General features: G+C 38.9%; 1 long non-coding RNA gene and 1 pseudogene across 1 annotated transcript; both read right to left on the bottom strand.

Annotated features, from left to right (window-relative positions):
• Nucleotides 1–18,636: 18,636 nt before the first annotated feature.
• Nucleotides 18,637–51,434, bottom strand: LOC144454761 (uncharacterized). Its single transcript, XR_013483282.1, has 4 exons — nucleotides 51,277–51,434; nucleotides 24,630–24,697; nucleotides 20,810–21,090; nucleotides 18,637–20,163 (listed from the first exon to the last, which is right to left on the bottom strand). It is a non-coding gene; the product is annotated as an uncharacterized LOC144454761 (long non-coding RNA).
• On the bottom strand, nucleotides 39,436–39,865 carry LOC110219440 (phosphatidylinositol N-acetylglucosaminyltransferase subunit P pseudogene; annotated as a pseudogene).
• Nucleotides 51,435–64,098: the final 12,664 nt, after the last annotated feature.

The raw sequence follows: 64,098 nt of genomic DNA on the forward strand, positions 1-64,098 counted from the left end.
GTCTGTCTGTCTGTCTGTCTCTCTCTTATTTTCTTCCCTCCCCTATAATTCATAATGAAGAGATGATCACATTTAAAATCTGGATTGGTCAAAGGAAAAAAGCTGTTCTTGGGTTTTTTTTGGAAAACTTGTTGACCAGTTCTAGTCACAGAGGAAAATTTAAGTGGCTTTAGTTAGAACACACATGCTTCATATTGTAGGAAATTCTCAAGGCTCCTTCCCAAACAACTCCTGGGCCTCCATACCAGATCTAAAGGCTGTATTTGGACAGGCAAAGTGAAATGGAAAGTTGAAATAATCATGTGGATGAATCAGGGCCCCAAACCTTCAACTGAATCAAAATCAAGTGCACTGGGACCTAAATTATGCACCCTCAATTCACAAGATAATTGCTAAATATTCAACTTGCCTTTGGCTGTGTAAACAGAGTGAGATAAAATAATCTTTTGTTTGAACTGAACACAGAATTCTTCTGGTTACTGTTAATTCAACATATGCATGCGTGATATACATATATATTCTATAAATGCATATGTATTTTATATAATGTGTCTGGGTATCTCTGTCTCTCTTGCTTTATTATACTCACCCTTGACTTGTGATAGGGTAATAAGGAGAGGGGTCTATTTAATTGCTTTTAGGCTAAAAGAAATAAACTTCTTGGAAAACATTTTTTAAACCCTAAAATTTTCATCCTGGATGATGGAAGTGACTGAGAAATTATGCATTCTTTCCTGCTGATGTGCAGAATGAATATTATGTACACAGGATCTGCAGTGAGGCTTCCTGCTGTTTACCACTTAACTCCAAATTTTGGGGAGGGGAGAGAATCTCTTGTTCATTCTCAAAACGTAAAATAATTATGTCCTTCCTTCCTTCCTTCCTTCCTTCTTCCTTCCTTCCTTCCTTCCTTCCCTCTCTGTCTCTCTCTCTCTGCCTCTCTCTGTCTCTGTCTCTGTCTCTCTCTCTGTCTCTGTCTCTCTCTGTCTCTCTCTCTTTCTCTCTCTCTCTCTCTCTCTCTCTCTCTCTCTCTCTCTCACACACACACACACACAGAGGTAAATCCAGTACTTCGGCCTAGTGTCCAAGTAGAAAGTTCCTTTGCCAAGTTCTCAACATAGGAAAGCCCTTTCCATTTAGGAGTGGAAATTTAGAGGGAGAAAAGCTTGGTTTCAGCATGGCTAGTTTGAGGTCACCTACTTGGTCCCATTATTTTTTTCTGTTGTTTTACATGGGGTGGGAGGCACGGAGGAGTGTGCAATCCTAGCTGATAGCAACGGAGAATTTGGAAAGGGGGTGGCTTCCTTTGGTTGGGGGTAGGAAGAGTTTGGAATGTGAATACCACAAAACCAAATCTGGTTATAATTACTTCCTACAGATTCTAGAAAGCAGCTCCAGTTTTCATCAATATGGCAGCACTCCAGACAGAAATCCTCTAACAGCATATTCAGACATGTTTCCTTTAAAAATCCAACTTTCATATTGCACATGCCATCTACTGCCCTTATTCATTTCTGCTTAAATGGGGATGCAAGCCCAGTGTGGAACAAAAGAACTTATCCTCTACTGAATCAGCAAAAATATAGCTCGCCCACCTTCCATCTACCACTTAAAAAAAAATCCTCCTTGTTGTCATCTGAAAAGATTACAAGGTATAGCACTAAAAGGGACCTCAGAGGCCATTCAATGCACTCCCTTCATTTTACAGATGAGGAAACTGAGGTGGAGAGATGAAGTTACTGGTCATTCTGGGCTGGAATTTGAACCCGGGTTCTTTGCCTCTGAATCCAACATTCTTTCCACTCCAGCAGGCTTCCTCTTTTAGATTTCTAAATTGTGCCCACCACTAACAAGAGAAAAGACCTGATATAAACCAAAAATGAGTAGACCTTCCACAAAAGCCCCGTAAGTATAATATTGCCTTTTTCTCAAACATACAAGCTGTATGATCCTATGCTCTTCCCGGATAAAGAAAAATATTCCTTGGAGACACATTCCCTGGCACTTCTCATCAAGAGTTCCCAAAAGTCTGGTTATGTCTCTTGACATTGTGCTGATTAAGACTAATTTTATGCTGACCAAATTGCCTTATGTTTTCAAAGTGGCTTTTAAGTCACTTGGAAAACACTTTAACTTGTGGTTTTGTGTTCCCCTGTTTGAGTCCAAATTTCACAATAACAAAATAAGGTGAGAAGCAATGCCGTCATCTCAATGAAGCAGGAAACCTCAGCCAGGCATTTCCCCCCATGTACCTGTTTTCTTCTGCCCACTGTTGCCATAAGCTGAACCTGACAAATGCTTACAACTTTCACTGGATGCTGGGTTCGGCACTCACTGCATTCATTTGCCCAATTTTCCAAGCCTCCTTCACACCCCTTCCCAACTTCCCACACCCACCCTTATTCTGTCTTTCTCAAATCTCTAGGACTGCTTAACCCAAAGGACTATCTTGAGGTAAGTAAAATTATAGACTACAGAGTCATTGGAGTTATTGAAACAACTTAAAACTCTTAGCAGTGTGCCTTCTGCTTGTCTCATTTAGTGTGTTGAATGAATGGAGGACTTGGTAACAATTAACGAGAAAAAAAATTAAAGGAAGTCTGTAGAAACCGTGTGATTTTGTAAGGAACAAGGATGTTTCAAGGAAATGACCACTACTGAATTCATTAACCAAATGGATGTTTCTTGCATCTTCTACGTTTAATAGCTGAATAGTCATTTGACTTTTGGACAAAATAGGCTAACCATTTAACTTTTTTTCTTCTTAGTTATTGATAAAAATATAACAAAATGGCACAATTACATTACCGAAGGATTTTGTTGTTCTATCACTTTCAGTCGTGTCCGACTCTCCATGACGCTGTTTGGGGTTTTCTTGGCAGAGATACTGGAGTGCTTTGCCCTTCCTTCTCCAGCTCATTTTATAGATGAGGAAACTGAGCCAAACAGGGTTAAGTGACTTGCCCAGGGTCACACAGCGAGTAAGTGTCTGAGGTATGATTTGGAGATGAGTCTTCCTGACTGCAGGCCCAGCACTCTGAGCCACCTAGCTGCCCAGAAGATTAGTACCTAAAGATTATTCACCAGTAATTCTCTCTGCCACTTTTCTTTCTTTTTGTAGATTTTGTAATCAGCCACACCCAGTTACAACAATTAGCTTGTTTTGATCTTAGGGGCAATAGGGACCATGCAGTCCCCTTCTTTGCTGCTCTGCTTTAACATTTATAGTAACTGAAAAGTTAGTAGTACACTCACAGATCAGAGTCCCTCCATTCTTAACATCCAGGCAGTGGTTTCAGTCTCAGTTCTCTTTTAAATTTATCTTCATCTCTAGTTAACTCTTGACCCTTTGTATTTGAGGCAAAAGTCAGAATATAGGAAACATTTAGGTAAAAAAAAGCAGGCATGTCTGTTTCTGGATAATTTTCTGAAACTTCTTTTAGTCCTTGTCGAGCTTGGAGTCTATAATAGGGTCCTCATTAGTGCCCCTGATCAGCTTCTAAAGTAGCTGTTCCTTTCTCTCACTTCCCATCTGGCCCTTTAAGAGCCCACATTTTTCCTTCAGTTTTACCTTCTGGCTTGATGATCACAACAGTCCCAAATTGCTCTCAGTGCTAAGAAGGAGTGCTTGTCCCTCTGAATTACAAATCCCCGGTTGCCAGTCAGTTCTCACTGATGCACATTATATTCCCTCTAAGGAATGTAAGCTTCTTGAGGACAGGCGCTATTGCTTTTTTGCCTCTCTGTTCCCAGCATTACACAGTACCTTGCACATAGTAGATGGTTAATAAATATTTTTTATTGAATTCATGTACCTTTCCATTTTATGATAGTTATAACCGTTCAAGAGAAGAAAAGACATGCTTTCTGATTCCTACCTGTTGGTCTTATTTCTTTGCTCTGGAACCAAAGAGAATCAGTCTGAGTCTCCATCCATATGATACCATTTACATGTTTCACAGAATCTTTTATTCATCCATCCATCCATCCATCCATCCATCCATTCATCCATCCATTCAACAAACGTTTATAAAGTATATGCTACATATATAAGTAAGACAATTTTAGGAACTGTCTTAGTAATAAAGATATCAAGACAAAACCAAACAAAATCCTTGCCCTCAAGGAGCTTACATTCTAATGGGAAGATGATACCTTTATATAGTCTCTTGCTCTCAAGTTTCTAGATATCAGCTGGTTTTCTAGTACTGTTACTCACTAGTTCCTACCCATTTGATCCCTATTAACAATTAATTGGCAAGACATGGGGCAGTTAGCTGGCACAATGGATAGAGTATCAGCCCTGGAGTCAGGAGGATCTGAGTTCAAAACTCGCCTCAGAAACTTGACCCTTACTAGCTGTGGAACCCTGGGCAAGTCATTTAACATCAACTGCCTCACCCACCCTCCCCCTGTAAAAAAAAATTGGCAAGTCATCGTTAAGTTTTAGAAAAAGAGATTTAGTGGCAAAGTACAGAAATAAGAGTTCAGTTGGTATAAAATATTCCCCCTAAATAGGAGTTGTACTTTTTCCTTGTGCACACAAGGTTCCTGGGGAGAATGGGTTAAACTTAAAATACAAAGGTGGTGAAGCACATATGTAGAGAACCCATGGACAGAGCAATACTTCTCAACCCCTGGCACTGGAAGATCTTTTCTTTTTTCATGGAATCTTCAGCAAATTCCCCTGAGATCACTCTGGGGAGGTAGCTCTCCACTGGACAGGCAGGCCGGCCAACTAGGCTCTGAAGGTTCATCCTTCTGTGGCCAGCACTTCTCTTGGGGACTCCCACTCTTTGAAGCTGTCTTCTAACTGGGTACTATCTCTTCACTCCCACTGCAGCAACTTCTACTGGCATTGGTCACTCCTGTTTTGGTAGCCCCTGCAGCCATTGCCACTGAGGTTCAGTGAGGCCTCTGATGGGACCTCTGGAACTCACAAAGGTGCCTGGACATCGTCATCTCAGAACAACCATTCCTCTAAAATCAAGGAACATATAAGCACAAAGAGGAAGAAGCAGCTGTGTGATCACAAACTCCATGGCTGAATGGGAGTCAGAGCTGATAACCTTCCTCACGGGCTCTCAGAACCAGCTCAAAGTAGTCCTGCCTCATTCACATCCACAAAGGAAAAAGAGCAAGAGGCAGATCACGCCTTCTATACATCTGCTCAGTCAGAAATCCGAGTCATCAGTTCTTTAGCTTTGAAGCCACTACAAAACTTTTCTTCCCCACTTAGTAAAAGCTCCTCAGTCACACACGTCTGGTGACCAGCCTTGAAACCAAGTCCTGGGCCCCAATCATTCAGTCTTATCTCTGTCTCTGTCTCTCTCTGTCTCTGTCTCTGTCTCTCTCTCTCTCTCTCTCTCTCTCTCTCAATGTTTTATTCATTTTAAACCTAAATACAAAACAAACAAACAAACAAAAAAAGAAAAAATGTTCCCATGTACACAGCAGAAAATAAGAGAGGACTCAATATAAAACAGTAAATTTCCATTTCAGGAAAACCTAAATAATAAACATTACTGTTCAATAACCATTTTCAAAGCTATACCCAGATTTTGTAGTCTGCTGTGCACTTCTTACTTTTCCCTTCCCTCCCCACCCCCATCATCCTAAAGAAGGCTACAATTAAACACACACACACACACACACACACACACACACACACACAATTAGGCTTTACACAATTTATGCAATTAAACACACACATATATACACACATATACATAGATATCCATAAACATACACATATATACACTCATACATATATGTAAGACAATACTATACATATTTCCACTTGGCATCTCTTTCTCTGAAGGTGAAAACACCTTCCTTCACAGGTCCAAGTCTTTCTGTGTTTTTCTGAATCAACCAGTTCATCATTTCCTACACTACAGAAATAGTCCAACACAATCACACCCCATTTGAGAGATTGTCAGTGAAAGTTTCCCCCCCAATTTTCTGCATCCCTTTTTATTTTTGGCTACATTGGTTTTATTTATGCAAGAACTTTTTCATTTAAGATAATTGAAAGTATCGTTTTACACTTCAACAATGCTCTCACCTTATAATATAGTTTAAGGTCTGATAGTGCTTCATCTCCTTCCTTTACATCTTTTTCCCCTGGGTTCTTTGGAATCCCTGTCCTTTTGTTCTTCTAGATTAGCTTTGTTATTTTTTTTCTAACTCAATAAGATAATTCTTTAGTAATTTAATTGGGATGGTATTGAATAAATAGATTAGCTAGGTAAAATTGTCATTTAAAAATTTTATTGGCTTTACCTACCCATGAACAACAAATATTACTCCGATTACTTAGATCTGACTTTATTTGTATTAAAAGTGTTTTATGTTTATGTTCAATATGGTTCCTGTGTCTATTTTGGCAGGTATACTTTCAGACACTTTATACTATCTAGTTATTTTAAATAGTCTGAAACAATATTGAATAATATTGCTGACACAGTGTAGTTTCTCTATTTTTCTCTTTTGATAAAACCTATTTTAGCTTTAACTTTGTCTGAGATCATACTACCCCTGCTTTTTTGCATAATAAATTCTACTCCTGCCTTTTTTTTTATTTTTGTGCGTATCTATCATTTTTATTGTATTTCCTGAAAGCAACATATTGTTGAATTCAAAATTTTAATCTCCTAATGTTTCGGTTTTATGGGTAAATTCATCCCATTCACATTCTAAGCTATAATTGCTTGTGTATTTTCCTCCTTCCTATTTCCCCTCACTGCCCTTTTTACCCTATTCACCCTGTCCCTCTGCACTCCTCTGCTTTACTGCTACCTGCTACATTGCCCTCCTATTCCTTAACCTACCCCACCAAAAGCCCCTCCCTTATCCCCTCTCCTCACCCTATCCCCTAGCCCTCTTACTTCCTTCTGAATTTAGAAGACTTTTATACTTTTCTAGATGCACATGTTGTTCCTTCTTTAACCCATTCCGCATGAGAGTAAGGTTCCAGTCCTACCTATTGTCCTCACTACTAGCTTTTTCTCTATCAATTCTTCATTTCATGCCTCTTTTGTATGAGATAACTACTCCTTTTTATCTCTGCCTGCAGTTTTTTTTCCATCATACACAGCTCAGCCCAAGCCTTTCTTTCAAACTACCCAAATAATTATGACAGTCCTAAGAGTACATATAAGAAGTAAGAAATTTGACCTTATCGAGTTCCTCATAATTGGTCTTTAATGTTTACCTTATATTTCTCCTGTATCTGATCTGCCAAATATTCCATTAAGCTCTGCTTTTTTTTTGTCACAAATACCTTGAAGTCTTTCAATTCATTAAACGTCTATTTTTTTTTCATTCAAGATTATACTTAACCTTTCTGGGTAAGTTACCCTTGGTTGTTAGCTCAGCTCTTTTGTTCTATGTAATATAGTATTCTAAGACCTGTGGTCCATCAACATGGAAGCTGCTAGGTTTTCCATAATCCTGATTGTAGTTCCACAACATTTAAATTGGTTTTTTCTCATTGCTTGCAATATTTTCTCCTTAAGCTGGGAGCTTTGAAACTAGGCTGTGATATTCCTGTAAATTTTCCTCCTGAGATTTCTTTCAGGTGGTGATGGTGGATTTTTTCTATTTCGGCTTTGCCTTCTTGTTCTTGAAGTTGTTCTAGAACTTCAAGACAATTTTCCTTGATTGATTTCATGAAATATTGTACCAAGATTCCTTTTTATCATAACTTTCAGGTAGTCTGATTATTCTTAAATTATTTCTCCTCAATCTTTTCTCTAGATCAGTTCTTTTTCTGATGAGATGGTTCACACTCTCTTCTATTTTTTTTCACTCTTTTGATGGTGTTTTATTGTTTCTCAGTGTCCTTTTTGTGCTTGGGACCATTTGATGTTTCTCACAGAAAAAGGAGTAGCTTTTTAGCTCCATTATCTTCCTCTGAATATGAACCCAGATCTTCTCTATCCCTATAGTAGCTATCTATGGTTGGATTCTTTCTCCTTTGTTTACTTATTATTATTCTGTTTTGTTTTGTTTTGTTTTCAATAGCTATTAATATAATCAGGGTATAGACCTAAGGTGTGGGGAATGATGCCCCATGCCTCAGATCCTTTTTACTGTTATTTTCTGTGGTCTGTCCCTGGGTACCAACTTTGGGCTCTCCACTCTTGTTATGTTTTTGTTTTTGGCAATTAGGGTTAAGTGACTTGCCCAGGGTCACACAGCTAGTAAGTGTCAAGTGTTTGGTCTGAGACCAGATTTGAACTCAGGTCCTCTTGACTTCAGAGCCAGTGTTCTATCCACTGCCCCACCTAGCTGCCCCAGCTCTCCATTCTTAAGCCATGGCTAGAGCCCCCAGCTACATTGTCTTGCAAATGCTCTTGCCACCTGCAGTCCCTCTTATGGCTGCAAACTACAACTGTCCTCTCTGCTCTGGAATTGAAACCAGGGACTCTGCTCTCCTGCAAGTCCCCACCCCTCTGCTACTACACTCGCCAGGCACGTCCTGGCTCATTCTCCCTGTAGGACAACACAGCTATCCTTGGCATCCTTCTACAGTGGAAGGTGGTCCTTCAGTCTTCTCCTACTCAGCCTTCCAAACTCCACACTGCCCATAAGGTCAAAGTTCCTGAGGATGAAGCTGACTCCCAACACAGATGCCCCCATGCTTGTTGTTTGATGATTCTGCAGAGTCAGCTTGGACATGTTTTCACCTCATTCTGAACTTGTGCCCTTGGAGGCCATCTTTCCTGGGGTCTTTTCAAATTGTCTTAGGAGAACAACTGCTTTACCTTGACTCCTATTTATTTCTGCTGCTCTACCTTCATTCTGAGGAGATATTCTGTCTTTTTCTGTGGAGAAAATTTGGAGAGCTGAAAGTTTTCTGACCTAATCTGCCATTTTCCCAGAATCCTCACCCAGTCTACTCTCAATACATTTGCATCAAACATCCACTTGCCTCTTCACAATTTCTTTCCACTGCTCCTAATTCTATCTTTTGGGGACAAACTGAATAAAGCTAAATCTTTTTCCATGTGACAGTCCTTCAGATACATGAAGATAGTTATCATGTTCCTCTCAAGTTTTCTCCTTTCGAAACCAACCATCTCCAATTCCTTCAAATACAGCATGAACTACACATGGTGAATGAAGCTGGTGGTCACATTAGGTCATACTGGAGGAGCTAGGAGAGTGGGAAGACATTCAAAACATGGTGTGACTAAAAATAAACGAAACTGCTTATCATCTGTAACTGCTAAATTGACTCTGAAAACAGTGACACAGGTGAGAGATAATAGATCCATGGACAATTGCAATGACATTGGAATAAGGGGACAGCCTCTCCAAGGAATGGTTTTGAGGGATTACATTTATTTTGGTGCATGAATTGTGGTAGGTTCTGGTTTTTTTTTTAAATCACTCCTTATAGTTATTCTTCACATAACATGTTGTTGTTATTGTAATTGTTATTATTGAAAAGACCTGAAAATTTCCCTTAGAAGTTAGCATTCAATATACTTAAAACATTCAAGTTTTCATTGGTCTATGTTTGGCTAGGTTGATACCAAGGACATCCCCAACATGGGATGGTAGAAAGGTGTTAGCTAGCATCTCTATCAGCAGCAGCTCTCCCAAAGTGGAGGTAAAACAGACACAGGATGATTGGGAAAAGCTTTGGTCCCTGAGTTAGGGATTCTATTTTAATTTGAGGTCTCCCCAGACCCTCCTTATTGGTCTGGGCCATCCCCTCTCCGGACAGCTCTTAGCTATAACAAGTTCTTTTGTGATGAAGTTAATTAAGAAACCATTTTTTTTTCTTAATGGGCACCAAGGAGAGAGGGAGAGAGAGAGAGAGAGAGAGAGAGAGAGAGAGAGAGAGAGAGAGAGAGAGAGAGAGAGAGAGAGACAGAGACAGAGAGAGAGAGAGACAGAGAGAGAGAGAGAGAGAGAGAGAGAGAAGAGAAGAGAGAGAGAAGAGACAGAGAGAGAGAGAGAGAGAGAGAGAGAGAGAGAGAGAGAGAGGAGAGAGAGAGCACACTACTAATGCATAAAAAGGTGACACCTTTTACTTAATATCCCCATCTATTATCAAAGATTTCATGTATCTCTCTCAAAATATGTCCCCATGACAGAATTTTAGTTGTATTATATTTTTTTTCAATCCAGACCAATTTTCTTATAATGGTACTGTACTGTAGCATACTACTAACTAAAGTGGGCCAGCAGGAAAGTAGTTTGGGTCAGAGGCCTTCTTAGTATATCAAAATCTTTCACTAGTGACTGTGTAGTAGCTTTCCTCTCAATGTTGGGACCGCTTGCAGCTGCACCTTGGCTATTCATGCCACTGTTAAAATCCCAGGGCCTATCTTCCATCTACTCTCACTGTCATTTATATTCTTTTTATATTTCATTATACTTCTTTTATATTTCTTTCTTTCTATGTTGTTAAATTAAGTCAAGTTGACAAGCTCCAGGCACTATGCTAAGCATTGAAGATACAAAAAAACAAACAAAAAACCACCAGTTCCTGACTTCAAGAAGCTGACAGTCTAATGGAGAAGACAATGCAAGCAGGATAAATGGGGAGATCATTTCAAAGGGAATTCCCTGCTCCCCACCCCCCTCTATCCTATTCCAGGGACCAACTTCAATTTTGTCTTTGCCACTTTCCATTCCTCTAATCATATCCCCTACCACCCCCACCCTACCCCATCCACACAGTTATTTACCTGTTTGGATAGACAATAGAAAAAGACTTGGAAAACTGTAGTTTGTGGAGCTATGGGAAGTCAACTGTGAGGCATAAAATTCTTATATATCAGAAGAGGAAGTAGATTAATGTAGGGAAGGGGGCATGGAGAAAGATGTCTAGGAGGGCAGTAGATAGAGGGGACCATAAATGGACAGTGGGTGATGGAAGGAACGGCAGCAAGGATGGGCAAGTAGATGAGCATAAGGCAAGCAGCCAGATTTCCCTGTTCACGTCAGAGCATGTGGTAGACTTGGGGTCAGAAAGACTTGGGTTTCATCAATTAATCACCAATCAATAAACGTTTATTAAGTGCCTGCTATGTGCCAGGCATTGTGCTAAGCACTGGGGATATAAAAGAGGCAAAAGATAGTCTGTGCCTTCAAGGAGCTTACAATCTTACAAACCCTACCTCTGACATTTACTAGCTTTGTGTTCTTGGACAAGTGACTTAACCTCTTAGTTTCTTCATTTGTAAAATGACAAGGATGGGTCAAATAATTTTTGATGTCCTTCCTACCTCTAAATGCCTTAATTTATAATCTCTAGAGAGGTATCACAAATGTCAAGTACCATGACACTATAATCCTACCTGACATTTGTAACAGCTCTCTAGAGTTTATAAATAAGACTTTCTTTTTTTTTTTTTTTGGCAAGGCAATTGGGGTTAAGTTGACTTGCCCAGGGTTACACAACTAGTAATTGTCAAGTGTCTGGTCTGAGATCAGATTTGAACTCAGGTCCTCCTGACTCCGGGGCTGGTACTCAATCCACTGAGCCATCTGGCTGTCCCTTAATAAGGTATTTTTGTTTGCATCATCTCATTGGAGTCTCACAACAACCCCTTGATGTAATAGCCCCATTTTTACAGATGAAAAAATTAAGCTAAATTATTTTTCCCAGATCACACATCTAACAAGTAGTAAACCCAGAGGGGCTATCTCCAGTTGTCCTGATCTATATCTTGCCACTGGACTCAGAGGGCTCCAGAGGAGAAAAAGAGGCTGGTGATTTTGCACAGCCCCCCCTCACTTAAATGCAATTCACTTACATGCCGTGGCATCACCTAATGATGTCATGGTCCTCTTCGAGAATGATGGACAAAGAACAAACCCAGATTTCCAATGCCCAAACTCTCGCACTATAAAATAATGTAAAATGTTCTTTTAATGTATTTTGGGTTTTTTTACATCACTTTTACAAAGACTCCCCCTCACCAACTGTAATAGTAACAAATAAGTGAAGCCACACAAAACAAATCAACCCATGAGTCATATTTAAAAATGCATGTGTCATTTCACACCTTGAATCCATCACCTTCCAGTCAGGAGAAGGGAGGCATGCTTTGCCATCATTTACTACTTCTTCTGCAGTGCCACATGGCCTCTCATCAAGTAACCAACTTGCCAGTCTTTTGGTTGGAACTTGAAAGGTATGGAAAGAGTGTTTCAGGTGTTTACATTATCACTCATTCTATAAACCTCACTTTACAAATAGCATGATCTCATAGGCTCCCAGAGAGTAGGAAAAGGGAAAGAATTTTTCTTTCCCTCTTATTGATGGATAAACAGATACACTTAAGTGACTTGACTAAGATGTCATGTTGGTAGCAGAAGTTGAATTAATACCTCCTTAAGCCCAGTTGAGAATTGGGTCTGTTAAATCATCCTGCGTCTTCAATGATTGATAGGCAAGCCTAGACAACTCCTACTGAGAGCATTTAAACACCAAAGCCTAATAACTCAAATGATTAGGTTAAAGAACACTGCTCTAGGCAGGAATAATGCCTCCCCTGTCACCAAGCTCCTAGAAACACTGCGTGAGCAAGCCATATGTGCAGTCTGATTATTTGTTCAGACGTGGCAGGTCTGGTGAGATATGAGTCTTCAAAAAACTCCCTTTCCCATTTCAGCACTTTTCAAAGTCCCTATTTTCTGGAGACAAAAGTTTTATTGTGCTCAAAGAATAAGTCCATAGTAAATTGAAAATGCAGTTGTTAATAAATCCAGAATCTGGTGGAAATCTGAGCATGAGCACAGAATGATTTAGCATCCCATTGCTTTACCAAAGAGCAGACTGGCTTTTAATATAAGGAGCTTTGGATGAGTAGTGTTTATATAACAATTAAGGCCAGAACAGTGCTGAGAGTCATTTCCTTAGTGTCAGTCACATGGCTGAGATCAGAATGAATATAAAGCCAGACCTTGAAATACAGATATAGGTTCATGTATCTTGCCTTGGTAGGTGAGCTGTCTTTATTTTGTAAATATTTGCATTTGTTCTTTTCATCATTGCTGGCTGACTGCAACATTCCGAGATTATTATTGATAGCCTGAGGGCCCAACACTGGGAACCTAAACTGCCAGTCTCCATTAGGATATTCCCAAGAGTTCTGCTTCACTCCCCTATCCTCAGGCTCACTACCTGCTCCCAACAGGCACTGGTTAGGGCCTTTTTACCTAATCATTGCTTCCCAAACTCCTCTGGGCCTTACCATCTGACCTGTCTTTTTGGCTTCCAGTGTTCTGAAACTTTCTAACTGTTCTAAAGCTGAATCTTCCTATATATATTGTCTCTCTTAATTAAGGAGCTCCTTGAGAGCAAGGGCTATCTTGTTTACTCCCTAGTGCTTAATACAGGGCTTCCATCTAGCGTTTAAAGTTCCTCCATTCCATTCTAAGAAAAAGGACAAGCTGAAAGAGATGTATTGGAAATTAAAAAAAAAAATTCTACAGAGCTAAAATATATTATGTGCATGCAGGTTGGGGCTCTTCATAAGTATTTTGCCTAATTCTCTTTTGTGTTAGACAATGTATACTCCTAAAGCCATAATGAGCATGAGAAAAAAATGGTTTTGCACCAGGATACCAACATGGTGAGAGGTCATTCTCTCCTGTCTCAGTCTCCATCATACCTCTTGTTCCTGTATTCCCTGGTTCACCAATCCTTTCCTTATAGTCCCAGAGTGCTCCCTAAATGATTGTGCCCATGGGATACCCTTCTTGCCCAATTACTGATGGGTTGCCTTACTTTACCCCCAAATTGTACTCTCTGCCCCCAGTCAACTGTTTTCTTTCCTCCAGTTGAAAAACTCCTGTGTTTCAGTACACTCTCCATGTGTATAGAGAAGGAAATACAATCTTTTGCTCCCCTCCCAGGTCCTTTGCTGTTGATGGTGACTTTTAGAGAAAGAAGAATGACATCTGTCCTGAGGTAGCCATTGAAAAAGTTCCCCTTTATGTATACATTTGGTATGTCCTTAACTAACACCCCTTTTCCAGGCTACATAGTGGGGACATGTCTTAGACTTTATAGCTATGTGTAGCAGTGCAGTGCCCAAGAGTCAACTGAGAAAGTATGTTTTCCCCCTAAATGCACATCCACTATGTATGTCTATTACCCTATTCTGCAATTGGAAGAGAAAATTGAGCAGAAGAGATGATTGCTAATACCCAGGACAAAACCTGAAGAGGTTTAAATAGCCCAAGGCTAGGATTTTCCAGGAAATTTTCCTGGATGGCCCTTCTAGGTTTTGCCCTGAGCATATCCACATTTGCAAAGGGAAGTATATCATTTGAAACCAGCCTTCTGAAGCCTGTGCATCTACTGGTGGGGAAATATAGAAAATCCCTTTGCTCATTCTTCACTGCAGTCTTCTTCACTGCCAAATCATGTTATACATTTGTGACAAGTTGACTACTGGTCAGGAGAGTGGAGCAGCCAATTATTTGCTGACTTTTCTGGCCCTCCCTTTCTACACTCACAAATGCTCTGTCAGATTTCATTGCCACTGGGAAGTCATTTGAAGTACTGGACGCTTATGTTGGCTCCAGTGTCTTGACCTGTCACCAGTTAGAGAAAAACCCATTGAGAAAAATCATATTTCGTGATGCTACTTTAAAATCCTGCTTTTCATTTTTTCCAGTACTAAAACAGCTATAGCATGGCTTGCTACAAAAAGAAAAAGAAAGAAAGAAATCTTTCTAAGATTCAACTTGATGGTCATAGATTGAATGAGCTACCCAAATAAACTTCAGTTCTTTATCAGGAAGCCATTACTTCTAGTCTTTATTCATCTTTTCCCAAAGGCCAAGCCTCTATGGGACTATTGTGTGTAAAAACAGCTGGCTTTCCTCACTAGAGAAGGCTATGTGTGCCAGGTATAACAAGAGCCCAAAAGGCAGTAGTTTAATATTGGCTGTATTTGGTGGGCATGTCCTAAATATTTATCAGGTAGGTATTCATCTTCCCACGTGGGTACCCAGAAGATGACAGGAAAACATATAGACTATGATAAGGTTAAGATGGTTTCCATGATCCATTGTATCTCTCTCTCATATTTCATCATCACCTTGAACAGGCATTCATTTAGGCCTTCTTGTACCAAGTACTTTTCCCCTCAAGGAATCTGATTAGTTAAAAGTTTCTTGTTACATTTGGATCTTGGATGTTAGGCTTCGAAATTGGTAGGGGTTTCTTATGAAATTTTGGCTTTCTAGGGGCAGCTAGGTGGCGCAGTAGATAGAGCATCGGCCCTTAAGTCAGGAGGACCTGGGTTCAAATCCGGTCCTCAGACCAAACACTTGACACTTCCTAGCTGTTGACCCTGGGCAAGTCACTTAACCCCAATTGCCTAAAACCAAAAAAAAAAAGAAAGAAAGAAATTTTGGCTTTCTAAATATCAATTTAAATTTTTGAAAGCAGATTTCCATATAACATTACTTTGGAATAAACTTGGGTCACCAATGCAGAAGCGAATATTTATCTCTTCTCTTTGGGGAAACAACTCAACCACTTCTGGGAAGCAGAGATAAGATTCCCTTGACTCTGGTTGGTGGCAGCAAAATCCAATTCAACATGTATTTTCAAGTGTCAGACACCGTGGTAGGTATTGAAGTAAAAAGAAACAGTTTTGACCTCCAGGAGCTTATATTCCTTTCCCCCCAGGAGATAGTATTTTATTTTTCCAACTACATGTAAAAACAATTTTTAACATTCATTTTTTATATAAAAATTTGAGTTCCAAATTTTCTCCCTTCCCTTTCCCCTCCCTAGGATGGTAAGCAATGTGATACATTATATATGTGTAATCATGTAAAACATATATCCATATTAGTCATGTTGTGAAAGAAGAACAAAACAAAAGGGAAAAAAACACACACAAAAATGAAGAAAGTGAAAATAGTATGCTTAGATTTGTATTTAGATTCCATCAGTTCTTTCTACAGATGTGGATAGCATTTTCCATCATGAGTCTTTGGGACTTGTCTTAGATCACTGTATTGCAGAGAAGAACTATAGCAATCATATTGATCATTGTACAATGTTGCTGTTGCTGTGTCCAATGTTCTCCTGGTTCTGCTTGCTTCACTTTTGCATCAGTGTGTTTAAGTGTTTCTAGGTTTCTCTGAAGTCTGCCTGCTCATAATTTCATATAGCACAATAATGTTCCAGCACAATCATATTCCACAACTTGTTCAATCATTCCCCAATTGATGGGCATTCCTTCATTTTCCAATTATTTGCCATGATAAAAAAAAAACTGCTATAAATATTTTTGTACTTGAAGGTCCTTTTCAGTTTTTTATGATCTTTTTGGGTTATAGATCTAGTAGTGGTATTGCTGGATCAAAGGTTATACACAGTTTGATTGCTCTTGGGGCATATTTCCAAATTGTTCTCCAGGAACTTATATTCTAACAGAAGGGAGAAAGTAAGAAGGATGAAATATGGCTATAGTCAAGGGTATGCTGGAACCTACTCTAAATGGCTTATTAAATTTTCAGTGTGAAGAGTTACACCATAGACATCAGCAAAGGCTACTGATGAGGGTTTCATTTATTGTCATATTGATTGTTTACAACTACGATGGGGTGAAAGTATTGTTATTATTATTATCCTAATTTTACAGATAAAGAAATCTAAGAAAGTAGAGCAAAGATGGCAGAGTAGAGGAAGCATTCAGCCAAACTCTTCCAACATTCCCCTCCAAACAACTTTAAAATAATGTCAAAAAATCAAATTCTGGAGTGGCAAAACATCAAAAGGGCAGGGTGAAACATTGTTCCAACCCAAGACAACTTACAAAGTTAGAAAGAGAGTTCTGTGATGCAGAGGTGGAAGCTGGCCTAGAGTCCATATGGATGCAACACAAGTGGTGGGACTAGCTGGTGGCCACAGTAGTAGCAGCAGCTTCAAGAGCTCTCAAACCAGACATGATAAAGTGAACTGGCAACAGGTCAGAAAGAGATTACAGGGGACCTCTGTGCTAGCACTGGATGTAGGACTGGAAGCTTTTGGCGCCTCTGGGTCACAGTTCAAGGGCTGAGAGGAGCTGTTTTGGTTAAGAGGGAGCAGGAACCCTGAGGAACAGAATCTCTTCTGGTCTCAAGGGAGCAGGGACCCTGAGGAACAATATCAATTGCAATCCCAAGAGATATGGGGCACTTCCTGGGTAAAGACCAGAGTTCAAACCAAGAAAGCAGTGACCACACCTCTCCCCAGATATACCACTTCGGAAGCACTGAAGACTTTTAAACCCACAGAACAAGCCATGGAAACAGCAGTGTAAAAAAGCTGGAAGCTTGTGGGACAGTGCCTTTCCTTGCCCCTATATCAGGAACAGAGCCCAACTTTAACATAAATTAAAAATCAAGAAGTAGGCTGGAAAAACAGAGGGTGAAAGAGTGAGTTGATTATGTTGGGATGATTTTTTAAAAATGGATGGGTGACAGAGGGATGTCCTGGGAAAAGGGAGAAAGGAAAGGAAGGATGGGGAAAATTATCTCACATAAAAGAGGCGTGCAAGGAAGAGTTTTTATAGTGGAGGGGAAAATGGTGATTAGAGGGAGAAGCAGGCAATGCTTGAATCTTACTCATCTAAATTGGTTCAAAGAAGGAAATTTTATACACACACACACACACACACACGCATGCATGCATATGTGTGTAATTGTATAAATATGTATGTGTGTATGTATATATACATACATATGTACACACACATACACATATTATACATACACACACAATCAATTGGATATATAAATTTATCTTCCCCAATAGGGAGGTAATAAGGAAAGGCGATAAGAAAAAGGGAGGAGGTGATGAAAGGGAGGGCAGATGATGATCAGAAGCAAAACAGACATTAGAGGAGGGACAGGATACAAAGAAAGAGAGAATGATAAATAGAAGAAAATAAGAGGGAGGGAAAAGCACACTTATTCATTATAACTATGACTATGAATGGGCTGAATTCACCCATAAAAAAAAACAGAGTGGATAGCAGAATCCAACAATATATTGTTTACAAAAACACACTTGAAACACAGTGACACACACAAAGCCAAACTAAAGGGCTGGGGCAGAATCTATACTGCTTCAGCTGAAGTAAAAAGGGCAGGGGTAGCAATTATGGTCTCAGAAAAGGCAAAAGGAAAAATAGACCCAATTAAAGAGATAATCAGGGAAACTGTATTTTGCTAAAAGGCACCGTAGATAATGAAGTAATATCAATACTAAATATATATATGTATGTACCAAATGATGTAGCATCCAAATTGTTAAAGGAAAAGTTAAATTAATTATAGGAGGAAATAGCAAAATTATACTACTGAGGGACCTCAATTTTCCCCTCAGAGCCAAATAAATCTAACCATTAAACAAATTTAAAAGAAGTAGACTAATAGAATCTTAGAAAAGTTAAATATGATATAGCTCTAGAGAAAATTAAATGGGAATAGAAAGGAGTATATCATTTTTTCTTACCTATACATAGCACCTTCACAAAAAATAGACCATGTATTAAAACATAAAAACCTCAAAAACAAATGCAGAAAAGCAGAAATATTAAATTAGCCCTTTCCCAACCATAATCCAATAAAAATTACATTCAACAAAGGGCCGAGGAAGCAATGATGAAAATTTATTGGGTAATTTTAAACAAAAAACAACACCCATTTCTTTTAAAAACACTAGAAAGAATAGAAATCAATAGAATATTTATTAAAATGACATATAATGAGCTTTATCTGTAATGAGGACAAGTTAGAAGCCTTTTCAATAAGAACACAGGTGAAGTAAGGGTATCTATCATCACCACTATTATTCAATACTGTACTGGAAATGCTAACTATAACAATAAGACAAGAAAAAGAAATTGAATGAATAAAAATAGGCAATGAGGAAACAAAATTCTCACACTTTGTAGGTGGTATGATGGTATACTTAGAAAACCCCAAAGAATCAACTAAAAATTAACATTAGCAAAGTTGAAGAATATAAAAAACCCCCCACATAAATCATCAGCATTTCTATATATTACAAACAAAACCCAGCAGGAAGAGACAGAAAGGAAAATTCCATTTAAAATAACTAAAAACATTATAAAATACTTGGGAGTGTACCTGCTAAGACAAACTCAGGAGCTATATGAACACAATTACAAAACACTTTTCACACAAATAAATACAGATCCAAATAACTGGCGAGGTATTAATTGCTCATGAGTAGGTTGAGCCAATATAATAAAAATGATAATTCTATTTAAATTAACTTACCTCTTTAGTTCCATACCAGTCAGACTACCAAAAAATATTTTTCAGAGCTAGAAAAAAAATGCATCCAGAAGAAAAAAAGACCAAGAATATCAAAGGAATCAATGAAAAAAGTTATGAAGGAAGGTGATCTAGCAGTATCATATTTCAAACTATCTTGCAAATCAGTGATCATGAAAACAATCTAATACTGGCTAAGAAATAGAGTGGAGGAACAGTGGAATAGATTACGCACACAATTCGCATTAGTAAATGACCATAATAATCTAGTGTTTGATAAGCCCAAAGATCTAAGCTTTGGGGTTAAGAACTCAATATCTGACAAAAAATGAATGTTTAATTTTTTTTACGTGTAATTGGAAATATTTAATGAAATAAATTTTTTTTAAAAAATTTTAAGTGAACCCTAAGCAGAGAGAGATTAAATGATTTACAAATCGGTCACACAGTGAGAAGTGTGTGAGGCCGGATTTGAACTTAGGTCTTCCTGACTCCAGCTTCAGCATTCTAACCATTGCATCACTTGGCTGTTCAATTTGCATTTTAAAAAGCTATAATTAATTTAGTAAAGTTTTACTTGCATTTACCTTTATTCCATCAATAACAATAGCAAAGAAATACATTTGAAAAATACTAACCCATCTATGAGACATGTAGTATATTCAATATACTGATGGTATTTTTGCTTATTATATAAATCCACAAGATGTACTTTGTAAGAGCTAAAGAACAATTAACATGACAATTTTTGGCATGCATATACATTTACAAAAGAGGAAAGAACAGTTCTTCAGAAGTCAGAGGACTGAGATTCAAATCTGCTACGGCTATGACTTCAACGAAAACACCTCATATTTCTCTGAGCCTCATTTTCCCCATCTATAAAAAAAGGAGATTGGATAAACCACCTCTAAGAACACTTCCAGCTCTACATCTAGGATTCTATATCCTGGATAGGAAACCACTGGATTAGATAACTTCCCAGGTCCTTTCTTGTTTTCTCAGTCTATGATTCTATATGAAGAGTAATATGCAGAGATAGGGAAAAAAACCAAGCATTAAAATCACTTGATTTTCTTTGCATTTTGTAAGACTTGACTAGAAATTGAAAACTGTTTACCCACTTAAGACTAAAGTAGAAAATTGTAGAGAGCTTTCCAAGTGTAATATGAGAAAATTCTGGGACTAGTTAAGTCTGTTTTAGATTGACCCCCAAAGTAAGAGCAACCTTTGACTTGAAAGAAGTTTGGGTTCTTTTAAAGGGCTACGTCAAAGAAAATAACTTACCAGTGACTATTTATAAAAGATGATATGGTGGTCACTGAAAAAAATGTTGGTGGAATTACAAAAAACAAGGAATCTATCAACCAACTATCATTTGTTAACCTAAGACAGTGCTCCAGGAATTCTATTGGGTGCTGGAATTGGTTTTATTGGTTTCTGATGAAGCAGGATCTGATCTTGAGCACCGTCCCCCCCCCCCCGTTCCTTTTGCCTTATGGGATGTTTCATTGCATGGTAATACCTCCACAGTGACTCTACAGAGAAGAGGAGGGAGGAAGTCCAGCTGCATTTCTGCCTGCAGATCCTCTGACGCGTTTGGTGGGAAATAAAAGTTGAATCTGTTGTAAAACAAGTAAGATTTAAGGACTCTCTGCAGGTTGAACTCATCCATGGCCCGCATTTCCCCAGGAGTACAGACAATCAAGAGTCGGCTGCTCCACTTGCTGAAAATGTCACTCAGTCAATAGCCAGCAATCACCATTGCTGTGAAGTGATGCATTGACTTGGGGAAATGCTGAGCGCCTGCAAAAAAGGAAATGAAATGACCCTCAGTGAAGAGACTAGCACAGCTCAATCAACAGTGAAAATCAATAAGGCAAGAACTGTCTTCCCATGAAAATCAATGAGACAAAAATGGGCTGCTTCCTGGCCCTTTCTGTCTGTGCTCACATGGGCTGTTAGGTTTGAGGCTATACATATTCATTTGAACATCTAAGAAGAGTTTAGCGGTTGAATTTGGTGGATGTCACTTGTGGGAGCAGGATTCAACCAGGGGGGCTCAGAGAAGGCAGGAAAGTGAATAAGTCACAAGGGCAGTGCAATTTGGTTTCCTCTACCTCCTTTTCTCTCTCTTCCCCCCACCTCTCCCCTCTTCTAGGTGGGATAGTTAACTTTGCTTCTTATTAACTAGCGATTATTGAACTGTGGACCTCACTCGCTCCAATATCTTATCTCTATGACCTTTCGCTATTTACCAAATTTTAGTTTTATCTCTTAAAGTTTTTCTATAAGATATATTTATTGGGATTTTTTTTGCTAATATTTTGTTTCAAAATAGAAAACAACTACAAATTATATTTAAAATACTATCCTTGATAGTATGCCAAATTTAATTTAAAGTCCACTAACTGCTTCTAAAATCACCATAGAATAGATGGGCGAATGCAAAATGTCAGACAGTTGAGTTTAAATCAAGGGAGTTGGAATGTTAGAACCGGAAGAGACAAATCTAGTCTAGTATCTCCATTTTACAGATAAAGAAAATAAGTTCCACAGAAGGGAAGTGACCTTGGCAAGGTCACATAGTAAATAAATGGCAGGTTTAAGATTTGAACCCAAGTCTTCTGACTCCAAGTTTAGTGCTCTTTCCATTAAAATACAACTTTATTTCATCTTTTTGTTACCTTCTAGCCTCTGTGTTTTGCAGATCCTGAATTTAACTGGTAGGACAGGAGACACTATGTATCCCAGTTTTCATAGTGGACAAGACTCTCCTATGTCAGATAGTACCATCTGCACTGCTTGCCAGTGGAGGGGGCTGCCAAATGGGTGAGCAACACATGGGTAGGTAGTTAAGTGTTTGAGTATTTCCTAGTACTTGGTTCCAGTTCCTTAGTGTTTCCTCCCACTAGTAAACATGGAATTCATTTCTCCATCTCTCCCAAGTGAGACATATTAGTCACTCGGTAGTTAGCACTTTGTTATTCCTTTTGGAATAGAGATCCTGACCTAAGTTTGGATGAGTCATTGAGCTGGGTTCTGCAAAGAAGGTGGCAGTGAACGACAGTGTTTGAAGAAAGAGGTTTCATCAGCATTGTTTACACAGCGAAGGGCTAACGGTATGATTTACAACCATGGAAAAACACATATTTGAAAGGAAGGATGACAAAGTTATGCTGAGGCCTGTATTCACTTATGAGGCTTCCCAACATGGTTTGCTGTTGTATTTACTCTGTTAAAATGGCACCATCAAAGGCTGAGCAAAATCAAAAATGCTAACCAACAGTTGGAATGCACATTTGACTTTCTGATGGCATCCAGATTATAGTAGCTTCAGTTTAAGTAAATCCAGTTGCACCTATGGCTAGACAGCAAGTCTATCTGTGAGTATTTTATGGCATCTTTTAACTGCAGTATCTAGGCACTCAAAGAATTTGAAAAATCAAATATGAATGTGGGGAATCCTCTGAATCTCAGTGGAGAGCGGGGTTAAGAGCCTGTACTTTATAGGACATGAAGGAGAAGGTTTGTTGCAAACATTTGCACGTTGACAGATTGATCAAAGCCAGAGAAGGACTGGTCCTTTCTAGAATCCTGAAGGCCCCTCTAACATTCTCCACTTCCTCTCCCATTTTCTATTTGCCATGTTATTTACCTCTCAGTCAATCTTAGGATCTTATAGTCAGAATTTTAAAGTTGGAAGGAAACATGGAGATTTTTCTAATCGGAGCCTTCTGCTTTACAGATGAAGACAGTAGAGGAGAAATGAACCTCCCCAAGGTATTGACCTACTTAATAGAACTGAGATTTTTCTCATAAGTCTGTGCTCTTTGCACTATATCCTGATCTCAGATTCAGCCTTTTTATGGGCCTGACCTTAAGCTAATTTGAGAGTGAGGGCGAGTTTGTCTTTGGTGAATCCACAGCTTCCAATCTGGAAGCTCTCCTCTACTCTTTCAGAAAGAAGCTCAGAACTACTCAGGGCCTAATGTCTTCATATTCCCTCTCCTTGCTCTATGATTTCCTACCCGGTCACAACCTTCATGGGATGCACCTAATTTTTTGTACCTTTTCTCTCACTCACTCTTATTGAAACTTTTCCAAGTCCCATTGTTTAAAGGTCTTGCTAAGTTACTGATTATTCATGCTATGCTGATCAAAGGTAATAATAGCATTAACATACCACTCCACCCCAATAATAACAACAAATAGGTAACATTTGTATTTTAACATAGTCCTATGGTGACATGGCTCTCCATCCCAAAGGAGTGACTCTAATGCTGAGAATTTGGGGCATCATGGTTAGTGGGAAAAAGATTTGAAGGCAAACAGACTCTAGACCCTTTGAAACCCATAATCAAAGGTTTCACTTCATTCAGGGGGCAATTTGAAGCCATGTAAAAATCTTTCAGGGGCAGCTAAGTGGCACAGTAGATAGAGCACCAGCTCTGAAGTCAGGAAGACCTGAGTTCAAATCCAGCCTCAGACCAAACATTTGACACTTACTAGCTGTGTGACCCTGGGCAAGTCACTTAATCCCAATTGCCAAAAAAGGAAAAAGAAAAAAAATCTTTCAGGGGAGCACTGACAAATAGAAGCCTGTCTATGGTTATGCATTTGAGCCCTGGTAACCCTCTTTGGGTTACTTTGGGCACTTCCATAAAGCTAGGGAATGGTAGCTGTTAATGAAGTGAAATCTCTACAGAAAGGATCCTGAGTCTTCAGTGGTTAAGTTTGGGGCTTCTCAGGAAGCATGACTCAAAGCTAACCCCAGCTGACTGCAGAAAAGTTACAGATATTTCTGGCCTCTCCTTGTTTTATGCTTGCCCAAATCTCAGCTGTTTTACTGTGTTTTTTTTAATGTGTTGTGTAATTGTGAAACTTTTTCCAGGAGTAGATGAAGTGATTGTTGTATATAACAGATGACATCCAAAAAAGACACATCCACATTCAGCTGTTCTTAACTCTGCAATTAAAAAAAAAATTCTTCATCAATCTCCTATGGGACCTCATTATTCTCATATTCAGTATTCGTATAAGATACATTTTTATTTTAAGGTTTCAATAAACACATTTTAACTGTTTTTTAAGTAAACATGGAAAAAAACTCAAAACTTGTAATATTTCATTTGGCTGTTTTTCTGCCTTCCCAAACAGTTAGAACTATAAAAGTCAAACTTGGCATGCATAAACCCTAAGCAAAGACTGCTACCCAAGTTTTGAAAAGAAAAAGAAAAAAATAGATCTGTATTTTAAGTTTAATCATGGTTAAATTTACAAGTCTGGGCATGTGTAAACTCATCACGTTAGTCTGCTAATTTGCCTTGGCAAAATTTACTTACCACAGCACAGAAATGCACCTCACCAATGGCTAGATTCTGGGAGAGAAACACGTGGGCTGATGTTTTTTCTGCAATTGAAGAAGAAAGTTCTTTACTTTCAAGGGTTTAGAATCAAGGAAGAGATAAGATGAATGAGCAGGTAACGAGACACATATTAGTGAAAGAGACTTGCTGGCTCTAACCATAAGAGTGAATTTGATGTTACTTAAAGAAGGCTTTATGTGGGTGGTGGGGTTATAAATAATGACTCGAAAGACAAGAGAGAAGCTGTTTGGTGAGCTCAAGGAGGGGAATTGAAGGCTGTTATAATAATTCACATTCTTTAGGAGAAAGGCCTGGGAAATAAGGAAAGAAGGAAGGAAGGAAGGAAGGAAGGAAGGAAGGAAGGAAGGAAGGAAGGAAGGAAGGAAGGAAGAAGAGGAAGGAAGGAAGAGAGGAAGGGAGGGAAGAAGGAAGGAAGGAAAAAAGGAAGGAAAAAGGAAGTAGAAAAAAGGAAGGAATGGAGAAAGGGAAAAAGGAATGGAGAGAGGAAGGGAGAGAGGGAAGATGGAAAGAAGGAAAGAAGGAATACTAAGTGCTTACTATGTGCCAGGCACTGTGCTAAGCACTGGGAGATACAAATACAACAGGAAAACATTTTCTGTCCTCAAGAAGCTTGTATTAATTGAAGGAGACAATGCACAGGGGAGTGGTGGTCAGAGAAGGAAGTTTTGGTTTGGTAGGTACAAAAGCCCCAGGACAGGAGGAGATTCCAGGGCTAGTGATAGCAAGCTTCTTTTGCTTTGATTGAGATTTTTGGCACGAGGCTAATTAAGGAATAAATTATCTAGTAAAAACGGACACAGGTGAGAAATATTAGAAAGGGCCCTGAATTTTGAGTAGGAAAACTTGGATTTGAGTCCCAGCAATGGCATTGACTAGCCTGTGTGATCTTGGACAAGCCAGTTTCTTCATCTGTAAAATGAGGGAGTTGGGCACTAGATGAAGTCTCAGGGCCTTTCTGGCTTGAACAATTCTAAGTTCTAAGGTTCCAGCTCTACCATTCTCTGTTCTTTTTAACTTGCTCTGTTTTAACATTGTCTATTCTGAGGTCCTCTTCCATCTCTGACATTCTATATGTAACCTGGCATCAACATCACCATAGATAGGAGAGGCACTTCCCCTAAATCTACAAGCCATTGACATTGAGGAATTGGGATTTCTGAGAGAAGGAAGCAGTGACCATTACATGCACTACCCTAATTGCCTCAATTCTTGCCCCTAAGAGGAAGGAGTTGAAAGCATGAAAAGCTAATTCTTGCTGCCCATAGCTTTGCTCAGCACTAACTACATTTACCTCTAGACCACCCCCTTCACTTTGTACTACTTCCTTTTTTGCTTCCGTTAATTCCTACTGTTAACATAAATTAAAGAGTGACCATTTACCCTTGTGACCTGTTTAATGTTAGCCACACCAGGAGAGATTTGGGAGGGATGGGCACTCAGGGAAAGTCAGGAGACACACCCAGCCTCTAGTGTAGAAACATGGGAAACACCAGAGAGATGATTGCCCCTTCAGGGAATCACAAGCCTTTGGGTCACTCCTTGATCATATTTCTTAGCCAGCTCCAAGTTGATTTATTGGAGAGACTGTAAGAAGAGATTAATTAATAACCTGAAGCAAATTAAAACACTTAGATGAAGTGGTGAATTAAAAGTCCCTAGACATGGTCGAATATATTTTTCCAAGCAGCCTCGGGATGGGGGAGGGAGGGATGGCTGAAATGGAGGGGAGGAGACTGGGATTCCTTCCGTCTGAGTTCTCTTGAATTCCTGCCCTTCCTTCCTCATATTTATCTCCTCTTTCCTGCCAGCTTACAAGCGGAGGAGGATTTTACAGGGTAAGGACTCCCCTTGGGCACCCATCACCCAATACTGCTATTCGTTTACATGTGGAGGCTGCTTTCCACAGAGATACTATATATTTCACATGGTCTCACTTTCGATGTTCTGTGGTCCTTTGAGTTCCGACATTCTTTGTTCAATGCTCTAGCATTCTATATTCCAATTCCCACATGTGGTGAAGATTTGATTTGATTAGGAGTTCGATGTGCAATTGTTAAAAATTTTGAAGTGCACAGAAACATTGTTAAAGTTCATCTTTGCAGCTATGTGGACTTGGAATCATTAAGGCCTGAGTTCAAATCCGGCCTGAGAGATTTATAAACTGAATAATCCTGGACAAACCCTTTCAGTTGCCTTATCTGGAAAATGCAGTTAATAATAGCATCTACTTTAGATTTGTGATGAGAATCAAATGAGAAAAAAAATGTAAAATACTTTGCCAAACTTAAAGTGCTATATGAATGTTAGTTATTACTATTATTATATACAAAAATATTGTTATTATTTTACAAAGATGGTTTTGGCAGTGATTTAGTATTTTCCAAACCTTAAAGCATTATATAAATACTTCATATAAATATAAGTGCATATAAATACATATAAATAAATAGTATATAAAAATTTTAAATATAAATACATGTCTATTTAAATATGTTAGTATATAAAATGTTTCTATTTAAATATATGTTTCTATGTAAATATATCTATATTTAAATATATGTTCATATATAAATATATTTGTGTTTAAATATATGTTTATATAAAATATTTATATTTGAATATATGTTTACATAAAATATATTTATATTTAAATATATGTTCATATAAAATATATTTATATTTAAATATATATGTTTATATAGAGATATATTTATATTTATATATGTGTTTATATAAAATATATTTATACTTAAATATATGCATTTGTATATAAATATATTGATATTTCAATATATATTTATATGTAAATATATGTTTATGTCTTTAAATATATAGTATATAGTGTATATATATATATAAATATATAGTATATATAGAAAGAAAAAAGCCAGTTAGGAGGAAGTTTTGCAGCAAATTAACAACCTACTGATTGATCAGAGGGAGCTGGTCCTTAATCTTCCATGGATCTGTTGTTTTATCTGACTCTCCATGACTCAATTTGGGGTTTTCTTAGCAAAGATACTGGAGTGGTTCGCCACTTCCTTCTCCACCTCATTTTACAGATGAAAAAACTTAGGCAAACAGAGTTAAGTGACTTGCCCTAGGTCATACAGTTAGAAACTGTCTGAGGCCAGATTTGAACTCAGGAAGAGGAGTCTTCCTGAGTCCAGCCCCAGTGTTCTATTCATTGTGGCACCTAACTGCCCCTGTGGATCTGGATGCAAGGCATTTACTCTAATTCTTTCTAAGGCCTCTGAAAGACAATCCAGATACCCAAGGAATCTTATATAAAGCTAAATCCTTCTATCTCCATTCTGTTCTCCTGGCACTTGACCATATATATTTGAACCTGGTTAGTTTTGTATTGCTTGATTGGTATTTCCGGATTAATTCCTATCTCTGTTTCTGTCTTGTCTCACACAGAGGTAGTCATAGCGGAGCAGTAAGACTGTTGGGATCTGATTTGGATCCTGGCTCTGATGCCTACTAACAAAGGGATCATGGACAAGTCACTCACTGCCTCAGTTTCCTCATCTCTGTATTAAATGGGGTTAATATACTCTATTCATGAGAGGGTTACTATGAGCATTTACATAGAGATTTAAGGTTTGTGAGGCACTTTACATTTGTTGATCCTCACAAGGACCCTAGGATGTAGGTGCTATTATTATCTTCATTTTACAGATGAGGAAACTGAGGCTGAGAGAGGGGAGAAGTTAAGTGACTTGCCCAGGATCACACAGCTAGTAAGTGTGTGAGGCCAAATTTGAACTCAAGTCTTCCTGACTCTAAGTCTAATGCTCTATATATCGGGCAACCCAGTAAACTTTAAAGTATTATATTAACCTCCCCAAAGGAAAGGACTGTGCCTTATAGATTTCTTTTGCCTTTAGGCCCCAGTACTACCTGGTACCCTGCTCATCACAAACCGAAGGTACCCTCAGCAAATTCTAGCCTAGCCTGATGTTGAAGGTCGTTACTGGTTGACTAGATCCAGTTTCAGCTGAAATGTAGACAAAATAAATTGCATTTCACTCCACATCCAGGAGCTGTGAGGAAGTCTAAAGTGATTTTTTTTAAAAGGTCTGGATAGATAAAAATAGAGTAAAGGAGAGAGGCCTTTTCTAGATGTACAGCCAGAATATCCCAGGTGCAAATGATTCAGGAGATGCTTTAGCCACTGAGACAGTACTGAACCTGTCTGGGCCTTGGCCTTGGTGTGGTGGTGAGTAGTGGCTGTTCTGGTGGACTTGCTGTCCTTCAGATGTGGTCTTGTAGGGGAACTGGTGCAGGTCTGACTCAGGGAGAAGTTCTGCCATTCTCTGACTCACTGGCCCCACTTCCTGGAATTCTTTGGTTTTGCTTGGATTACTCCCATCCAGGAACCTTTAGTCCTGACCTTTCTAAAGGGGACAGATTACTCCAATGTGGCAGAACATGCTGGCAGGCGACTCTAGAATGTGGGAGGTGCTCCCTGAAGGGGTCAGAGAGGGCAGGTAGACTTTGAATAAGGTTGTAAAACTGAGCATATTGATCTGAAGATTGGCTTGAATCTGTCTGAGACACTAGTTATGGAACATTCTTCTTTTTGCTACTATCTGATTCTTTTCTCTGATGGTTTCTTGCTTAGGGTGGAGCTTTGCCAGGCCATTGGGGTTAGGTGGGGCTAGCTGCTGTGGGTTTCTTTCTCTGAGCAAAACAGAGCCTAAAGAGCTCTTCTCTACATTTATGAACTTACTCTTTACAGTTGACAGCTCTGCCACGCCTGACATTCAAAATCTGTGGTCTAATAGATTGCAAGTTCCTTGAGGACAGGGACTATGTCATTTCATTTTCATTTCACCACAGCAGGTACTTAACTTTTATGGAATCACAAACTGATGTCTCTCTGAGATGGAAAAAATGAAATCACTCTTTTCTGCATTGTACTGCTAGGTCTCAGTTTCATTTTCTGTAAAAGTGAGGGCATTGGATTAAATCAGAGGTCCTTACACTTTTTTGTGTGTGGATGTATTGGAAACAAAGTAGATGCCTATTGATTAAGGAATGGCTAAATGAATCATGGCACATGAATGTAATAAAACATTCCTGAGTTATAAGAAATAGTCAATGCAATGAATACAGAAAAGCATGGAAAGATCTACATGAACTGATGCATAGTGAAATAAGTAGGGATAAGAAGACAATATTCATGATAATGTAAATGGAAAATATAAATTAAAAGTCAGTGGATCCTTTTCGTAGTCTCATAAGGCCTACGGGCCCCTTCTCAGAGCAACATTTTAAAATGCACAAAAATACATTAAATTACTAGTGAAACAATAATTTTGAAGTAAAGACATCATTTTGTTTTCCTGTCCAACTTCGTAGACCTCCTCCCACTCCCACTGAATTCTAGCCATAGGTCTCTTGAGTCCAGGTTAAGAGCCTCTGGACTGAATGATCTTTCAAATAGCTTTAAAAAAAACATTCTAAGGTTCTAGAGTTATTATGGCCAATGCAAGCCAGTCAGATATGATCTCTACCTGCAAGTTGAATGGAGGTGTGAGAGAGAATACAGCAACAAAAAAAAGCTGGATGGACTAGCAAATTCACAAGGCCCACCTCCCACGTGCCAGAGGAATTGTTTCAAAATAGCTACATATTTTGGTACTGCTGGCAAAGCTATCTTTTGTTCAGTTGTGACCCCATTTAGGGTTTTCTTGGCAAAAGTACTGGAGTGGTTTGCCATTTCCTTCTCTAGTTCACTTTACAGATGAGGAAACTGAGGCAAACAGGCTTAAGTGACTTGCCCAGGGTCACACAGCTAGTAAATGTCTGAGGCTGGATTTGAACTTGGAAGATGAGTCTCCTGACTGCAGCCCCAACACTTTATCTGCTACCTAGCTGCCCCTAAAAGTTGTTTTAGACTGATGCATTTATTCAGCTGCATTTATATTCCTGAGTGCCAAAGCATCTAAGTCCTGGCAATGGGTCATTCAGATCCTTCTATCAGCAGGAACTGGGTTGATGATATAAGAATTTGCATTTATGTAGCACTTCACCAAGAGGTTAAATGACTTGCCTAGGGAAGTCACATAGCTACCAAATATCTGAGGTAGAGTTTGAATTTGGGTTTTCCCGACACCAAGTCCAGCACAATGTCCATTGGGTCACCTAGCCCAGTAGGTAGATTGGTTTGCAGTTCTCTGCTTGGGGGTAGGTAACATCAAAAATCATGTGAAAATTATCTTCTGTGAGTAGGGATCCATACTAGGGTAGCCATTGCTGGGATATCATCTCCCGTGATGAAGATGGGACCAAGATAAAGGTGGGGACCCAAGAGAAGTTGTTCAGTCCATACTGAACCTGTGATTCTTCCTGTATCTTTCCCTTTTAGGTTTACTTTAATACCAGTAAATTAGAATGGGGTAGGTCTCTTGAGTCTGAGCAATAGTTATTTCCCTTGCATAACTAATTGAATCAAATCACTCCTAAAGACTGTTATTCAAAAAGTGAGACTATATGAGAGGGTAGCACAAATTAGCAAAAGCTCAAGGAAATCATTCAATAGCCTAAAAGGAACATCCTGCCCTTTTCTCTCTGGCCCTTGTTCCTGGCAGAGGTGGTGTGTTTGCCAGGCAACTCCCAGAATCTCAGAATCCCAGAATTTTAGAGCTGACAGAGACTTCAGCTGCCTTCTAGTCCAACCCATATCCCCAAAGGAATCTCCTGGATAACATACCATAGCAGAGGTATTCGCTCCCCATGGGCAGATGGGGAGCCGATGCTGTGATTAGTCATTTCGTTAACCAGAGCAAGATTCATAAACCATGTCCTCAAGCCAGCCTTAAATATATATGTGTGTGTATGTTATATATATATATAATATATATATATATATATATATATATATATATATATATAAAATTTATATTTAATTAATAAATTATATGTAATTGAGAACTTTTGTATTTACATTACCTTTATTTCTCATTATACCCCTCCCCAATTCTTCTTGCTGAGAGCTATCCCTCATTTAAAAAAAAAGATAAAATAAAGGGGAGAAATGTTCAGCCACAGTAAGCAGTATATTCTTTCTACTGGTGGAGTTCCACACCCCTAGTCCACCCCCTCTGCAAAAGAGGGGGAGGCATATGTTCATATCTCTACTGGGGGCCAAGACTGGTCTTATAATTTCATGGCACTAGCTTTGATTATTTTGTTGTTGTCCCTTCCATTTATATTGTTGCAACAAGGCATATTATTTTCCAGGTTCTAGTGCCTTCAAATTGCATTAGTTCAATGTAAGTGGTCTGTCCCATGCTTCTCCCCGCTGTTGCTAGTGCCTTTTCTCTGTTGATTATTTCCAGTCTATCCTGTATAAATCTCATTTGTACATAGTTGTCTTCACTATGTCTCTCCCATTACACCATGAGCTCCTTGAGAACAGGGATTATTTTGTGCTTATCTTCATATGCCCAGAGCTAGCATAGTATCTAACAAATGATATGGCATTTGATTAATACTTTTTGCCTAACTTGACTCTGAACAGTAGTAGTAGTAGTTGTGGTAACAGTAATGGTGATAATGGTAATAGCAATGGTGATAGTAGTAGTAGCAGCAGCAGTAGCAGTGGTAGTAGTCATAGTGATAACAGTAATTAATGGTGATAGTAGTAGTAGTAATAACAGTAATGGTGTAGTAGTAGTAGCAGCAGCAGTAGTAATAGTAATGGTGGTAGTAGTAGCAGCAGTAGCAGCTACAGAAATGGTAGTGGCAGTAGTAGTAGTAGTGTAATAATAATGGTGGTAATAGTAGTAGTAGTAGTAGTAGTAGATGGTGGTAGTAGTAGTAGCAGCAGCAGCAGTAGCAGAAATGGTAGGAGTAGTAGTGTAATAGTAATGGTGGTTGTAGTAGCAAGAGCAGTAGTGATAGTAGTACTGGTGGTAATAGTAGCAGCAGCAACAGTAATGGTAGTAGTGGTGGTGGTAATAGCAGTAGTAGTAGCAGTCACAGCAGTAGTGGTAGCAGCAGTAGTGGTAGCAGTAGTAAAGATAATAGTAATGGTAGTAGCAGCAGCAGCAGTAGTAGTGGCAATAGTAAGGGTGGTAGTAGTAATAGTAGTAGTAGTAGCAGCAGTAGCAATAGTAATGGTGGTAGTAGTAGGAGGAGGAGCAACAGCAGTAATAGTGGTAGTAGTGGTGGTGGTAATAATAGTAGTAGTAGTAGTAGTAGCAATAGCAGCAGCAGTAGCAGTAGCAGTTAACATCTTAGCATGTTATAATTCACAAAGTTTTTGGAGAAGGGGTGTAGAATTCACACTCATTACTTGTATTCCTTTTCCTACTCTGTATCCTCCAAATCCAACTGAAATGGGAAAAAATGAAATGACTGAGAAAACAGAAAGGGACTGAACTAAAAGTTTAATTCCCAGAGGGGAAGGTTTTTCTGACTCAATTATAGGTCTCCCTTACCATTTCTTCCCACCCCCCCACCCCCCACTAATATGTTCCTTTCATGTGTTTTCTCAAGAGTTTTAATTAAATGTCTTCCTTTGGTGAGATTCTGGAAAAATAGCTGTTTGAGTACTGATTCCTGCAGCTGAAAAGTACATAAATTATATTCCCTAACAAACCTCCTATTGCAGCAGCTGAATACAAGTACATCCTAGGACTTGTTAAAGCAAGCTCACTGGGATTTCCGCTTAAAGACTGCAGTCCTGACATCATGCCAATACTGGTTAGATACAGAAAAATGGTTGAATTCCCTTAGCTAAGTGCCCCCCATATGAAAAAGGGTTTTCATGCAGGAGAAACAATCAAACGTTCTTGAGTCGGATTTAATCACAAATCCACATGTCATTAGCTTAAGTTTCATGGCATGGCCTTTCCATTTTGCTCTGTAGCCCAGACTGCTTACTCTCCTCTAGTATCTGGCTCCCCTACCCACTAGAGTGGGAGCAAAGAGAAGCTTGGCCATAGAAATGAGCTATCACTGGTCTCTGGGGAGCCATCAGGCAGCTCTTTTTTTCTCCAGTTCTCCTTTCCCTGTCTTACTCATGACCTTTGGGTTATGAGTCACCTCCACCCAAACTGAAGATGTTGATGGCCATGTTAGGTAGGAAGGATGGGAAGGAATCTGAGAGCTCAGTTCCAGGGCAAAGAGAAGCTGTTCTGACTCACACTAACACTGTATTTGCTGTCCCATGGCTGTGATAAATAAACATACAGCAGAGTACTAACACATACAATTTATTCTTGTCAGAAATTTGAGGAGCCAGTGACTAGAGATTATTATTAAGTGGATCCCATTGAACTATTATGTTTTTTTCTGATTTCCTATTTACCTCACCTGTCTCCAGTGAAAGATTCTGAAGAGTTATACAGTTAGACCATGATATTAGGGGCCAATCGTTAATGGGCCAGGATTATCAGAAGTAACCCCTCACCACCTATAATATTTGAATCAGGTTAAAATGAACATCAAGGGTAGCCTAAAAAGAAAAGAAGTGATATAAGAAAGCCTAGGCAGAGAAAGGGTTGTGGAACAAGGGCCTCCCATACTCTTTGCCTTGGTTGATAGGTAAGGGTCAGGACAAAGCTTCAAACAAACCTAATTAAGTTGTAAAATTAAATACCTCTTTAAATCAGCAGAGAATGGACAATGGATGCACCAAGAGGCATACTGAATGAATGAATAATAAAATTTCAACCACTCTCAGCCCTCTGAAATGCACCATGTATCCAATATTTTAATAAAGGATGTGGAATGAGAGACGTCATGGTAGAGTGCTGTACTTAAGAGTCATAAGACTTGGGTTCAAATTCTGATTCTTACACTTAACTCATTTAATCTTTTAAGCCTCAGTTTCTTCATCTGTAATGCTTGTAGTTACTCTTTTACAAGGCCATTTTGAGAAAAAAAATGCTATGTAAATCTTGATAAGCCTATAGAAATGTGAACGATTGTTATTGTTAAAAAAAAAAAGCCTCATTGTAACTGATGCAAAGTGAAGTGAGTAGAACCAGGAGAACATTGTACATAGTAACAAAAATATGGTATGATGATCAACTGTGAATGATTTAGCTATCCTCAGAATTACAATGTTCCAAGACAATTCCAAAAGACTCATGATGAAAACTGCAATCCACCTCCAGAGAAAGAACTGATGAAGTCTGAATGAAGATTAAAGCATACTATTTTTCACTTTATTTTTCTGTGGGCATTTGTTTTTGTTTTTGTTTTCTTTCACAATATGACTGATATGAAAATACGTTTTTCATGATTGTACATGTATAACCTATATCAAATTTCTTACTCTCTCAGGGAGGGGGAAGGGAAGAAAGGGAGAGAATTTGGAATTCAAAAAAATTTTTTAAAATGTTAAAAATTGTTTTTATATGTAATTAGATAAAAATTAAAAAAGAAGAAAACTTTCTTTCTTTCTTCTATGGCTAGAAGGTGAAAGAGCCTCCTGAAAACATTCTGATCTTGGGAAGAAAGCACAGGGCCCAACTTTACAATATGTTCCTCTAATGCCAAGAAAAAAACCCTGAAGAAAAATTCTAGTATACAATGTAAAGAGTTGAAACAAGAGGTAAAAGTGAAAGAATTCTAGGGCAAATTTATTTGAGTAGTGGAGCTGAGGATGGGATGGGGAAAATATAGAGACCAGGAATGACCCAAGGCAGATCTCTGACTGCCTACAAGGTATGGTTCTCCAGGCAAAGCAGCACATGACCAGCCTGAGTTCATTAAGTAGGTAAGTCTATTCCAAATGGTCCTTTATGCCTTATCGTCCTCTATCACCATCCCCAACTGAAACCCCCATATCAGTACTCTGGGAAGAAGTGTCCTCTGCTCCAAACCAAAGCTGTGAGGACATAGGGGCTAGTTATGATTCTGTTTGCATGCAACCAAGTGGCCCAGTAGATAGAACACTGGGCCTAGAGTCAGAAAGACCTGAATTCAAATCCAGCCTTAGACACTTACTAGCTGTGTGACCCTGAGCGGGTCACTTAACCCTATTTGCCTCAGTTTCCTCATCTATAAAATGAGCTGGAGAAAGAAATAGCAAACCACACTAGCATATTTGCCAAGAAAACCCCACCTGGAGTCAGAACATGACTGAAAAATGACTGAACAACAAGAAGTTAATAAAAGCTAACAAGTATTTTGTTATTGTTACTAAAGAGAAACTAATTTACTTTAGGCTTCCTTGAGTACACACTTGGGTGGGAATTAAATTCTGCATATGCCTGCATATTAAAGAATAGAAAGAATTAATCACAGGTTGATAAGACTTTAAATGTATTTAAGGACTCTTAAAACATTCCCTAATCTCACCACTAGACCAGGGTAGAGAATATTCTGCATAGTCAGGAATTGATATTTTTGACCAAACCACCAAATTCCTGTAGACATCGCATACGTAGATTTTCTTTTGTTTTTGATTTTTGGGGGGTTTTTTGCTAGGCAATGGGGTTAAGTGACTTGCCCAGGGTCTCACAGCTAGTAAGTGTTAAGTGTCTGAGGCCCCATTTGAACTCAGGTCCTCCTGACTCCAGGGCGGGTACTCTATCCACTGCACCTCCTAGCTGCCCCTTTTATGTAGCTTTTTTGCCTCAAAAATTCATACGTTTTGCTCTTGTAGTTGATGACCTTCATAAAGATGGCAGTGAGTAACAGGAACCTGGAAAAACTATGAATACTTTGGGTGAAATTGTTTTATTTTTATGAATATTCCAGCTTGTTTGCCACCTAAAAACATGGAGATATGGCTGCTTTCCTTTAAGCCTCTTAGTTTACGGGCTTGTGAGTCTGTGATAAACAGAAGAGCTTGTGCATTCCACCTTTGTCACCACTACTCATGGGGAGGGAGATTTCCAAACATCTCCTGACCCTCTCCTCCCTTCTCCCCCAGAGCCATTGTTTGGACACGTATAAGGAATAATAGTGAGCTGGATAATGTAGAAACAAATGCTGTTCTTGAGAGTGGCACTAGCAGCTAGCAAACAAGCAAGGTAGTACAGTACAGAACTTAGAAGGTGATTTCAGAATGACACCTAGTGGAGTGGGTTCATTGATTTATTTGTTACACTTACCTTTGTGTGGGAAGTTTCTTTTTTAAACAAGTGTTTTCCAATTGGTGTTTGGTGGCATAGAGCCCAGGAGGGGTAGAGTTAGTATGCTGACTTTCTGTTTTCAATTATCCACTAAACCACAGGTTTAGATACTAGAAAAGTCTATTCACATGTTTGCTTTTCAAGCAGAAAAACATAAAATATAAGTGGCTCAACAGGGCAAGGGGCTTTCTAAATGACGTTGGTGTCCTCTTTTTTTAGAAATAGAGGCTGCAGAATGGTCTTATTGTAAATAATAATGAATAAATTGTAAATAAATAAATAGGAGGGGTTTTCTTGTCTGTAAAATATTTATTCTTCTCAAGTAATGTGCCAGGATACTAGTTGTACATTTAGCATCTAAAAATTCTATTTTATAATTTTGAAGGATTTTCAGGGTCCCTCCAGTAGTCTACAATCAAAAATGAATTGGATCTTTCTAGTGAATATTGGATCAGTCCTTGTAGAACTCTATTGGATTTAAACGTCTTCCATCTGGGTTTAAAGTTGGCATTGCCATAGTATGAAATAGAGCAACCCTTTTGATTGATTGGGAGCAGAACTAACGAGACGAAGAAGAAACTAGCTGGTCTGTAGAACATGTCTCATACTTAAGAAATGTAACAGATTGGTAGTTATATGGCTCGGTTCCTAAAAATTCTCTATTGTTTTTCTTCAAGGATACTCAGAATTCCTCAAATGAGTACAAATCTGATATGAACTTGAACTCTCTACTGACTAATGAATCATATCCTGAAAGAATTGTATTGACTTTAAGTGTCTTTGCTTCTTAGTCGAATGATTCAATTTCATTAGATTTAAACAGAACCATCCTATTGGTTGAGAGTAGTACAAACCAAATGGGAGCAAACTTGATCTGTGGAACATGCATTGTACTCAAGGAAAGGGTCATATCATTAGTTACGTATCTAGGTTCTTAAAGATTCTTTCTTTTTTTTTCCCTCCTTCGAGAGTTTTATACTCTTGCAACTCACTTTAAGCTAATCCGAATGTCTCACTTTTTCAGCATGCAACTTCATCCATTCAAGTCTATTTTACAAGAATGACTTTCTATATTTTTTAACCACAAATACGTACATGCAAGCAGTCATAATATATAAACATACTGAATTTATATCCCTTTTCTCTTTTGTTGTTGTTTAGTCATTTTTCAGTCATATCCAACTCTTTGTGACCCCATTAAGGGTTTCCTTAGCAAAGGTACTGGAGTGGTTTGCCATTTCCTTCTCCAGCTTATTTTACAGATGAGGAAACTGAGGCAAACAGGATTAAGTGACTTGCCCGTGATCATACAGCTAAGTGTCTGAGACTGGATTTCTTTCTCTTCTTTGACTTTGTCTCCCAAAGCAAGGTGAGATGTTTATATGATGGGGAAATGCAAAGGTGAGGAACAAAGCTACCTGAGCTCCAACTTCTTAACTGTCTGTTGAGGAGAGGTGAATTGACATTCGACTTTTGAAAAGAAGTGTAAGGAATGCATTGGTATTTCCAAACAGAGAGAAAAGATTAGGGTTCACTGAATTAAGTTGAGAACAAGGACAAGTATCAAATGGAGTTCTTTTTTATCCCTAAACTCTTTCTTCTGCTTAACTTGCCTCATTTTTTGACAGCATCACCAACAACTCAGTCACCTGAGTTCTCAGTTTCAGAATCATCCTGATTTGCCACATCCAATCAGCTTCTTGGTCTAGTCTCCTAGTCCTAGATCCTATCTCCACACAATGTCTCTTGTATCTTTATCTTTCCCTCAACTCAACACTAACTTAATTCAGAGCCTTATCATCTCTAACGTGTACCAATTTAACAGCTTCCTAAATGGACACTGAGCTGCCACTCTCTTTGTCCTCCTATATAGCCTGCACTTACATGCCACATTTATCTTCCTAAGGCACAGATCTATCATTCCCCTGCTCAAGGACCTTCAGTGGCGCCCTATGATTGTTAGGTAGGTTGCTGTTTGTCCTTTGTTCTTGAAGATGACCATGACATTAAGGAGGTGATTCCATAACGTGCAAGTGAATTGAATTTAAGTGATGGAGGGCTGTGGAGAGAGAGAGAGAGAGAGAGAGAGAGAGAGAGAGAGAGAGAGAGAGAGAGAGAGAGAAAGGAAAGAAGGAAAGAAAGACAGAGAAAGAAAGAAAAGAAGGAAGGAAAAGAGAGAAAGAAAGAAAGAAAGAAAGAAAGAAAGAAAGAAAGAAAGAAAGAAAGAAAGAAAGAAAGAAAAAGAAAATGAGAGAGAAGGAGGAAGGAAGGAAAGAAGGAAGGAAAGGAAGAAAGAGAAAGGAAGGAAGGAAGAAGGAAAGAAAGAAAGGAAGAAAGGAAAGAAGGAAAGAAGGAAGGAAGAAAGAAAAAGAAAGGAAGGAAGGAAGGAAGGAAGAAAGAAAGAAAGAAAGAAAGAAAGAAAGAAAGAAAGAAAGAAAGAAAGCAAGCAAGCAAGCTTGTGTTGCCCAGCTGGTGCCTAGTAGGCAGCTCCTTCTCTTCTCCCAGAGTGTCTGTGAATGAAGGTTTTCCCGGCTCCAAGGTCAGGTCTCTCTATCCATCAACCTAGATCTTTTCTCCTTTTCAATTAATACAAGGTATTTGAGGGAAATAGAAGGTCTATATCATTCCTAGTCAAAAACTTCTTAAATGAATACTTAGGATTGAAACGTTCTCTGCATAATCCAGCTTTTAGTGCAAAGGCCTCTGGCAACAATAAAGAACATTTCTTTTACTTTACTAATCGGTATATCCTTTAAGGCTGGAACAGCTTTTCCTTGAGATTTTTTCTGTGGCTGATTTTTGGCATAGTTATCTGTCACTGTATGAATAAAGTCCAGGGAAGAAGTATTCCCCATGTTAATTCCAAATAGCAATAGGTAAGTAAGTCTAAAATAATAAGGAGGTGGACTGGCAAAGCCATGTGCCCAGTATTTTTGAGGCCAATATGTCAGTCCTAAGTTTAACCAAATGTCAAGAATGAATGCCCACACAAGATACAGTATGAAACCAAACTGGGAGCTTAAGGGGGAAAAAAAAGCCTTATATTGCTCTTTCTGGCAATGGTGATGATGAATTTTCAAGCATAGTCTCTTTATCTTTAGGGAACCTAAAGCTTTCTGTTTGCCATGCAGGAACCCACATTTGGGGCAGATTGGAGAAGGAAGGGAGAAAAATAAGCGTGAGCAGGCCTGGGGCAGGGCCAATGGAAGTTTTTATTATCAAGAGAAGATGACTACCAACAGCCTCCAGAATGTTATCATCTATTCAAGCAGGAAGGGACCTTAGAAATCAGCCCCCTCACTTTACAGATGAAGAAACTGAGGTCCAGAGAGATGAAGTGATTTTTCTACTCCATTGAGATGTGCACTCTTTGAGGACATGAGCTAGATTGCCTTTTGGCCTTTCTATGTATCTTTCTCACTTAGCGTGGTGCCTGACACATAGTAAGGGAATAATGCACACTTATTGACTGATTGCTTGGCTACCTAAGGCAGGAGTTCTTAACCTGGGGGATATAAACTGGGGAATGAAAGTTCATAACCTGGGGAACTTAAAAAATATATATGCACATATATGCATATACAAATATATGCATATTCATATATAGTATAATATAAATATAAAATATTTATATATTATATTATAACATACTGTATATATAATATAAATATATATTATATAGTATATATAAAAAGTTATATATAAATATATTAAATATTTACATATAATATTACACATATACTATATATAAATGTATATTATGTATAATAAAAGTTATCTATATATACATATAACTTTTCTTTTTTGTTTGTTTTCAACATAATTAATTTCCTTTGTAACCCATGCATTTCATTTTATGCTTTTAGCAACATTATTCTGAGAAGTGTTTCAGCAGAAACTATAGATTTCAGATATAGGTTTCAGCAGACTGCCAAAGGAGGCCAATGGCATACAAAAGGTTGAAAACCTTTAGCTTAAGGTCACATAGATTGTAGGTAGCAAACTTGGGTTTGAATCCAAATCTGGCACTCTCTTCACTAAATCAAGCTCAGTGGAAGCAAATCCCGAGCCACTGAAATTTTCTGTGCCTCAGTTTCCTCATCTGTAAAATGAGCAGGTTAGAGTTGATGGCCTCCAGGGCCCCATCCAGACCCAAATCTATGATCCTATATCCCATTGTGTCCTTCTCATGATTAATAGTCACATAGAAAGTAACTTGTTTTACTCTATTAATTACTAAAGTAAGATGACAACCCATACTCCTTTTTTTCCCCTCTGGAAGCAATTAGAGTTAAGTGACTTGCCCAGGATCACACAGCTAGTAAGTGTCTGAGATGGGATTTGAACTTGAGTCCTCCTGACTCCAGGGCCAGTGCTCTATCCACTGTGCCACCTAGCTGCTCTATCTATTCCTTCTTAACAACAAGTAAGCCCCAGTTCATATGTATTCCAAACAACCAGAAAACTTTCAGAAGCTTTATCTGGGCTGCTTCTTATGATACCTTGAGGAAAACATAGCTTCTAACTGCAAGTCACATGGCAGGGAAGAAAGAAAGAGGTAAAGGAAACTGGGTGAGACTAAAATCTTGATAAAGAGCATGTTCAGCTCAAAGGTTTGGGAACTTGTACAAAAAACACACCCATGTTGGAAATGAAGATGAATCTACTGCTGTAATCAAAACGGGAACTTCAGTAGAGTTTGGCAAGGATAGCAAATGCTGGTCCAAATCCCAACTTGGCTTTCCAATTTTAGCTAATGCTCTTTCCAAAGTTGACTTTGCAAATGGTCCTCTTGGTGAGAATGTAGACATGTGTGTTATGGAGTTGGGTGGGGGCAGGGAAAGGGAAGAGGCAGAGCTCATCTTCTGAATTTGTCTGAGTTTCCCATACAGAATGGTTCACTGGAAGCTTTGTACTTTTCAAAGATCTAGCTTTGAACTACTCATTGGAAGCCAATTACTCAAATCTAATTTGACCTGGAGAGAAGGTCTAGAAAGGAAATGGGGTACAGTGGAAAATGGGACCAAATCCCAGCTCTGTTTTTCACTACCCACTTACTTTTTAAGTGAGATAGGCAAGTTGTTCCACCTCTGTGGGCTACATTTCCTTAATTGGTAAAGGGGTGAGTTGATCCAGATGACTTCTGAGATCTCTTTCAGCTCCAAGTCTTCAATCCTGTGGTCTTATACTTAGAAGTTTCAAGAGATGAGTCAGTTTAAGGGAAGAGATTAATTTTGAATTAGTATTTATCCAATGCTTACTATGTGCCAGGACACTATGCTAAATACTGGGAATGGGAATATAGATACAAGAAAAAGATAGTCCCTGCCCTCAAGGAGCTTACATTCTAATGGGGGAAGATGACAATTAAAAGGAAGCTGAAAAAGGAAAAAGGAGACAAGATTGAGAAGGGGGCATGGTAGCAAGCCAGGAGTAGCACCTGAATAGGGATGGAGGAGTGGATGTGGCTAGCCTGTTCCTCAAAACGGAGGAACTCATCGATTAGAAGAGGAAGTCACCAAGGCAGAAGGATCTTTTAGGGTGAGAAGGGTACTGGGGAATTGTGGAGTACAGAGAGCGTAGAGCAGAATTGGGAGAATAGTGAAGAAGAGGATGAGAAAGAGCAACAGATTTGGAATTAAGTGCTGGCCTTGGCACTCATTAGTTGTGTGATCATGAGCATGCCATCTCACCTTTCTAGGATTCTGCTTTCTCATCTATAAAATGGAGATGATAATAAAATTTATACTACCTACTCCATAGGGCTGTGGTGATGATCAAACAAGATAATGCTGTATAATTCCATTCAAGGACAAGTGTGAGCTCTTATTATTATTGGTTTCCTAGATGCAATCACAAACAAAATGCCTTTCCTTCTGCTTTCATCACTCCCTGTGCCTATTTTTGTGCCCATTTTGTTGATATTCACATTTTTGTGTAGCTTCAAGTATGACAGCAGCCCAACTATGAGGAATTAAGGGCTTAAGAAATGATCACAAGAATGTGTGAGCATGCTGGTTCTCAGAGAAGCAGACCCCAAGGTAAGGAAATCCTGACTATGCCATGAACATGATCCTTGAGTTTGATTCAATAAAAACTCATTGAAATCTGATTTATTGTGACTTGGAATTGAAGACTTGGGATAAGATTAATGGGCCGCTTTTGGATTACATCATCTTTGGGGGATTGTCAAATATGGCCTATGTCGAAGTCACTAAAGACTGTTTAGCTGTATTCCCTTGTTAAAATAATGGGATGATTGCTGTTTCCTAGGAACTCAAAGGATAACATAACAGAGTCCATGAAGCATGACTTTGGATTCACTAACCTCCTATGGAAGCCACCTTGCATTTGTGCTCTGGCTGAATGCTTCACATTGCCGAGAATGGCTATATGATCCTTTGCAGGGTAGACATGAATCATGCTCGGGTTGCTTGGCTGATCTGGAGTGACATAAACCACATTGCCCAGCTTGCGTATTTTTTGATATTTTCTTATTACCAATTTACAGCACTAGTGTTTGAGAAATCAAACTCTGACCTACATATCAAATTCATTTGGTTGTAGCATGTGTTCCTGCCCCACCCCCTTGTCCTTAAAGAGGAAAAAAAAAGGTAAATAACCACCAGCTTGAGTGTTTTAACTTTTTCTAATTGTCAAGATTCAGTTCTGCCAGAGGACACATAGCCTGTACTCAAAATTGCAAAAGCCTAAGATGGCGGAGTGAAAGCAGTGACTTGCTTGAGCTCTCCCCCAAACCCCTCCAAATACTCATAAAAATGGCTCTAAACAAATTCTGAAGCAGCGGAACCCACAAAAAGACAGAGTGGAACAAATTTCCAGCCCAAGACAAGCTGGATGATTGATCAGAGGGGTATATGGTGCGGGGCTGGGAGTGTAGCGCAACGTGCGGGGGCCACAGTGTGGGTGCGCAGGCCTCAGCGAATGTGGAGCAGGCCTCAGAGGACTGAATCTCGGGCAGCTGTGGAGGCTTCCAGGCTCCTCAATCCACCAATGCCAAAGACAACTTAGAAGGTCAGTGGGAAAAGTCTGTTTCTGTCGGTGCTGAGGAAGGAAGGCGGGGTTTCAGCTCCATTCCCCAAGAGCATGGCCCTGGGGGGGCAGCTGCTTCCCGAGCTTCCGGCCCACAGACTGAGGGGGAATCCAGTGGCTGATCAGAGAGGGATTGCAGGGATCTCTTTGCCAGTGCTGAGGCAGGAATCTCTTGCTTTGCCCATGTTTGGATCTGGGCACAGTTCTGGGCAGTGCTGGGGTGAGGAGGAGCGCTGGCTTGGTGGAGCTTGTAGTGGCTGTGGAGAGGAACCCCTCCTCACAGTTACAGGACAGAAAGGAGTACTTGTAGTCACAGGCCAGGAAAGGAGTAAACACCTTGCCCCTTATCATACCACCTTGGAAGAACTGAAAATTTACAGGTCCCTACAAGTATCTCTGAAAACAGCTGTACAAACCCCGAAGCTTGGGACAGTACATTCTCCACATTGGAAGCAGATTTGTACCTTAACAAAGAGTTTAAAACTCAAGTAATTGGCCAGGATCATGAGCAAGCAGCGCAAAAAGAGTCAGACTATATTATCTTACTTTGGTGAAAAAGAAGACCAAAATATACAACCAGAAGAAGACAACAAAGTCAAAGCCCCTACATCCAAAGCCTCCAAGAAAAATATGAATTGGTCCCAGGCCTGGAAGAGCTCAAAAGATTTTGAGAAGCAAGTTAGAGAAGTAGAGGAAAAACTGAGAGTGATGCTAAAGGAGACCCAAAAAAATACTGAAGAAAATAACACCTTAAAAAATAGCCTAACCCAAATGGCAAAAGAGGTCCAAAAAGCCAATGAGGAGAAAAATGCCCTAAAAAGCAAAATTGGCCAGATGGAAAAGGAAGTCCAAAAGCTTACTGAAGAAAATACTTCCTTAAAAATTAGAATAGAGCAATTGGAAGATAGTGACTTTATGAGAAATCACGACACAGTAGAACAAATCCAAAAGAATGAAAAATTAGAAAACAATGTGAAATATCTCATTGGAAAAACAACTGACCTGGAAAATAGATCCAGGAGAGAGAATTTAAAAATTATTGGACTATCTGAAAGCCATGATCAAAAAAAGAGCCTAGACATCATCTTTCAAGAAATTATCAAGGAAAACTGCCCTGATATTTAGAACCAGAGGGCAAAATAGAAATTGAAAGAATCCACAGATCTCCTCCTGAAGGAGATCCCCAAAGGAAAACTCCTAGGAATGTTGTAGCCAAATTCCAGAGTTCCCAGGTCAAGGAGAAAATATTACAAGCTGCCAGAAGGAAACAGTTCAAGTACTGTGGGAACACAATCAAGATAACACAAGATTTAGCAGCTTCTACATTAAAGGACCGCAGGGCATGGAATATAATATTCTGGAGGGCAAAGGAGATAGGATTACAACCAAGAATCACCTACCCAGCAAAACTGAGTATAATCCTTCAGGGGAAAAAATGGTCATTCAGTGAAATAGAGGACTTTCAAGCATTCTTGATGAAAAGACCAGAGCTGAATAGAAAATTTGACTTTCAAATACAGGACTCAAGTGGAACATGAAGAGGTAAACAGGAAAGAGAAATCATAAGAGACTTATTAAGATTGGACTGTTTACATTCCTGCATGGAAAGATGATATTTATAACTCATGAGACCTTTGTCAGTATTACGGTAGTTGAAGGAAAAAATTATATGTATTTATGTGTAGATAGATAGAGGGCACAGGATGAGTTGAAGATTAAGGGGTCATATCTGGAGAATAAAATTAAGGGATGAGAGAGGATTATACTAGGAGAAGAAGAAAGGGAGAGGTAGAATGGGGTAAATTATCTCACAAAAAAAACAGAAAAGTCTCTTACAGTGGAAGGGGAATCAGGGGAAGGTGAGAGGGAATGACTGAATGTTATTCTCATAGGATTTGGCTTAAGGAGAGAATAACATATACATTCAATTGGGTATGGAAATCTGTCTTACCCTATAGGAAAATAGGGGGAAAGGGGACAAGAGAGCAGGGGCATGATAGAAAGGAGGGCAGATTGGGAAAGGGGTTAATCAGAAGTAAATATTTCTGAGGAGGGACAGGGTCAAAAGAAAGAATAGAATAAATGGGAGGGCAGGATAGGATTAAAGGAAATAGAGTTAGTTTTTCACAACTTGTCTACTATGGACGTGTTTTGCATAACTGCACATGTACAACTTATATTGAGTTGCCTGCCTTTTCCATGAGGATGGGTGAGGAGGGAGGAAGAGAGAAAATTTGAAACCTAAAGTTTTAAAAACATATGTTTTAAAAAAATGTTTTCACATGCTACTGGGAAATAATATAGGAAATGGGGTGCAGAAGTCAATTCCTGCCCTACAGGAAAATAGAAGGGGAAGGGGATAAGAGAAGGGGAGAGAGATAGAAGAGAGGACAGACTAGGGGAAGGGATAGTCAGAATGCATGCCATCTTGGGGTGGGGGAGGGGGAGATGGGGTGAAAATATGGAACTCAAAAACTTGTGGAAGTGAATGTTGAAAACTAAAAATAAGTAAATTTATATTAAGAAAAAAAAGAAAGTAATTTGGAATTGTGTAAATAATGTGAATAAAATACATATACCCTTTGAAAAAAAAAATTGCAAGAGCCTGTTGGTCTCCTTGCCTCAAATATCTCCCCCCTCTAGCCCATCCTCCACTAGGTACCAGAGTGATCTTTCTAAAGTGCAGGTCTGGCCATATTATCCCTCAAACCCTGACTCAATAAACTCCAGTGTTTCCCTATTATCTAAAGGATCAAATTAAACTCTTCTGTTTGGTTTTTAAGCCCTTTACAACTTGGCCCCTTCCTATCTTTCCATTCTTAAATTCTTCTCCTTTCTGTACACTCTACAATCTAGAATCACCAGCTTTTCTTGCTGTAACTCATACACATACACAGCACACCATGTTCTCTTGCTGTCCATTTTCACTGGCTGCCTCCTATGCCTGGAACTCAAGCCTTTCTCACCTCCACTCCTGGATTCCATTGCTTTCTTCCATATTCAGCTCATATTCCATTTTCTGCAAGAGACCTTTCCATGTCCCTCCACTGCTGGTGACATCCTTCTAGATTTACCTCCCATTTAGACTGTATATATCTTGTTTGTATATAGTCATTTGCATGTTGTCTCCCCCATGACAATGTGAGCTTTTTGAGGATAGGGATCTACCATGTTTTCCCCTTTCTTTTTATCCTTAGAGCTTAATGAAGTACCTGGCACAAATTAAACATTTAATGGGTGCTCATTTATCTGACTGCTTGGTGATTGAAAATGCTGATGTATTTGAGCTTCTATTAGCAAAAATACATATGTATCTACATATCTACACATATACATGTGTGCATACATACATACATACATATCTATCTATCTATCTATCTATCTATCTATCTATCTATCTATATCTATCTATATACATACATATATCTCAGGGAATCAATCAGGGGACTGCTAATCAATTAATTACTCACAACCTATTTGATGAAAATACAGGATGTAAAGGGCAGGTTATATAACCAAAACAATGAGATACAAAGTTAGGCTTCTTTTGGACTTTAAAATGTACCTTGAAAAGGTTGTGTGTGTAACATTTTTGACTCTGGCTAGTGTAAAGGAAGTATAAAAAAATGGACTATACTTTCTTGTTCCTTTGGAGTCCAGGAAAAAGATTTTTAACCAACTTGAAGGAATTCTAGGAATTGATCATTGGGTTAAGAAAAAAGACAGGACTGATAGTGTTCCAAAGTTAGACCACCATGTGCTTCTGTTGTGAGACACCTACTTGGGAGTGGGGTGAGGGAATGGAAGAGAAATGTGCCACCCTCCTTGTTACTTTCTGTAAGAGTTTCAAGAGGAAAGGTGAAGGGTGAAGTAAGGAGCAACAAACTTTTATTATGGCACATTTTTACTCACTTAAGAGAGGGGTCAAATCCTAGCCTGATATACCCAGGCTATATAACTAGAAAGATTTCTTAACTTCTGACTTGTTCTTGAGTTGTTTTTCAGTCATGTCTGACTCTTCATGACCCCGTTTGAGATTTTCTTGACAAAGATACTACAACGGTTTGCCATTTCCTTCTCCAGCTCAATTTATAGATGAGGAAACTGAGATCAACAGGGTTAAGTGACTTGCTTAGGGTCACACAGCTAGTAAGTGTCTGATGCCAAATTTGAACTCATGAAGAGCTGTCTTCCTGATTCCAGGACTGATACTCAAGGGCCCTAACCTCTGATATGACCTTGAGGCCTTGAGGAAGAAAAAAGGGGGGTGTTAATGATGATCCTGAAAAGAGGTGGCCCTTCGACCTTATATACCCTGAGTCACTAGCTCTGTCACACCTTCTAATTGATGTGTAAAATGGGTCCTGTCTCCTATATACTTGGGTAGAAAAGGTGGAAGCCATAGGGTTTTATCCTCAAGTTAGGATATTTCTTTTTCTTTCTCTCTCTCTTTCTCTCTCTCTTTCTTTCTTTCTTTCTTTCTTTCTTTCTTTCTTTCTCTTTCTTTCTTTCTCTTCCTTCTTTCCTTTCTATCTATCTGTCTATCTATCTATCTATCTATCTATCTATTCATTTGTTCATTTGTTTATTTATCTATTTATTTATCTATATATTTATTTGTTTGTTTGTTTGTTTGTGTATTTATGTTGGGGGCCAGGTTCTTAGTTATGTCTGATTGTTTGCCATATCTTATCACATAGGGAGATAGTCACTCAGAACTGGCTAACAATGTCACAGCCACACAAGCATGGAAGTTTCCAGAAAGAACCTGTTGGGGATGCCAAAGAAGGTAGGTGTAGAGCAGAGAATCTCTACCCCAAGCAGGTTCAGAAAGGCCTCCAAAGCAGAGGCTTTTTGGAGTCATTAAATCACACGTCAAAGGTCACACAGTTAGTATCTGAGGATAGATTTGAATTCAAGTCTATCCCACCTCCAGATCGAATAGTGTATCCATTGGGCCACCTAGCTGGCCATATTTTCTGGTTGGATCCTAATGGCTTGCTTGATAGTTGGTTTTGTTCCCAGTAACCTGAAAATTGTAATTCCTTGTTTACTCTTCCCTTCACCTTGTTATGCACAAGGTGGTGTACAGTTCCTATGGTTCTGTAAATGCCTCAAAAAAAATATTCAAGGCCTCATATAACTGGAAAATTGGTTACCTCTGTTAGTGGTCAATTATCCTGCCAGCAAGTTCACCAGATACAATTAAAACCAAATGGATTTCTTGAAAAAAAATATGAGTTTGTTAGTGTTCATGCAATTCCAAATTCTTTGTGAACATGAAACTAAGGGTTTTTTTCTCTTTTATTTTGCTTTTGAAACAATGATGTAATGAATAGAGAGGAATGTCTCTGAAAAAGATATCAAGGTTTATTGACCCAGAAAAAAAATCTTGATCAAGGCAAAACTAAAAGCCATCAAATCCATCATGAAGCAATAAATCTGTTTGTTGAAACATGACCTTTAACCAACCCCCCACACCTCCTAAAAAAAAAAGAAAAGTATAGCCATGGCCATTCTTCATTATGTTTGTGGATTTCTCAAAAGCAACAGTTTGTTTTAAACCATCGCTAATAGTGAGATCAGAGATCTAGGAAATTATCATGCCCTCTAAGTTTTCTGAGTAGATGGGAGGTATATTTTTATATGGTCTGTACCTCATCTGGTATATTAAAAGAATTCTAAAGAACAGTGGCCAAGAATGTCTATGTGTATGTATATATACAAGTTATTTATGTGTATGTATATATGCATACACATATGTGAGAATGTATACGTGTGGATAGATAGTTGAATATGTATGTTTGTGTATAAACCCAACATCAAGGTAACTGAACAAGAGAAGAAAATTGCACTCTGCTGGTAGTATAGAATTACCAATGACTCAGAAAACATTACGAGGTCATCTAGTCTATCTGTCTTTAGGTTTAACAGCTAAACACCCTTAGACCTAAGAGTTTCCATCCTAGGAGCCTCTGTGGCTTGGGGGAAATTCCTGAGGCAAAGGTGAAAAAAAAAATTGCCATGATGAATTATATTGATGCCATGATTAGAAGTAACAAAATGTTCTTTGGAAGACCTAAATGACATGACAGTATAGGTGCCCATCACACATCAGTTCTGCTCAGTATAAAGGATGAATGAAGTATTCAAAATGGAGGGGAAAAGTGCCAGCCTTTTGCAAATTGTCCCTTATCCCTGGCCAGGTTGTCTACCTTTACTCTTTTCTACTTGATTTTTTAAAGAAAACTCCCATTTGGTTCTTTCTACAACTTGTGTTATTAACCTACCCTAAAGCCCAACATCATTCACTTCAGGAAATTCTTCCTTCTAGCTAAGAAAAATCCATCATTCCTCAGCAATTCATTATCCACCTTCAGAACTACCCCAGGGCTTGCATTTCAGAGACTTGAGAAATGGAATGAGTAGCCAAGGTTATCATCCAGTCTTGTTAGATGCCTTATTGTTTTTCTACATTCAGTAGTCATTTCAGGGAAAGCAGGGTTTGTTTGTTTGTTCTTTTAGGAGTTTTGTTTGAAGAAGTAAGTCACTTTAGGTGAAGCACTGTGGTATAACAGAAAGAATACTGACTAAGCTAGGACTTTGGAGGCTGGGTTTTCTAATCATAGTCTTGGGGTCTCACACCTGGAATCAAGGAGACCTGGGTCCTAATCCCAGGTCAAACACTTGCTATATGTAGAACCACAGTTTTATTAATAAAATCACTCAACCTCTCTCTCTCTCTCTCTCTCTCTCTCTCTCTCTCTCTCTCTCTCTCTCTCTCTCTCTCAGTTCTATTATGGGACCACTCCAGGATGTTGCTCTGGGGGCTCACTAGAGGCATCCTCCCAACATTACCAGTAGCAGATAGGATAGAGGTGGGAAGAGAGACGTAATATACTTTATACTATTCCCATATTTTTTTTTCATCTGTTAGGTTATTTTTTTAAAAAACTTTTCATTTTATATTCAATCCCCAACTTTTGTGTGGGTAACATTTCCTAGAAAATGACACAACAGCAAAAAAGGTGAATGTTGATACATTAAACCAATGGGAAATAGGGAGTTAGGTTCCCATGACCATCAAAAACTGCAATCTGTCATTACAGATTGCTGAAAATATGCTTTTCTGCATATAATTCTTTATAACAAAATATTAATTCTGATAATATGCACTTTTCCTAATATAGTAACCATGAAATGATCCACAAAACGCAATACACAAAATAAAATTGGTAACATGCAAAACATTTTTCTTGCTGGTAATTCTCTAGAATTCTGTGACCTGTAGTGCTAACATCTCAATTAAAAAATAATACATTGATTTCAGAAAATATCCACTTTTTATAACACATAAAATCTATAACAAAATTTATAACACATACAATACTGTACAGCAAATAAGATTCTTAACACTGAAACATTTTTAACCTGAACCTTACCTTCTACTGTGAGGGCATTGTACCAAATATAGCAAATCGCTGATCCTCTACCACCAAACTCATTCAGATAGCACCTGCGGACATTCTGGCATGAAGTTTAGCTAACTCTTTTATTTTCTCACTGAGCTGCATCACTGACTTTGCACACTTGGACTTAGAGCCCAATGGACTTGCACTATATTTTGGGGCCATTATTGCAACACAAAACTTGAGTTTTAAAGGCAAAGAATGAAAATATACAATGAATGCAGGGGAATCCTTTATTCTACAATGGTAGGGTGAACAAGACCAGTGAAGCAGCTGGTAGGATACCAGCTGCCCCACAGATTTGCATATATCACGCCTCTCATTGTTTTCTCTACTGCATATAGCCATGAATGTGTCTGGTTGCCAACACAAAAGTGAAAATGAGATTACTAATAAAATCACATGAATGTTTGAAGCTACAAAAGTTAAAGAGGCAAATGTTGAGGACTGACTGTATATAACCTAGAGACAATAAGTATTTGTTATGGGAACATCTGTTAAAAATGTTCTTATTAATTATTAATTGAGTCCATAATTTTGAGGTCCATAATTATTGTATAGTAATTTGTTGTTTTATTGGTTCTTTTTTTTTTTTGATGAGGCAATTGGGGTTAACTGACTTAAGTCACACAACTGGTGAGTGCTATATGTCTGAGGCTGGATTTGAACTCAGGTCTTCCTGACTCCAGGGGTGGTGCTCTATCCACTGTACCACCTAGCTGCCCCTGTTTTACTGGTTCTTGAAAGATGAACTTCTGATACATAATTCAAGTTACTAGCTTATGTCTTCCTAAGTATACAGTAGATGCTAAATCTTTGCATTCTACAATGATATGTTGAACAATTTCTAGCATTTCCTTGCATAGCTGGCATGTACAAAAGTACAAATTCCTTAAGGATTAGCCCATACAAAGGAAATGATCTGGTTCGGAATTGTCATCATGAACTCCTCTATTTCTATAAACAAACATGCATAACTCTACCATCTGATTAACAATTTTTGCCAATATATTGTTGATTGCATTAATATGGATGTCACTCATGGAGAACCTTTGGATTCCACTCTTGGACTCTTATTTGTTTTGTAGGCTGCATTCAGAGCTAAGGCTCCCTGGGTTGTGATCAACAAATCTTTGAAGTGATGTCTGTTTACTCCAAAAATATTTCCATTGGTTTTTGACCTATTTATCTTGTGCTCTGAGAATGGCTACCAATCTTTTTCCTCTTTTTTGATGAGGAAATGTTTATGTTCACAGCTGTATTAGGGGTAATGCTAATAATGATTATTGTTAGTGCTGATTTTCTCACTAATTAGTTGTTACTAAGAACAAGTTACTTAGTGTCTTAGGCTCTCAGGTTTCTACGAGCTCTGATATTCTATGGTTCTATGGAAGGAACTGCATTTTGCTAATACAATGCATGTTTCCATTTCCCTCCAAATGATCAACATTTTTCATTTCAAACTCAGTAAATAATAACAATGGAATCTAGCATTAGTTTCCTCCCCAGCATTGGGGAATTAAGGGTGGTGCCTCTTATTTCCATTGAATCTACAGCTGGAGAGATTCCAAATATGGTCTTAAATCCATAAGACTAAACACAGGGGATTAATTTTTATTGAGTCGATGTAATTGTCAGAAAAGACAGAGTTGTCTTTTAGTAGGGCATCAAATGCTGCACATTTGCACTAATTGCAACTATGGCAGGAGTTAAGCAACAAGGAACATGTTATGGAGTGGGATTGGAAGGAAGGAAGAATCTGAATTAAAGATATACCTGACACTTCAACCTACGCCATGCAAACTAATCACCCCAACGTGGAGTCAACAACATGGCGACCTTGGGTGGGAGAATGTCACGTAATGACAAGGGGTAATTAATTAATCCAATTATTATTCATTCTACCATTAAATATTTATTACATTAAGAATATTGTTCTCTAAGCCCTGCATATAATGGCAGCACCAAAAACAGTGCTTGTCTATAACAGTTTCTTCATTTGTAAAATGTGGATGATATTCTTTACACTACTTACAAGCACTTTGAAAACTACAAGGACCTATGGAAATATTAGAGATTATTTTTGTAAGAATACAATGACTGTAAATGAAACACAGTAAGAGCCAAGAAATGCAAAATGGTATGTGAGGTTTGAGGGGAAAAAAAGATAGGAGAATTAGCAACTGGTTCCTGGCTACTTTGTATTTATATCTTCTTATTCTCTTTATATTTCTTGTATATATACCTACAGATGTACTTGGTGCCATCCACAGTTATACTATATGGTCCTTGAGAATAACGATTATTTCATTCTTTGTATTTGCATATTCAGTGCTTAGCACAGTACAGAGCACGCAGGAAGCACTTCATAAATGTGAATTGATTGATTGATTGATTGACTGATTCATCGATCAGAGTTTCAACCCATGGAAACGGAGGCAGGACCTTCCAGGGGTTGGAAACAGTATGAATTAGGGCAAAGAGTTCAGAATTCCAAGCAGGAAAAGATGCACAGTTATTATCTCCATGTTACTGACTCCTCGTTAAAGCTCTTTGTAAAAAAAACCTAGCCCTGGCTCTCTGACTGGGGAGTTGAGGGTGTTTCTTTTTCCTTCCATCAAATTCAGGGCTAGAGAGCTCTCAAATATGGGCTTAGGGCCATAGGACTGCACAATTACATTTGAAGTTTGACTGACCTTGCTCAATGCTGCTTCCCACTGGAAAAGAAAAGTAGAATTATCACTCTTTGCTAAAACTACCCCAAACTAGGCCCAAACGCATCAAACAAATTTATTTTTGAATGGTTTCCACTCAGTTAAGCCTCTTGGGTGATTCAGTTTATAAAACGAATTTCTTTACAGTGAAAATGTGTTTGGCAGCTCCACTGCGGACAAAGTTCAACTTAAGGGCAAAGGACTAAGAAACTCTCGCTATGTAATTAGGTCACATTAATGGTTACCGAGGGAAGAGGCTCAGGTTTAGGCTGTGTTTAATGCATGAAATGGATAATTGATCTTTCATATGGCACTTTGCCCTTGCTATCAATTGTTTGTGCCAAATAAGCTCTGCGGATTAGATCCCACTTCCCTCATTGCTACCCTTACTCTTCTTGGGATTTCCTTTCCTTTAAGCATTTTCATTTAAAACTAAAGAGATCAGAAGAATGGACCTGAGCCATCTACTTCTAATACAGAGAAAGAAAACAAATGATAAATGAATAAGGTTTTAAGCTATGAAAAAGTTGCCCTCCAAATCCCTAGGTGAGATGGGGAGGAGAAGTGGGAACATGATAGAACTCAAAATGAAGAGAATGCTACCATTTAAATTCCCAGAATTATTGAATCTCAGCATTGCAAAGAGCCCAACCTCCTCCACAATATTGTACCTAGCAAGGGGCCGTCTGGCTTTTACTAGACTAATTTTCTCTGTTTTCCTTTTAGCAGGAGGGCAGGAATCACTATCACTCAAAGCAGCCCATTCCACTTTCAATTAGCTGCCACTATCAGAAAGCTTTTCCTTGCTTTTAGCCTAAGTCAGAAGGCAGTGCCAACTTGAATAGTGGACAGAGAGTGGGCACAGGAAAACCTCATTTCCAGTCATCTCTGTGACAAATACTAATTGTGTTATTCTGTGCAAGTCATTTCACCTCTCAATGATCTAGGCATCTCTCTAAGATTATAAGTTCTAGAGAGGGTGCTGGGAAGTCACAAATCTAACTTTTTTTTAAAAGCCTATATCTTCTTTATTTACAAATCCCATCTGCTGATTGTTCCACCTTTCTTGCTAAAACATATCTTTTGCCATTGTAACTGGGCTTTAGAGACTGTCCAGATCACCTAAGATGGAGGCATCCATGTAGGAGATGTCAAGGACCTGTTTCTGGGAGAAGACATTCTATGTTCCCCTAACACGTGGATAGGACACTGTATTTTATGATTTTGCAAACTGGAATTTGTTAAAAGTCATTTATCTTCAGGATTTTAATCCATATTTGACTTTTTCTCCTGTCCTCATTTTCTAAATATAAGTAATGAGGGCTATCCTAAATTGACAAGTCATTCAGTGGTGAATACACTTCCCCAGAAATGGCTGGGGAAATTCAGTCTACACTCTAAGTTACAAAGGCAAATATGCTCAAATAAACCAGGTAATCACTTCGCTCAGTTATCAATCATTAGTGGTGCTAGTATTTGTTCTCAGCCCAGAAATATCAACGTGCTATTTGTCTGCTTTCAATTTGATTTGGAAGGATTACGAGAGACCACACAGCACAGGCTCACTGTATCTATGCCAATGCCAAACAGCAGTCACATTGCCAGACAGCTTTCATCTGTATGTTCGACCTGAGGTTATCCTCAAAAATGGTCTAGAGATGAAGTTCCTCCCTTTTCCTTCTAGACTGGTTTGCTTCATTTCATTTTGTTAGCCAGTAATAGTGGCATGCTATGAAACCATATGGAGTAATTAAGGACAAAGATGTGGGAACTAAAGGGTCCTCACCGACCACATTAAAATACTTGTGATTTGCACCCAGATCTTTACTACAGATTTGTTGTTTTGGGTTTTCTAAGTAAGTCTATTCACAGGTTTTCTCCCCTACCTATCTCTGTTAGCATTATTGTAGCCATTAAAAGTGATAATAATAGCTGACATTTATATAGCAAATGTTTGTAAGACACTTTTCCCTAGGTTATTTCATTTGAGGACACATTTCTTTGAATTCTGGCCATTTCTTCCCCAGCTTATTTAGTTCTTTTCTTTTAATTAGAGGTCTCCTTCAATTAACCAAAATGTATTAATTAAGTGCCTACTATGTACCAGGCATTGTGTTAGGCATAGGAGCTACATATGCTAAAATGAGATGCCATCTGCCTTTATGTTTTATCAGGGGTGTGCAACATGTCAGTCAAATAATTATTAGCCACTTATTATATGCCTATCATTATGTTAAGCCCAGATGGTGGGAATTTTTGTATGTGTGCATGGGGGTAAGTGAAGGGAGAAATGTAAAGTCTTATATTTGGACTTTTAAAAATCAGCCACCCAAGTGCAAGATGGGGAGAGGAGTGTCTAAACAGTGGTTCATGTGGAAAGATCTAGAGATCCGAATGAACTCAAAGCTTGATATGTCAATGGTGTGATATGGAACCAAAAACGGAAAAAAAAAAAAGCTAATGTAGTCTCAGAATATTTAAAAAAAAAAACCTGGTGTCCAGGAGTAGGGAAGTCATAGTCTCTCTCTCCACGCTGTCTACTCTGTCCTGGTCAAATCGTATCTGAAGCGTTGGGCTCAGTCCTGGAGGCACATTTCAAGAGGTTTATCAAGAATGTAGAAAGCATTCAGAGAAGGTCGACCAAGATGACGAAAGATTGGGTTCTTGCTTTATGAGGATCAACTGAAGAAACTGGGAGGGACAGGACTTCAGGCATCAGAAGTGCTATCATGCCTAAGAGAGATTGGGTTTAGAATCATCTGTTTAGAGTTGGAATGGATACTAGATGCCCTCGAGTCCAACCCCCTTAATTTTACAGATGAGGACAATGAGGCAGAAAGAGGTTAAGTAATGTGGCCAGATTCTCACTGTGAATATGAAGCAGGATTTGAATTCAGCTCTTATTCACTCCAAGTCCAGCACTCTATCCACTAAACCACCTCACTCTGGTTGGTAATGAAAACAACCCTAAGCAGAGGACCAAAAAGTAAGACCACAAAAAAAAAATCAGGAGTAAAAACATGTTAAGCAAATAGAGAAATTCTGAAAGAAGAACGCTTACTGAGGATGCCTTTCCTAAAGCAGAAAAGTAGAAACCAAAGAGATAGAAAGAAGGTGGAAGATAGACATATATAACTAGATTTTTTTTGTCTGTAAAATAAGGGTTCTGTTATTTTTTTGTTTCCTATTTGTATTTTTGCTCAGAATCTGATATAACACCTCATGAAACCTTAATACTAAAATGAATCACAGAAGTAGGCAGTGCAGTTTGTGAAATAGTAATCTTCAGGAATATGGTAGAGAAGTGTAGATAGTGAAATCAGGTCAGATTTCAATATCTTTTTTGTTGCTAATGCCAAATAGAGTGGGTGTTATGCACAGCTGGTGTAGAGAATTGAAAAAAATCATGAATGTATGACTTCTGATAACCCAAGAAGATAACGTTCTTCTAAGTATCCCCTCCAAACTGTAAATCTTTTATTTCACTTTTATAACTGCCTGAAATTCTACCAATTAGGAAGGAAAGAAGGGAGAGAGGGAGGGAGGGGAAAGTAAGTGAGGGAAGGAAGGAACAAGACAGGAAGGAAGGAAAGAAGCATTTATTAGGCACTTACTATTATATGTCAAGCACTGTGCTAAGTATTTAGGTTAACAAGTAACATGTCATCAATTATTTGGAAGAAGACCTAGAAAAAGAAGACTTGGTTATCAGATATACATATGTAAATCATTAAATTGGGAGTTATTGCAAACACATTTAATGACAAAATCAGTATTGAAAAATATTTTGCTAGTCTGAAATAATAGGCCAAAGCTAACAAGATGAAATTTCATAGGGAGAAGTAAAAAAAAAAAGTCTTTCAGTTAAGTTAAAAAAAAAATCAACTATTTGAATACAAGATGGGGAATGTCCAGGTTAGCATTGCATTGCATAGCAAAGAAACCTGGGGTTTTAGATGATTGTAATTAAATAAACTCAATCTGCATCAATAGTCCAATGTGACAGCCAAAAGGCTAGTGGAATCTTGGGTTGGCTAAGTAGAAGGCTTGTATCCAGAACAAAGAAAGTCATTGTCCCACTGAGCTCTGAGCTAGTCAGACCACCCCTGGGGTGTGGTACTGAATTCCAGATGTCACGCTTTAAGAGAAACTTTAACATGCTGGAGAGTCCTCAGAGGAAGGGGACCAATGTGATAAAGAATCTGGAAAGCACTTTACATAAGGAAAAGTTGAAGGAACTAGGGGATATCTATCTCAGAGAAGAGGAGGTTTAAGGGAGATATGCTGTTTCTAAATATTTGAAGGCCTATAATATGAATAAGAGAGTCAACTTGTTATGTACATGTAGCTCCAGAGGGGAGAAGAAAGCTAAGACCCATAGGTAGAAAGAAAAGGGAGGCTTCACAAAGTAGTGAGATTTCCATCACTGAAAGTATTCAAGCAAAGGCTAGATAGGCTAGGTAAAATACTAGTAAGAGGTGAAATACCTTATTATTTCACTTGTATACAACATATGTAACCAAGGCTAGTCTAGAAGTGCCCTTGAAGAGCTGTTGTCTGTGTTATCTAACATCTCCATGTATTTTCTACCATGTGGGTGGGGGTAAACTCCTTTGATTGGCTGCCTGAATCTTTAAAACTGGAAAGACTGAACTATTTGATTTTCAGCTACTCTTATCTGATACATCCAGAAGGTGAAGACCCCAGTTCAGTCAGAAAGAGGAATCCATGAACTGAAGCAGTGAGAAGGGAAGGATTTGCCTTCCTCTGCTCCCTCTTTTATTCTGGCTCAGAGAGAAATGTTTGTTTCTGTTCTGTATTGTTTATATTCCTCAGTTTCAGGTGGCAGCCTCATGCTTTCGGCTAATTTTTAGAGTCTCCTCCATAGGGATGAACAGAGAGGTATTTAATATACATTCAAATCAGGTATGGGACAGTTATTTATTTCCTATACTCTAATGTTAAAATCCACAGAAGACTCATAGCTTGCATCGAAAGAACAGAACTGGATTCAATAACTTGATTTATAACTTAACTTATGACTACAAGTATAATCTTTTGGGCAGTTGACACTCAAACTTCATCAAAACATGAAACAGCTTTTGGAATTACTGAATAGCCTTCCCACATTTCACCATGGCTCTGCATTATCCAAATAACTCTCAGTACATGTCTTTTGGAAAAAACAGGCCAGATTTGGACCTATCTTTTCATTGGTGATCATCTTCTGGAAGATCAAAGTAGTTGCCAGGATCTTTTCCCTTTGCTAACAGTAAGTTCTGAGCAAAAGAACAGGTCTGCCTCCAAGCCTATACACATCTATCTTGGGATAAAAAAAATCATTCACCAAATATCTGGAAAGAATAAACAGAAGAGGAAGCTCCAAATGCAGGCTTAGGCTTGTCAAGGTCTATGTTGTTTTAGACACCATTTGCTCATGGTTCCATAGTGGCCATGGTGGGGGAAAAAGGCAAGCTGCCCTTCTATCCCTCTCCAGCAGTTGCTGGAAACAGTCTTGTTATTACTGACAGATAAGATTACCACGCACTTACACTGCAGAGAGATAAAAAGAGAGATACATACATATTTCTCTTACATGCACAATCTTTTGCATGTTATCCCACACTTAGAATTGAGACCAATGACTGTTTTTACTCTTATTCATAACCCTGGCCCTTAGCACAGTGTCTAGTACACAGTAGGTGCTTAATAAATGACTTTTGAGTAATTGATTGACTGACTGGAAGAAAAAAGGAGGGAAGATGAAGAGCGAAAGGGAAGAGAGGACCACAGACCATAATATATCAAGATCATTTGAAAGAACCTGCCATGTTTAGCCTGGAGAAGAAAAGACAGGGGGAGGATGGAGCAGGAGAGAAAGGTAGAAGAAATGGAGACAGAAATATATCTTTATTTATCTGTTTAACTAGCATGAGGCCTGTCAAAGGGAGAAGTGATTAGGTTTCCTCTACGATCAATAGGCACGCATTTCAGAGAAGTTGTTGCTGCTGTCGTTGCTGTTCAGTTGTTTTCGAGTCGTGTCTGACTCTTTAGGGTCCCATTTGGGGGTCTTCTTGGCAGAGATGTTGGAGCAGTTCCTTCTCCAGATCGTTTTACAGGTAAGGAAACTGAGATGAGCAGGTTGAAGTGACTTAAGTCACACAGCTAGTAAGCGTCTGAGGACAGATTTGAACTTAGGAGGATGAGTCTTCCCTACTTGCAGCCCAGCACTCTATCCACTATGCCACCAAAGGGGCAGGGAATCCTAATAATGAAAGCTGCCCCAAAACTTCATGGGCTGCCTCAGGAAGTAACAAATTCCCCATGCCTGGGAGGCATCAAGCCGAGGCTGGATGGCCATTTACCAGGGCAGAGGTTGGACTGGATGACCTTGAGATCCCTTCCATGTTGGAGGCTCTAAGCGGAAGCAATTTGTATTGTTTGTTTTGAAACAGAAGGGGATGAAGCTCCTCACCCATCTGAACTCTTCCCGTTTGGTATTTTATGAACATTAAATCCTGGAATTATAGATTTAGAGCTAGAAGAGACCTTATAGGCAGTCCAGTTCAGCTCCCTCATTTGTCAGATGGGGAGACTGGGGGCCCTGAGAGGGACAAGTGACTTGCCCAAGATCTCACAGGAAATAAATGGTAGAGATAGAATTTGAACCTAATTTGACTCCCAATCCATTGCTCTTTCCATTGTACCTCCCTCCTGAATTCAATCACTCCAGCAGAGTGCAAAGGCACTATGAGACAGAGACTGAGGGCCCCTGCTCCTGCAGAGACCAAATGCTGGCTGTCCCAGGCTCCCAGCCCTGGATCATCAGAACCTCTGGTTAGGCTCTTTTCATTGTTGTTGTGATTATTGAGTTGTTTTAGTCACGTCTGACTCTTCATGGCCCTATGTGGGGCTTTCTTGGCAAAGATACTTGGTTCGCCATTTCCTTTTTCCACTGGCTAGTTCCTTTCCAGATGAAGGAGGAGGGGCTTCATTTTGGGGATTGGCCCAGGGCAACTATGTTTCATTCTCCTCCCAGTTGTGCTTCTGACTCTCTGGACTTCACTACTATGACCCTACATGGGTACCTTCTCTCCTCTCTCTTCCTCTACCCCCTTCAACCTTTCATCTTCCCCTATTAAGTTCCTTGAGGGCACAGAGAGTTTTCTGTTTGCTTTCATTTGTATCCCCAGTATTAGCACATGTCTGGCACATAAGAAGCACTTAATAAATTCTTGTTGCCCATTGCCTGCCTGATCTCTAAATCTTTGAGTCAGGGTCTGAGGTGGGATGTTGTGGGACATATAGAAAGGACTGATGCCTTCAGTTTCTGATAAATAGCACAGCAAACAAACACTAGAGATAAATCCTTGACAGACACTGGGCTAAATGCTTTACAGAAATCTCAGTTGATCCTCACAAGAACCCTGGGAAGTAAGGTGCTATGATCTCCATTTCACAGTTGAGGAAACTTGAGGCAAACAAGTTAAATGATTTGCCTGAGGTTCACACAGCTAGAAAGTATCTGAAGTAAGTATTTAAACCCTGGTCTTCCTGACCTCCAGGCCATCCTCTATCCACTCTACTACCTAGCTATCTCTAAATGCAATACCTTCATGATAATTTCATTTGAGCCTCCTTTTCATTTTCTGTCCCATTTTCCTGCCTTACCCCAAAATGCTATCTGGCCTATTTTTTTTTAAATAAGGCAAATTAAAAAGAATTTTAGAAGTGTACAAAACCATCAGGTATATAGGCTACTCTAAGTCAGGTCTGTGAATTATTGAATTAAGCAAACAGAATAAAAAAAATCAGAAAATAAACCTACAGCTTTGTTTTCATGGAATCAGGGAAGACCATAACTTACTTTGTATGACGATTATTTGAATCTTGGGTTTTGGGGTACACATGTAGCAGATCATAGGATTTAGAGCTGGAAGCTTGGTCTAACCTCCTATTTCAGAGAGCTGACTTCCTTTAAGTCCCAACTAAAATCCCATTGGGAAGCCTTTCCCAACCACTGATAATTTTAATGCCTTCCTTCTTTAAATTACTTCCCGTTTATCCTGTACATAGCTTTTGTTTGCATGCAGTCTCCCCCATTAAGACTGTGAGTTCCTAGAGGGTGGGGTTGTCTTTTGTCTCTTTTTGTGTCCCCATCATTTACCACAGTGCCTGGCACTTAATAGGCACTTAATAAATGTTGATTGGTTTACATAGTAGGCAATTAAGAAATGTTTGTTGTCTGACTGATTGACAGAGGGTTGGAAACTGAGGTCCAAGGGGGTTGTGTCATGCCTAAAGTCACAAAAATAAAAAAATAGAAAAGCCAACCTTCAAATCCAGGTCTTCTGTCTTAGGAGATGGGGAAGATGTGAGCCCACTAGAACTTGGTAGCCTAGAGCTTTCAAAATTTGTTTGGTATTTCCAGACTCTGCTCTTAACCTTTGGCCTATAATAGTATTTGTAAATGTGGATGCTGTTAGATGAAAGAAGTCCCATTTAACTCAGAGCACCACATCAGTTGAAATAGACCTTACACTTTCACAATTTCCTTAGTTCTTTGGGAAAGTAAACTGCCCATAGCTTTACTGGCCTGTTAGGGAAAGCTACTGCCCTGTAGCCAACTGTTCCTGTAGGCTTAGGAACACAAACCTGAGATCAATGCCAAGAAAATAAACCTTGAGGACAATATGTTTGACATACAGTAAATACAGCTGCATCCAGCAAATGCATATGACAGGGCCTACTGGGTAGCCAAAGGAATTCCCTCTTCACATTTTACACAAATAAGTAATGCGGAGCTGGGGATTTACCCATGAATAGCTCAATACAAAACACCTGTCTCAGCCCAATGGCGGATATATACCGATTTAGAGTTGATATGCTCCATATATATTTATAATGACTGCACACAAATCCCTCTCATCTCTCCTACTCAATTACAAACCTCTGGTTGGGAATCGTGTCCAAACCAATCTTTGCAAATCCTGAAACACTCCACATGAACTCATTCTTTCAGTCTCTAAGTACATTGCTTATAAGAATGAAGTCTGTGTTGTGACCCAGTGAGAAGGTATCATCTCCTTAGAGATTTGGCCTCCATGTCCACTGGAGGCTTTAAACTTTCATAATGACACATGACTTGATTTATCACCAAATCAATACCCACACGCCAAGGGAAGAAAAAATTGGAGGAGTGAAAAATGTGCACATTTGTAAGAAGTCACATTAAAAGCCTATCTTTATTGTACCCACCTGTATACTGCATCCTAAGATGCTTTACACTTTACTTCCTCTCCCTCCACTACTCTCACATCACAGTTCTGCAAAGAGTTTCCCATCCCAGACTTGCAAGCCTGAAAGTAAAGCCTCAGTGGCTCAAAGTATGAAAGTCAAGGTGAAGAGGCGAGTATTATCCAGAGCCAGACAAAAGCTATGTATAGGCAGTGATGCTCCGTCCTTTGAATTTTTTTGTTCAGTTATTTCAGTCATGTTCAACTCTTTGTGATCCCATTTAGGGTTTTCTTGGCAAAGATATTGGAGTGGTTTACCATTTCCTTCTCCATTTCATTTTACAGATAAGGAAACTGAGTGACTTACCCAAGGTCACACAGTTAGTAAAGGTCTGAGGCCAGATTTGAACTCAGATCTTCCTGACTCCAGGCCCAGGGCTCTATCCACTGAGCCACCTAGCTGCCCTCCTTCCTTTGAGTAAGTTTTGTTTATTAATCATTATACATGTTGCATCCTCAAGAAAATTACTTTACATATAACTTCATATATACTTGTCTGCCTATATGCTATATTCTCTAGAGAATATAAGATCCTTGAGGGCAGGAGATGTCTTTCTCGTTGACTGAAGTACAGAAGACTGAGCCAGTCCCACTAATATGTGACATGACAATGTTGGCTACAATAATATGCCCATGTAAAGCCCACCCATCCATTCATGATTGTCTGGTGCAATGTTCTCCACTGTGGCCAGTTGAGAAAAACAAACATGAAACAGCCCTACCCTTGAGGAGCTTACATTCTCTTGGGAATATAACATGTACACAGATAAGTGTATATAAAGTAT

This window comes from Phascolarctos cinereus, unplaced genomic scaffold (assembly GCF_003287225.1).
Source record: "Phascolarctos cinereus isolate Bilbo 61053 unplaced genomic scaffold, phaCin_HiC Scaffold_7;HRSCAF=346, whole genome shotgun sequence".
Classification (NCBI taxonomy): domain Eukaryota; kingdom Metazoa; phylum Chordata; class Mammalia; order Diprotodontia; family Phascolarctidae; genus Phascolarctos; species Phascolarctos cinereus.